The sequence below is a fragment of the Vigna umbellata genome, chromosome 1 (genome assembly GCF_029865625.1).
Source record: "Vigna umbellata cultivar VRB3 chromosome 1, Vumbellata_1.0, whole genome shotgun sequence".
In the NCBI taxonomy this organism is placed as follows: Eukaryota; Viridiplantae; Streptophyta; class Magnoliopsida; order Fabales; family Fabaceae; genus Vigna; species Vigna umbellata.
The window spans coordinates 31846222-31918310 of NC_142165.1; the positions used below are offsets into that span (position 1 = coordinate 31846222).

At 35.5% G+C, this 72089-nt stretch overlaps 3 protein-coding genes and 1 long non-coding RNA gene across 7 annotated transcripts; all 4 read left to right on the top strand.

Annotated features, from left to right (window-relative positions):
• Positions 1-1715: 1715 nt before the first annotated feature.
• LOC124823512 (7-deoxyloganetin glucosyltransferase-like) lies at positions 1716-4091 on the top strand. The gene is made up of 2 exons (XM_047295722.2): positions 1716-2296; positions 2951-4091. The coding sequence occupies exons 1-2, from the start codon at positions 1786-1788 to the stop codon at positions 3895-3897; spliced, it is 1458 nt and encodes a 485-aa protein (XP_047151678.1). The 5' UTR covers positions 1716-1785; the 3' UTR covers positions 3898-4091.
• Positions 4092-26893: 22802 nt separating this feature from the next.
• On the top strand, positions 26894-27821 carry LOC148205153 (uncharacterized). 2 transcript variants are annotated; one of them, XM_088111584.1, is made up of 5 exons: positions 26900-26977; positions 27056-27160; positions 27262-27310; positions 27391-27486; positions 27575-27821. In XM_088111584.1, the coding sequence occupies exons 1-5, from the start codon at positions 26931-26933 to the stop codon at positions 27662-27664; spliced, it is 387 nt and encodes a 128-aa protein (XP_087967710.1). In that variant the 5' UTR covers positions 26900-26930; the 3' UTR covers positions 27665-27821. The 2 variants fall into 2 exon arrangements, 1 of the variants encoding a protein (XP_087967710.1); XR_015785557.1 differs by having other exon boundaries at positions 26894-26977; positions 27264-27486.
• A 2636-nt stretch (positions 27822-30457) lies between these two features.
• LOC124828638 (7-deoxyloganetin glucosyltransferase-like) lies at positions 30458-32514 on the top strand. Its single transcript, XM_047301994.2, has 2 exons — positions 30458-31049; positions 31463-32514. The coding sequence occupies exons 1-2, from the start codon at positions 30542-30544 to the stop codon at positions 32407-32409; spliced, it is 1455 nt and encodes a 484-aa protein (XP_047157950.1). The 5' UTR covers positions 30458-30541; the 3' UTR covers positions 32410-32514.
• Positions 32515-33763: 1249 nt separating this feature from the next.
• Positions 33764-35412, top strand: LOC148205154 (uncharacterized). Of its 3 annotated transcripts, none has more exons than XR_015785043.1 (4): positions 33764-33798; positions 34159-34255; positions 35032-35128; positions 35323-35412. It is a non-coding gene; the product is annotated as an uncharacterized LOC148205154 (long non-coding RNA). The 3 variants fall into 3 exon arrangements; XR_015785040.1 differs by lacking the exon at positions 33764-33798 and adding an exon at positions 33808-34030; XR_015785041.1 differs by lacking the exon at positions 33764-33798 and adding an exon at positions 33853-33942.
• The last annotated feature ends 36677 nt before the right edge of the window (positions 35413-72089 follow it).

A 72089-nucleotide genomic window follows, 5' to 3' on the forward strand; every position in this document is an offset into this window, starting at 1 on the left:
AATTCAAGTGATCAATTAACATATATTTTCACTAAAATTTTATGAGACCAAGAAATAATTATATTTGTAACAAGCTTGATACATACTATTTGTATCCACCAACTTAAGGAGAAGTGTTAGACATATTATATTATTAGATATCTTATCTATATCTTTTATCTTTAGTTAATTTGTTATTAGTCTCCATTAATATTTTGGACTTAATTCATATTTTTTCTATTATATATATATATATATATATATATATATATATATATATATATATATATTCAAGATATTAATCTTAATCAAAGTATTTTTTTTAAGTATATTAGACAATTTGAATATAATTCTAGTTTTTATTTTTATAAAGTTACATTTCATTATACAAACATAATTTAAAAAAAAATAAAAGTAAAAGTTAATAATAGTTGTAATTATAATTTTAATAACAATAAAAATAAAATGAATAAAAAAATATTATTATAATTAATAATCCAATATTAATAAGAAAATGTCATTAATAACCATTACAACCATAATAATATTTGATCATTTTTATTATAATTTTAATATGATTCTATAAATTGTGAATTTTTAATTTTATATACAATAATGTAATTTTATAATAACTCTAATAATAAAATTTAATTATTGATATACTTATAATGTTAATATTATAGAATTTTTTATCTAAGAAAAAGGTAATTATAATTCATTCGTACTCATGAACACAATTTTAACTTTAATAATCCCTTTTAATTTTAATTTAATTTTTCCTCTTTTAATTCTTTTGTAATTTTAAATAAACATTTCAATTTAATTTTAACATAATTTTCACTATGTATATTTAAATTTATATCACATTTATTTTTAAGATAAAATGAAATAATCTAATTATATTTAGTAAAACAACTTTAATTTATCATAATTATCACATTATGTACAAATTTTCATCTTAAATACACTTAAAGAAGATAATATTTTACTTAATTCATATAAAATGGAAAAAAAGACTATATATATAATTATTTATTTATTAGATTTAATACCCTATTTTGTCTCCAGTTTCGCTCGAAAATGTCAAATTAGTCCATCCTTTAAAAAATGCGTCAATTACGTCCTCACTTAATAAAATTTGCATCAATGAAATCCCTTCCGTTAAATCCGTACAAACGACGTTAATTATTTTTCTCTCTTATTAAGTAACGCCGTTTGTACGGATTTAACGGAAGGGATTTCATTGATGCAAATTTTATTAAGTAAGGACGTAATTGACGCATTTTTTAAAGGATGGACTAATTTGACATTTTTGAGCGAAACTGGGGACAAAATAGGGTATTAAGCCTATTTATTAATAGCTTTTTTATATTCGTTTGATTTAAACGTATTTATAAAAATTGAAATCAATGTCGAAAACAAACGTGGGTTTCAAAAATAATGTAATCCTCACCTGTCACATTAAATTCCGTACTGATATCATTCAATTCCAGAATTCTCGTGAACGATGACAACGTCGTACCACTGACAGCAAGCAAGAGTTTTTGCACCACGGACAAAATTTCAATTCATTATGAAAAAAAAGTTACTTTTACAGTCATGATAAATTTACATAATTTGTAATAATACAACGATGGAAAACAGATATTTTGAATTTTAAATTAAAAAGTAATATTAATATAATTAAAATGTTATTATTTTAAAGTGTCACTTTATGGAACCACTCTTCCATCATAAATTCAGTAGTACAGAGGAAGATATGACCATTCTCCCTTCACCGTTGTTCTGAAACAAATAGTGTAAGAAATGAGTTCCCCGGACGCAAAAGAGAAACAGCACGCCGTGTGTGTCCCATTCCCAGCACAAGGCCACATAAACCCAATGCTGAAACTAGCAAAACTCCTTCACTTCAATGGCTTTTACATCACCTTTGTCAACACCCACTATAACCACAAACGCCTTCTCAAAAGCCGAGGCCTGAACTCCCTCAACGGGCTTCCCTCGTTCCGCTTCGAAACCATCCCCGACGGGCTTCCCGAGCCCGAAGTTGAAGGCACACACCACGTGCCTTCGCTGTGCGAGTCAACCAGCACCACTTGCTTGCCTCACTTCAGAAACCTCCTTTCCAAACTGAACAACGAATCCGGTGTCCCCGCCGTCTCTTGCATCATTTCTGACGGCGTCATGAGCTTCACTCTGGATGCTTCTCAGGAATTAGGTCTGCCAAACGTGTTGTTTTGGACCAGTAGCGCATGCGGGTTTATGTGCTACGTACATTACCATCAACTTATTCAACGGGGAATTGTGCCATTCAAAGGTTAGTCATCTATGGCAAAGTTAATGTAAAGCTGCTTAACATTATTGGTGAAAGTTTGCCTGCTTTAGAAAGAAGAGTTTTTTCATTCAATAATTATGTGTGATATAGATAAAATTTTTACATTTGACATTATTTTTATTTTTTTATAAATAATACAAAAATTCACTGATATTTTATTTTTGTACAGTGTACCGTTTTTGTTTTGACAGAACTTTTTGGGATTCGTATTCATATTTTATATTTAAATATTTTAATCAACACATAATTTTTTTACATTTTATATAATATTTTCCTTTTTATTTTATTTTATTTTTTAAAAAATATATAAAAGTTTCCTTTTATTTTTATAATAATTTTAATTTTGTAATCGGGTTCGAATGTAAATGTGTACCACGATTATTAATGTTTCTACTTCTCTAACTCCAATTATTTGGAGATGACATTTAATTGGGTAAGGTAGAAGAAGAGAGAGAGATAGTAAACCAGAAATAATAAGCGTGACAAACGATATCATTACAAAAAGTTAAAAGAAAAATAAAATGTAAGATTTCTGAAGTTAATTACATTTATTGGAAGCTTTAAGCAGGGAGTAAGGTTGTTGACTTTAATGGAACTTATGAGTTTAATCATGTGATTTTTGTATTTGACATGCAGATGCGAGTGATCTCACAAACGGATATCTGGATACTACAATCGATTGGGTGGCAGGCATTAAAGAGATTCGATTGAAGGATATTCCGTCCTTCATTAGAACAACAGATCCAGAAGATATTATGCTTAATTTCGCTCGTGACGAATGCATAAGAGCTGAAAAAGCTTCTGCAATAATTTTGAACACGTTTGATGCCTTAGAGCACGATGTTTTGGAAGCATTCTCATCCATTCTGCCTCCTGTGTATTCCATTGGTCCCTTGAGTTTTCTGTTAAACAATGTCACTGATAAGAGGTTGAACGCAATAGGGTCCAACCTATGGAGGGAGGAACCAGGGTGTCTGGAATGGCTTGATACTAAAGAAGCCAACACAGTGGTTTATGTGAACTTTGGAAGCGTGACAGTTATGACAAATGAGCAAATGATTGAGTTTGCATGGGGACTGGCAAACAGCAAAAAAAGCTTTGTGTGGGTTATAAGATCAGATCTTGTGGTTGGTGAAAGAGCTGTTCTACCTCCAGAGTTTGTGACACAAACTAAGAACAGAGGCATGTTATCTGGTTGGTGTCCCCAAGAGCAAGTGTTGGGTCACCCAGCAATTGGAGTGTTCTTGACTCACAGCGGTTGGAACTCAACGTTGGAAAGTTTGTGTGCAGGTGTTCCAATGATATGTTGGCCTTTCTTTGCGGAGCAACAAACAAATTGTAGGTTTTGTTGCAAGGAATGGGGGATTGGGGTGGAGATTGAAGATGTTGAGAGGGACCAAATCGAGAGGCTTGTCAGGGAGATGATGGACGGTGAAAAGGGTAAAGACATGAAAAGGAAAGCTGTAAATTGGAAAATATTGGCCGAAAAGGCTGCTTCTGGCCCCACTGGTTCTTCGTTTGTCCAGTTTCAGAAATTGATCCGTGAAGTTCTTAAGGGCAGAAATGGTATGACAATTATTTAGAAAAAGGTCATGATGGGGTAATATGTATCTATTATGAAAATGAATTCCTTATGTTTAGGTTTCCATTTGGGTGATGATGGGTGATATGTCCCTCTAAAATTTCGTTTATTTGTTTCCAAATAAAGCCAGTTTGAGTATATTAGCGCATTCCAACTTCAACTTTATATTTGTTTCAACGAACATAAATCTTTTACATATGTGATATTATCTTTATTTATCTTTTCCTTTTCTTTTTCTTTAAAAATATAAAATTTTATTTTTTTTATAACTGTTTTATCTCTTATGATATATATCAAATAAAAGTAATTATATATTATTTATTATTTTCTAGTTTACCTTAATTTTAATTTTGTGTGTGTATTTTTACCTGTTAAAATAATAATTTGATGTTGGTTTAACATTAAAAACACTAAAGCGCTTCTAGAAAACATTGTGACATTCACCAAACTTTTTAAGTGCACCGACCATTCAATATGAAACTCATGCATAATTGTTATGTTTTTAATATATACAAGCCTGTCTAATCCTAACCTGCACCACCCTACTAAATATATTTGAAATTGAATGTGAGGCATTAATTATATTTAGGTTTAATAGGTTCGGAGGTCCTATATTTGCGGGTTCGTTTCACTTGGGTCCTTCAATTTTAGAAGTGATCAATTAGGTCCCTAATTTAACAAAATTGAGTCAATAATACCCTTTCCGTTAAATGTAAGGGAATCTGAATACAAATTAAACAGGTGGCATGCTGAGGCATCATTTTATTTTGCAGGTGGCAGAGTTTGAGCTTAATACGTGGCAATTTCTGCAATTTTTAATTTGCATTCAGATTCCCTTGCATTTAACGGAAAGGGTATTATTGACTCAATTTTGTTAAATTAGGGACCTAATTGATCACTTTTAAAATTGGAGGACCCAAGTGAAACGAACCCGCAAATATAGGGACCTCCGAACCTATTAAACCTTATATTTATTACTTGCAAATATTGGTTGGAGGGGAATATAGGCCCCAGAGAAGTTATCTCCATTCCAGAAGATCCATGATTTCCACGAGTACCATGTAAATTTTTACCTTGAATGGGTACTAGATTCCAATATTTTTTTTTCTCTGGTAAACCCATTGCGGAAAGTAATAGTACCAAAATATTTACTGAATGGGATCGTTTTCCTTTTCACAATTTCGGAAATTAGTTCTCAAAAGCTGAATTCTAAGCCGATGGCAAAAACAATATATAAGAGTGGAAGTTACTCTGTTTAGAAGACATAATTTAAATTAAACAAAAAATGATATGTCTTTAAATAAGTTCAAAACAATTTACTTTTTATTTATATCACTATTAAAAAATTGATTTATTATCCCGCACATTGTGCATCGGTTCACCAGAACCCGAAGCATAATATTACGCGGTGGTATTTTTGAAATTATAACGACAGTATAGGCCTCGGTTGCAACAGAACTGCAGTCGTATATGTCTTTCGGCCTCGGTTCTAAAAGGAACCGCGGCCTATTCTCCTTGTAAAATTTTGACATTCTCTCCAAGTCAGTCCTAAAATAAATTTGCCAGGGAATAGGCCTCAGTTCTGAGGGGAACCGCGGCCTATTGTGCCTGCAAAATTCTAACATTCCCGCCAAGTCAGTCCTGAAATAAATTTGCCGGGGAATAATAAGCCTTGGTTTTGAGGGGAACCGCGGCCTATTGTGCCTGCAAAATTCTGACATTCCCACCAAGTCAGTTTTGAAATAAACTTGGAATCAGACCGTCAGGGAATAGGCCTCGGTTATGGGGAACCGCGTCATATTGTCCCTGCAAAATTCTGACATTCCCACCAAATCAGTCCTAAAATAAATTTGGAGTCAGACCGTCAGGGAATAGGCCTCGATTTTGGGGGGAACCACGACCTATTGTCCCTGCAAAATTCTGACATTCCCCCAAAGGCAGTCTTGAAATAAATATGGAGTTAGACCGTCAAGGAATAGGCCTCGGTTCTTAGGGGACCCGCGACCTATTCCCTGATCTGAACAAATTTTAAATATTTAAGCGAATAGGTCTCGATTAGGCGGGGAACCGTGGCATAAAGGTTGAAAAAAAATTTCAAAATTGCCATTTCAGATCAGTTTTAATTTTTTTTAGGAGAATAGGCCTCGGTTATGTTGGGAATCGAGGCCGTAACCCCTCTATTACCGTGGTTTTCTAATGAACCGTGATAGTAACATTTGATTAGGTTAAAAAAATATTACAAAGAGTGAGCAGTTTCGTCTTCCTCGAACACGAACAGTTTTCTTCTCCAGCGATTTTCTCTACAACTTCTTCTTGCCCTCGCGATCTTTCTCCCTTCTTCCTTACGCCACCGTTGTGCCGTCGTCGTGATTGTAGAATGACTTTCCTCCTCATTTTTCATCACCTATGTTTGTATCCGATCAAATTTGGCTTTGGTCGCCGGAGTTTTTTCGTTTTTTTTAGTTTTTGGGTTGGTTTGATACGTTTTTTTATTGATTCGGATTATCAAACTTATGTTTTGTTGTATTTTTTTAGGTATTGCATTTTTTCTTTTAAATTTGTTTCGTTTCAAACCGCGGGTTGTTCCATCTTCTCCATTATTGTGTGGTTTTTCATGCTCCCAGGTTCGTATTATTCTGTTTATTAATTTTCATTTTGTTAATTTTTAATTTTTTGTAGATTGAATATGAATAATTATGTATGATTGAATGTTTGAATTGATAATTTGAATGCTTTTTAATTGTTTGATTGTATGATTGTATTATTATGTTTATTAATTTTTATTTTGTTAATTAATTTTTAATTTTTTGTGTGTTGAATATGAATAATTATGTATGATTGAATTGATAATTTGAATGTTTATTAATTGGTTGATTGTATGATTGAATTGATTGCATGTTGAATATATTGTATAATTGTATGATTGTAATTTTGTAGAATATTTACGTATGGATTGAAATTGGATTAATTTACCACGTATTAGTGCTAAGTAGGAGAGAGGGGTAGAGGAATTTATACAATTTGTGCAATGTAATAAGGGTAGAATTGATGATGAACTGAAGTTTAGATGTCCTTGTATAAACTGTTTGAATGCGAGAAAGTTGAACGCAACCCAAATTAGAGAACATCTTATCTATGACGGTTTCTTAAGATGTTATATAACATGGATATGGCACGGCGAAGAAATGCAATTTCCGACTGACTCCCAAACTGAAAATGTTATTGATTCCACCATGGAAGAAGATCGACCGGATGAAGACAAATTAAAGGACATGGTCTGCGATGTTGGCGCAGAAAATTTTGCCAAAGCTCATGTGTATGAGACGATGTCGACTGATGCGGAAACACCTTTGTATATCGGTTCAACTAAGTTCACACGTTTGTTAGCGGTGTTAAGGCTCATGAATTTGAAGGCAACTAATGGATAGACTGATAAGAGTTTCACAGAATCCTTGACGTTGTTGAATGAAATGCTGCCAGATGGAAATACACTACCCACTCGTAATTATGATGCGAAGAAAATTCTTTGTCCGATGGGTATGGAGTATAAAAGGATACATGCTTGTCCCAATGACTACATTTTATATAGGAAAGAGTTTGAATTTTTGAGAAAGTGTCCAAAATGTGGGTTATCACGATACAAGTCAAAAAACAATAGTTAAGATAATGGTCAGATAGAAAAAAATGGATCTGCTTTGAAAGTTGTTTGGTACCTTCCAATTGTGCTCAGACTTAAGCATTTTTTTGCGAATCCAAAAGATGTTAAAAACCTTAGATGGCATGCATGTGAGAGAAAAATTGACGGGCTGCTTCGTCATCCAGCTGATTCAAAGCAATGGAAAAATATTGATCAACAATTCCTCCAATTTGGTAAAGAGTGTAGAAATCTTAGGCTTAGTTTAGCCACTGATGGAATAAACCCATTTGGTAATCTAAGTACCAATCCAGTTGTTGACCAGTTATATTGATAATTTACAACTTATCTCCTGCATTGTGCATGAAGAGGAAGTACATGATGTTGTCTATGATGATATCTGGTCCAAAGTAGCCTAGAAATGACATAGATGTTTATCTAAGTCCACTAGTTGAAGACTTGAAGTTGTTGTGGGTGGATGGGGTTGAAATATTTGATGCATTCGCTTCTGAAACTTTTGTGATGTGTGCAATGTTATTTTTCACCATTAATGACTTTTCAGCTTATGGTAATTTGTCAGGATACAGTGTCAAGGATCATAAAGCATGTCCTATGTGTGAAGAAAACACTACAACTCATCAATTGAAACATGGAAGAAAGATTGTGTATCTACGTCATCGGAGATTTCTAAAATGTAATCATCCATATCGAAGGTTAAAAAAAGCATTCAATTGATATCAAGAGAGAGACGAAGCACCAAATCCACTTACTAGCCTTCAAATTCTTGAAAAAGTTAATAAAATACATCATGTATTTGGGAAAACATCCAAGAAGTCATCTGTAACGACCCCTTAGAAAAAGAAATCAATATTCTTTTATCTTCCATACTGGTCAAATTTAGGTGTTAGACATTGCATAGATGTAATGCATGTAGAGAAGAATGTGTGTGATTGCTTGATTGGTACGCTACTCAACATTAAGGGAAAGACAAAAGATGTAGTGAATGCTCGTTTGGATTTGGTTGACATGAATATCCGAGAAGAGTTGACACCTAGGGAGATTGGTAAATGTACGTATTTGCCCCCTGCATGTTACACAATGTCTAGACAAGGATTATCAAAGTACCACAATGATATTCTTCAAATATGAAGAGTTTAGTGTCGATGCAGGACTTAAAGCTTGTTGGCATGAAGTCTCACGATTGCCATGTCTTAATGCAACAATTGTTATCGGTGGCTATTCGTGGAATTTTGCCCAAAAATGTTAGGCAAACCATAAATAGGTTGTATTCATTTTTCTCATCAATTTGTAGTAAAGCCATCGATCCTACAAAGTTAGATGAACTTGAAGGCGAGATTGTTATCATCTTGTGTCAAGTAGAGATGCTTTTCCCTCCATCTTTTTCTGACATCATGGTACATTTACTTGTTCATTTGGTTAGAGAAATCAAGTTGTGCGGACCGGTATACTTAAGATGGATGTATCCTATTGAGCGTTATATGAAGATTTTGAAAGGGAACGTTAAAAATACATATCGTCCCGAAGGTTCAATGATTGAAAGGTATATTGCTGAAGAAAGTATTGAGTTTTGTTCAGATTACATGACATCAACAAATCCAATAGGAGTTCCTCGCACATCATGGTTGAATAAATGTTCTACAAGTAAAAGCATCCGAGGTGTGAATATGGTGAGAAAAGATCGCGAAGAATTGTTGCAAGCACATCTTTATATATTGAACAACACAGAAGAGGTGATCCCTTTTTTGCAAGCACACAAAGTCATTGTGAAGAATAAAAATCCAAGACAATCAGAGAAATGCCAGTTGATGAAGCATAACAAAACATTTATGTCTTGGTTCAAATCTGAAATTGACAAAGAGTCACATTCTTCTCAGACTTTGTTGTGGCTTGCAAATGGTTTAAAGTTTGATGTCGTATGTTGTATAGGTTATGAAGTCAATAATTGCACATTCTATACGAAGACTTTGGATGATAAAAGCACAGTACAAAATAGTGGAGTCAGTTTAGAAGTTGAGTCGTTTCAATTTTTCACATCAAAAGATCAATCTCCTGTACTTGGATCAGTGAGATATTATGGTATAATAGAAGAGATATGGGAGGTTGATTACACCAAGTTTTTTGTTCCATTGTTCAAATGTAAGTGGTTTGACAATAAGAGTGGTGTGAAAAATAGATGAATCAGGTATGACACTAGTTGATTTTCGAAAGGTGAGTTATCGAGACAAACCGTTTATCATGGTACATCAAGCATCTCAGGTTTTTTATGTCAAAGATCCTACGTCTAACCATTGGTATGTCGCTCTTCAAGGCAAAAACAAATTGAAGTTAACGAAGACAATATGATTAATATTCATATTGCTGATAACCATTCATTTCAAACAACGACAAATTTGGATGACCGACCTCTAGTTGACGATGTACATGCAATTCGGTCAGATCATAATGAGGGAATATACATATGATGAATCTATATCTTTATGTATGAATTTCAAATTTGTGTATAAGTTTTTTTATTAATATTACATAAGTCTTTTATTATATTTCCTATGACTACTATTACATGTTTTGTTAAATTATATGATATTACATAAGTGTTTTATTAATATTACATGTTATTTATTTTGACAGATATATGGTTGACCATCCACATTCATCAGGGAATGAGGCTCCCCCATCCAGACCTACTAGAGGACCCACCAAAATGAAACAACTTTTGGTTAGAAAAAATAGTGGTGAAAGAACACCCGTGAATGTTAATATGATCACGGGTGTGGCATCTGGCCCAAATGCAGATGACTTCCGATCATACCTTGGAGTAGTGGCGTGTGATAGGATTAATATTCTTATTCCATCTTTTGACCATGTGTCCGAGGTTGATCGAAACATTATATGGAACGATATATTAGTAAGTTAATTAATATCATTTGAATTACAATTTGTTTATATTGATAATTTTGTACTGATACAACTTTATTATGTTTATTTCAAATGGCATTTGACATTCCAAATGTCACAACACTTAAAAATAAGTGTTTATCAACTGTTGCTGAAAACTTCCGGGGTTTTAAGAGTAAGTTGACCTCGAGATATATATTTGGAAGCAAAAAAAATAAGTCTCCATGTCAAACAAATAAGGCCATTGATGAGGAGACTTGGCGCCTCTTTGTACAGAGTCAGACATAAGAGGAATGACAGGTTAGTATAGTTGATATTATTCAATTCCTCATGAACAAATATATATCACACTACAAGAAAAATCGCATTTATATACGGCCGAAATCCGTATATAACATCAAAAATCCGTATAAAAAGTGGTGTTATATACGGATTATATACGGTCAAAAATCCGTATATAAAAAGGGCGTAGATAACATTACATACGGATAATCCGTATATAAGTTATATACGGATAATCCGTATATAAGTTATATACGGATAATCCGTATATAAATTATATACGGATAATCCGTATATAAGTTATATACGGATAATCCGTATATAAGTTATATACGGATCATCCGTATATAAGTTATATACGGATCATCCGTATATAACTTATATACGGATCATCCGTATATAAATTATATACGGATAATCCGTATATAAGTTATATACGGATAATCCGTATATAACTTATATACGGTTAAACAGATCAATTTGAATAGCATACCTGCTCATCTAAACAAACAATTTACAAGACCTGCCCATACCACACAGACAATTCACAAGACCTGCACATTATATCCATTCACAAATTTGATAAATAAATTAAGTCTTAAAAAGCCGACAAACAAGCGTTTCACATTAATAATCCTAATAAGAATGTTTACATAATTGTGAATTATAATAAGTTCAAATAAGATGAAATAAGTTCTTGAGGGAATAAGTTTGAGTCATAGATGCCCTACTACTAAGAACATAACTAATAATCTCCATAGACATTATCATCTTGTGGTTGATCTGTTGGTTGCTGTGCTTGGTGTGGTTGCTGTGCTTGTTGTGGTTGCTGTGGTTGCTGTGGTTGAACATTAGCTTGTGGCTGATTCTGGGATTGAAGAAATTGTTGTGCAATTGCGGCTGCAGGAGGTGGAAGATACTGCATCATGACACCAATAAAGCCTTGCAATTGAGAGTTCATCTGTCGAAGTTGGTCATCATGGGTTGATACTCGTGTGTGGAGGTTAAGAATGTCCTCTGCAATCGGTTGCTGAGAAGAAGATGCCTGTGTCTGTTGTATGTAACTATCGACACAGTCATCTTGAGCACCGACATTTCCAATGCCGTATACGCGTCCCTTGTACCTTCCACCAGCAACATCCAACCAACATTGGTTCCTCAATCTTTCCTCATCTGCAGGGTCTAGGGGAGCACATGTTGAAGCCCCAACGGATGCTGTCTCAGATCTTATTTGAGAAAATCTGGCTTCAAACTCTTCCTGTTAAATGAATATCGTTAAATAGATACACCTAAGAATTATATAACGTAATAAAGAATAAGTTAGTAGAAACTAACATGTGTCCGCCTAGACCTTTCATCGACAAATTCTCCTGTTGATGCTCGAATATGTGTCTGCTGAAATATTTCATCAACATGCACTGACCGACCAAGCTCCTGTGACTGCAAGCAAAGAAGATGTTAGTTGTTAACATCAAATATTTTTAAAGTTTATCCGTATAGAAATGTAAAACTAAATTTATATGTACCAGACGAATTGCATGCTCATGCTCATGAAAATATATTGTAAATGGTAACTAATACCATGAGCTTTGTTTTCTTATCTTGCTAATTATAGCTTTTCAACTTCTTGGACTTCCATTTTATTATCTGTCAGGTTAGGGATGTGCCAAAGAATAGAAGCACCCTAAATGTTCAATCAAATGCATAAAAAGCACAAAAACATGTCATAACTTGATGGTCGAGCCAAAACCCCTAATCACAATTGACAACTTGACCTCATAAGAGTCCATTACTGAACGTATATAGTAAACATGTCTAGTTTAAAAAATAAAACGTGGGAGGATATATTAGAATTTTCAAAAAAGATATTGGATATATTTTGAAAAAAAAAATTAGTAACTTTTCATACTATAAATGTGAAACAAAACTTCCTTCTTCTTTTCTTTTTATAACTATTAATTAGTACAGAAAGTATTCTTTGATTTTGTATTCCTACAATGTTACTTACGGTAACGTTGCTTTTCTATTACTTCGAATACATGTTAAAAATAGAAAGAAAAAAAAAAACCTTAAAAAGTTAGCTAGTTCAACACATGTTTAAATCAGGTTATTTAGTGAAATGTGATAATAGTATCTAGTGTAATTTTGTTATGTATTTGTTAGTCCCACGTATTTTTCTGTTCTTTTTATTATTGTGTATGAGGTGATGTCCGACATTAATTTATTTAGAAATGTGATCACATGATTTAGGTTTGGAATCGACAACTTAGTGTGGAACCTCTACAATGCAGAAAGTAGTGAAGCATCTATTTATGCCGACAACATGACCGAGAAAGGATTGACTATCTCAATCAAATTCAAAGCAATATCCAATTGGCAAACAGTGAACATCAAATGTTCCACTTGCATTCGCAAGTTGCCTAATCTACCCAACTATATTTGCATTTGTTTTCACGTATTCTCTTATCTCATTATGCAATATTCTAAAACTTATAAATGAGGACTAATATGTCCTTTAAGTGGACTAATATATTCATTGAGAAGATAGCTTATGTTTTAATGAGAGAAGAACATACTTCTTAATCAAATATTTATTTTAATGGTATATGAATTGATCTTTAAAACATTAGATCAATCATAATGTTTCAGGACCGATCTCATAAATACTATACCAGAAAATATGTTTAGTTAATGTTTATATAAGTGAGCGTAGAGCTTTTTACATTAATCATCTTTCTAAAGTTGGTGTGGAGCATGCTTTTATTTTTGTAATTGCTTTATAAGTTAATAAACTTTAGTTATATAACGATAATACTTTACAATTCGTGTTCGTTTGTCTTTACTCATTAATTTAAAATTTACAGGTAAGATAAATAAATTCCATTGCCGGAGGTAACATGCATATTTTTAAAACATGTACGTTAATGTTGTTAATTTTAGTATGCGTTTAAGTTATATCTAATAATTTAAAAATTTCAATATAACGCCATAGAAAGAAAAAACAACTGACTAATATATATATATATATATATATATATATATATATATATTCCAATAAAATAAAATTCACCTGAGAAAAACTATAATAAGCATTTTTTAACTAGGAAGGTGAGGTTTTACTTAAAAGTATTTATTAGTAAATAATTATGTTCTGAATAAATATTTATAGAAAAGAGTACAAGAAATTATTTTCTTATAAATTAAAAAATGTTTAAAATCAATGAAAACACAATTACAATTAATTGAATTCAAACATTTCAAAATATATCATCAACGATTTCAATATTAAAAACACATCATAACTAATCAAACTTAAAATAATTTTACTGACTTTAGAGTTACTTGTATTATTAGTTGTTTGAATTATAAGTAATAGCATAATCAAAGTTGGGCAACTTCAAATGTCTAGATACTTAAGGAAACATCACTAGAACATTGATAAGAAAATGGATTAATGAAGAAAATAATCTTTCTGCATTAACGTAATCGGTAAAATTTCATAATACTTATAAACAAAGGTAAAGAAATAAGAATAGTGAAACTTTATGGTAAAAATAAATTTTCTCCAGTTGAATTATGAAGTAGAACTTTTTCATTCCAACACTTATTACCATTTAAGATTTGTCCATGGAAAATAATAAATAGTTTCGAAACAAAGAGAAAAAGTATAGAAAAGAGGTTAGAAAGAGAGACATACAGAGAACATAAAAAAAAACTAAATAAACTCAGTATTCAAAAATTAAAAGAAAAAATGTAATTAAGTACGTTCACAGGAAGATAATATGTGTGTATTTCTTCACACTCTGCTTTGACAGAGTAAAGCTAATATGCACACCTAACAAACATTTATATATATAGTACTTCAGATCATTGCCAAATAATACAAAATAACAAAAAAATTTACTTGGTTTTGGGGTTCAATAAAACTGCAGCACAACAATGATTATGGCCTCATCGGCCAGAACTTCCAAAATCAAGGATCACAAGCATGATAAAAAACTTTTTGACAGTTGAAAACAAAAAGAAATGTATTTGAACACAAAAAATTGGAAACTTACCACCCGAAATATGTATTCATTTTTTTCCCTCTCAATTATTTTCATACATAAACATCAATAATGCAAATGATGTCATCCTAACATAACATTTTAATTAGAGCTACAACATCGAGACTTACCCTGTTGGCAATATTGTTGGAAAGCCACTCCAGACCCTCATAGAGACCCTCTCTAGAAGTTGCACAAGTGCTCTAGATATACCTGAAATAAATCAAGCCATTGAATGAGAAGGGGTTGCTCACACATTCAAATCTCTTTGGCCAAATTAAATATAGTACTGAAGTTCCAGACTAATCAATGAATGTTCCTCTCATATATATGTAAGAAAATTCAAATCATTAGTATTATCAATGGAAACTTTTAGATAAGGACCGTATCTTTGTACCAGTGGCATTGACGGAATCAATGAAGACCAAACTTGTCAGTTATTTCTGCAGCTTTCGTTGCCTTAGGAAGGTCTTGTTGGAAAAAACAAGCAAAACAACATCTCTAAGTTAATCCTTAAACTCATCCCTTGCCTCAACCATTCGGTCTTTATCATTGTTATCAACCACAAAAATGAGACCTTGAATGTTCTAAAAATAAGGCCTCCATAGTGGACAAATCTCCATATAGCAACTAAAATTATAGCAAAATTACATAAACTGTTAGGATATAAGATAATAGGATAGATTGGGTTTAGAAGTTAAGAGTATGGGTGTTAGGGAGGAATTGTATAATGAGGTCACTATAGAAGTGACTGACAGAGTTATGCGCCAGTTTCAGCAACAGTTTGAGAGTTATGGCATGCGCCCGATGCCATCTCCTGTACAGGAACAAGAACATGTTGTGCCTCCCACAGGTAAAATTAATAAACATTTATGTTCAATAATTTCTATGTTTAGTATAATCTAACATTTACTCTAATAGGGAGAAGCGGGAAAGGAAGTTTTTCAGCACCAGCCATCCTAGGGGATGACATGGACGATGCTAGTCCATATCTGCTATTCATTTTAGATGGTACCGGGACGATGCTGGTAGCTCTTGGAACAGTGTTTCACGCAGCGAATGTTGTTCATGGTATAGAGCTATCAGAGGATGAGGTGAAGGTCTCAGTAGACGACATTATCATACCATATGCCTCAGTTCCTCTGCCCACAGATGAGATTTTCACTATGGCATAGGCATTCCAGTCTTTTATCGCTTGGCCTAAACACTTGGTTGGTTCGGTTTCTGATCCCCCGGTATGGAATTCTACTTTACACTTCTATATTTTAAAGTTTACATGTTATTGATGTCAAAACTTATCTTATTTTTCCATGTAACAACAGACGCATGCACAGGAGAATATTCGTTTATCTGAGGACGATCCTCTTGGTGCATTGTAGCAACTTGCTGACATCATTGGAAATAAGCCTTTGGAGGTTGAATATGATGCTAATGTATTTGGGAGAGGCTCTGAGGTCCCAATATACCTACATAGCCAAGATGTCGAGAGCTTGCGTCGCGAACAGAAGAGTTGAATATTACATTAGTTCAGCTATGGATGATGTAAGTCTATGAGCAGTTATTTATATAAAATTGATTTATATATCAAGTATACTTATATCAAAGGTAATTTTTGATTTCACGTATATGTTTGGTGTCAGTAACAACTTGGGTTACAATGATGTCTATGAGTTCATTGATCCCCAAGTCATTCACGAAACAAATGATTTTGATGAGATCACAACATATCTCAAGCAGATTTGCAAGCGGGAAGAAGATAATTTGTATTCCTTATATATTTGGGTAAGTGAACTTTGTTAACATAATAAAGTTCCATATGTGATTTTAATATATAATAATTAAGTTATTATGAATTTCAGGCGCCATTGGCAACTACTTGTTATTTCTGTATAGGAGAGCTATGCTTTGTGTTTCTGCTCATTGCACAAGTCTCCTCTCAAACATCTCAGACAAGTAGTTGATTGGTAAGAACCTCGATGTTTGGACTTTCTTTGTTATATAAATGAATGTTAAAACCTTTCTTTTATATATAGTTCTATTTCAACAAGTATGATGTTGGTTGGGAGATCAATTGCTAACAGTAGAAAGCTTGCATGGATTGCTCTCAAGGTTTGACATATGTTAAAGTCATACTTTCTTCTAGTTGCTTTGTTTTAATGATTTCATTAACTATTTACAACTGTGATGATATATTGTAGTGTAACAGACAGAATGGGTCATATGAGTGTGGATACTATGTAATGTATTGGATGACCCTCATTATTCGTGCCCATATCACAAGAGGCTGGGAAACAGTAATATTTAAATTTAATGAATTTTGATTTTCTCCAACATTTGGAATTCATATACACTAATTAATAACAATTGTCTTGTGCAGAGATTCAAGACTCCTACTCCAATTCCTGAGAAGCCACTTACATTGCTGAGGAAAGCAATTGCAAAACATTTAGTTAGATTATATAGTAGTTCATAGTTATTAGATTTAAAATACATTAGAACATGTTGATTATATAGTTAATAGACTTTGTACATTATGTGATGTAAATATTGACTATTGTGTTGAATCTGTGTTGTTATGATATTGTTTGATATGCAGGTCTGTTTTTGTGATAATGGATATCACAAAAACAGACCTGCTATTAAAAAAAATTGCAGGAGAATAGGCCTCGGTTGTGTCAAAACCGAGGCCAAAGGTTACACGAAAATTAAAAAAAAAAACAGGGTTTTGACCGCGGTTCAAGCAGGAACCGTTGTCATATCCCCAGGTTATTACCTCGATTGTGGTAAAACCGATGCCAAAGGTTACACGAAAATTAAAAAAAACAGGGTTTTGGCCGCGATTCACACAAGAACCGCTGTCATATCCCCAGGTTATTACCTCAGTTGGAACCGCGGCCTAAAGTATCAGAATTTTTTACCTCGCCTGTATATACCGCGGTTCTAGAACCGAAACGTATATTCAAAAACAACCGTTGTCGTTTCCCTTCGTTGCACTAGTGTATCTTATAATCTTTCTTATATTAATTATTGATTTTCTTACAATTAAATCATATTTTATAGAAAATACTATGATGGGATAAATTGATGAAAATATTGATATAAGTAAATTTCATGTTTTTCTATTCCTGATAATATCTTCTTTTTTAGTATGTAGGAGTTTTGTACTCCATATATGTGAATTTACTCGGTAATATGACTTGTTTTGGTGATCTCAATAAGCTAAAGCATCAGTTTGTATAGTTTCAAATTTTGGAAATATTTGTTTGAAGTTCGACACTTTTAACTATCCATTACAAAAATTTTAATTTTAAAGGTCTTTATTACCTTTAAATCAAGATCAAGATCAAGTATTACTAGTACAACAAAGAGAAACGACAATGGTTGTTTTTTACAATATGATTCGATTTTCGAACCAAGACATATACAAACGAGACAAAAAGTTATAAGTTTTTTGTCTCAATTGAGAATCAAGGCAAAAAGGTGTAAGCTTTTGCTTCAGTTCAAATGCAACCGAGGCAGTAGAGATGTGTCTTTTGACTTAGTTGTGGTTCATATGAGTTTAAATTTTTAATTTTAATTGAGAATCTACTTTGATTAAAGTTAGAAACTTTGATATGATTGAATGAATTTTTGCCAATAATTAAGAATGTACTTTGATTAGTGGTAATAACTTTAACAAGAATTAATCAAGAATGTACTTTGGTTAATTAACGTTTTACTTTACAAAAGAGGTAAAAGAATAGACATAATTAGACATAGTAATATTTAATTGAAAATGTACTTTGGTTAAATTTACTATGATTAATCTACAAAGTTCTTTCTTTTAATTGAGAATGTACTTTGGTTAAGTGTGAGAATGCCAACAAATTGATTGAGAATTTGCATTGATTAAGTTCAAAATCTATGATAGTAATGAATTGAACAATAATCTTTAGATAACCAATAATGAATCCTATCTTGAAAAAGGAGTGAAATCAATCTTTATCTTTATCATTACTTTTTAATCTTTTAAATGTTTTTATAAATTTATTTCTTTCTATCTTTTGTTATTTGGTTCTTTAATCTTTTATTTTCTATTATTACTTATATTATTTTATTTGACTAATCCCTTTTTGAATAGTTTTTATATGAACTAATTTGTCAGAAATCAATTATGTGTTCAGGTGTGATAATGTTGTAAAAACAATTTTTTTTAAATGAACATCGGTTTAGGAGGAGTCTGACGTCAAAATTAACGTCCGGAGAAAGGGGTCTGACGTCAAATTGACATCTCCCAATAAGATGTCTGATCTGAGTTGGACGTTAAATATTGAAAATAACATACGTCAAAGGCCTTTTTTTATAATAGTGATAATATATTATCAACCGTGAGTTCTTAGACTTATTTTTATCATTATCAAAGTTTACTCCTTTAATACTAATCTGCATCTTCTTCTTCTTTTATTTGATTTATTTATTTATTTACGTATCTATTTATTTATTAAAATTAAATAATATATATTCTTTCGTATGTTGTTATAGAATTAGTTTGGTGATTATCAATGTTTTGTTCAATTTATGATGGTTTTTGTATAATTATTTTTAATTGATTCACAGTTAGTTCAATTTAATTTTTTTTTTATTCTACGACATCACTCATAAATTTTATCTCTAAATTCATTCTCTTTCGTTCCTAAATCTTCTTAAAAAAATAACACAAATTTCACTTTTAGACTCACCTCATTCACTCTTTTCCACTTTTAGCTAAGTTATATTCTGTTTTCTTTTTAACTCTTTTAAGAAATTTTCGGGTTTGGACATGTGTTTATGTTCCTTAAATGTGTAGTATTTATATATATATATATATGATATAATGATGATGTCATATTTCATTCATTATTTCCAGAAAAAGAAATACACTATGAGCAAACTACTGTAGGTCATACTATTGTTTTTAGAAACTCAGAGAGAATGTGAAACACGAATACTTCAATTAAAGTCTACGATGGACGGCAATTATTCAGCACTATTAAATATTTTAATTAAACACATTTTTGCTTTCGTTCCGCACTTTCAATCTTTCCTGGGCTAGATCTTCTTTGGATATACACACACGTTTTCGAAAAAGAAAAAAAGAAGTCTGCATTCTTTCAACCTTCAATTCTCCATGGCCGACGTGTGCGGATATATATATATATATATATATATATATATATTATTTCTTTTTAGTTTTTTATTTTGTTTCATTATTTTTGTATAGTATAAAATATTAACCGAGTGGTTACAAACAACCAACCGGATATTCAGGTAATCTGTTTATATCTTATTCTGTTTATATTTTATTGGGCTTATATCAGCTCAGGATCCATGAGATAAATTATAAATACAAAGCCAGGGCCAAAAGCCAGGTACGTTCCACTTACGCATTATTCACTCTGCGTTACTCTCAAATATTCAATAGTGATAATCATTCACTAAATATTCAACCAAGAGCCGAGGCTCTTCAAATCACACGCCTAACTTGGGCGTCGGAGTACCTTTTGCAGGTACATCCTCCCTCGTCAAGAAGGAGACCGATCGGTTTGTGTCAACACCGATCGGCCAATAGCAGGAGTTTGGAGGCGAGCGAGCGGCCCAGACACGTCAGCAGGTTAGTCTCTCGGTCCCAAAAATATCTACCGAAACATTTTGGCGCCCACCGTGGGGCCGAGCGGCAAACCCAACGGTGACCACGAGGAGCATGGAGGAACAACAAAGCTGAACGGTAAAGCCCGTTCCCTATGAAACACTCTACGTGAATCATCATCTCTACGTGAGACGTCATCCACAAGATAAGTATTTTTTGAAATATGAATATTTCATAAAATATCTAATTAATAATAGATATTATAACAACTATTTTATATATATTTTTTAAATATATATAGTATAATCCATAATATATTATATGATATATGATATATATATTATAGTATATAACTATAAATATAGTTATCTAATTATTATAACCGAAATATTTTCTAGCATGATTAAAATAGTCAAAGAAATTGTTGTGTGAGAGATAAGTATCAATAGCAATATTATAAAATCTCAAGACGGTTTTGATACCTTGTTTATTATCTATGTGATTTATTCGGTGCAATTCATAATATCTGGTAACCGAATCATTTATTATACGGTCATATACCATAATATATATCATCATGAGAATTTCAGCAATGAACATCTTGAAGAAATATATATATCAAAATCCACGCCATCAATTATGCAAGTGCATACTAAGATCTAGTCATAAACGGACTTCATGGAATTCAATTAACGAAGGGGAAGTCTCCTATTACAAACACTGATTGCCAATTTCGTCAGCAAAGTTCATAATTAACGATCAAGTCAGGGACCGAGCGGTAAATCCCTCTCGGGAGAGAGGTAAAGCCCTCTCAAAGACGAACGGTAAATCTCGTTCACTAGGAAACACTCCTAGATCAAAGTAGAGGTAAAACCCTCTCAAAGCCGAACGGTAAAGCCCGTTCCCTAGGAAGCACTCCTAGGTCGAAGACCGAGCGGTAAATCCCCCTCGGGAGAGAGGTAAAGCCCTCTCAAAGACGAACGGTAAATCCCGTTCACTAGGAAACAATCCTAGCTCAAAACAGAGGTAAAACCCTCTCAAAGCCGAACGGTAAAGCCCGTTCCCTAGGAAGCACTCCTAGGTCGAAGACCGAGCGGTAAATCCCTCTCGGGAGAGAGGTAAAGTCCTCTCAAAGACGAACGGTAAATCCCGTTCACTAGGAAACAATCCTAGCTCAAAACAGAGGTAAAACCCTCTCAAAGCCGAACGGTAAAGCCCGTTCCCTAGGAAGCACTCCTAGGTCAAAGACCGAGCGGTAAATCCCTCTCGGGAGAGAGGTAAAGTCCTCTCAAAGACGAACGGTAAATCCCGTTCACTAGGAAACAATCCTAGCTCAAAACAGAGGTAAAACCCTCTCAAAGCCGAACGGTAAAGCCCGTTCCCTAGGAAGCACTCCTAGGTCGAAGACCGAGCGGTAAATCCCTCTCGGGAGAGAGGTAAAGCCCTCTCAAAGACGAACGGTAAGTCCTAGGTTAAAGTTGAAGGTCGAGAGGTAAACCCCTCTCGGTAAATGTGGAAGGTCGAGAGGTAAACCCCTCTCGGTTCATGTTGAAGGTCGAGAGGTAAACCCCTCTCGGTAAATGTGGAAGGTCGAGAGGTAAATCCCTCTCGGTTAATGTCGAAGGTCGAGAGGTAAACCCCTCTCGGTTAAAGTCGAAGGTCGAGAGGTAAACCCCTCTCGGTTAAAGTGGAAGGTCGAGAGGTAAATCCCTCTCGGTGAATGTCGAAGGTCGAGAGGTAAATCCCTCTCGGTAAAAGTAGAAGGTCGAGAGGTAAATCCCTCTCGGTTAATGTCGAAGGTCGAGAGGTAAGCCCCTCTCGGTTAAAGTCGAAGGTCGAGAGGTAAACCCCTCTCGGTTCATGTTGAAGGACGAGCGGTAAATCCCGCTCGGTTAAAGTCGAAGGCCGAGAGGTAAATCCCTCTCGGTTCATGTTGAAGGACGAGCGGTAAATCCCGCTCGGTTAATGTCGAAGGCCGAGAGGTAAATCCCTCTCGGTTCATGTTGAAAGACGAGCGGTAAATCCCGCTCGGTTCATGTTGAAGGTCGAGAGGTAAACCCCTCTTGGTAAATGTGGAAGGTCGAGAGGTAAATCCCTCTCGGTTAATGTCGAAGGTCGAGAGGTAAACCCCTCTCGGTTAAAGTCGAAGGTCGAGAGGTAAACCCCTCTCGGTTAAAGTGGAAGGTCGAGAGGTAAATCCCTCTCGGTTAATGTCGAAGGTCGAGAGGTAAACCCCTCTCGGTTAAAGTCGAAGGTCGAGAGGTAAACCCCTCTCGGTTAAAGTGGAAGGTCGAGAGGTAAATCCCTCTCGGTGAATGTCGAAGGTCGAGAGGTAAATCCCTCTCGGTAAAAGTAGAAGGTCGAGAGGTAAATCCCTCTCGGTTAATGTCGAAGGTCGAGAGGTAAACCCCTCTCGGTTAAAGTCGAAGGCCGAGAGGTAAATCCCTCTCGGTTCATGTTGAAGGACGAGCGGTAAATCCCGCTCGGTTAATGTCGAGGGTCGAGAGGTAAAGCCCTCTCGGTTAACGTAGAAGACCGAGAGGTAAATTCCTCTCGGTTCCTATTGCAGGACGAGCGGTAAATCCCGCTCGGTTAATGTTGAAAGTCGAGCGGTAAAACGCTTTCAATTCCGCCAACACAGCCTCCCTCAAACTCATCAGTCCTATAGTTAACCACGGCTAAAGCCAACCGCTTAACTCGGACTTGGGGGGCATAATGTATAGTATAAAATATTAACCGAGTGGTTACAAACAACCAACCGGATATTCAGGTAATCTGTTTATATCTTATTCTGTTTATATTTTATTGGGCTTATATCAGCTCAGGATCCATGAGATAAATTATAAATACAAAGCCAGGGCCAAAAGCCAGGTACGTTCCACTTACGCATTATTCACTCTGCGCTACTCTCAAATATTCAATAGTGATAATCATTCACTAAATATTCAACCAAGAGCCGAGGCTCTTCAAATCACACGCCTAACTTGGGCGTCGGAGTACCTTTTGCAGGTACATCCTCCCTCGTCAAGAAGGAGACCGATCGGTTTGTGTCAACACCGATCGGCCAATAGCAGGAGTTTGGAGGCGAGCGAGCGGCCCAGACACGTCAGCAGGTTAGTCTCTCGGTCCCAAAAATATCTACCGAAACAATTTTAATGATAAATCATCTTATTTTTGTAACTTATTTTTCAATGTTTTTAAGTTGTCTAACAAGATAACAACATAACAATTATTTGATTATAATTATTGAAGTCAGGATTGATTTAAGATTAGTTTAATATTTAATTAGTAATTCAATTTGTATTTAATTATATGATTTATTTTTATTCTTATATTTTTCGTTTACTTAATTACGACTTAGCATTGATTAAGTAAAGTTAACGTGTTTTAAATTGGTATTAATATAATTTAAAAATTGTCACGTGTGAAAATATGAATTATTTTCTATTTCGAGACTTTTCTGATTTAACACGTATGCTTCAAATTTTGGTAATTCAACCAATTATACGGCAAACCTTTTACATTTTGACATATAATAATTTTTAAATAGAGTTGACGTCAATTTAATAAAATATATCAAATTAATTTGATTTAAAACATATTAAAATTTATTTATATAAAAAATGTATATATATATATATATAAACCAAAATATGTAATAAATCTAAGGAAAAAATTACTAATTAGGCCTTATTTAAATGTTATATTTGGTTGCGAGAACAATGTCATTATTTTTGTGGTAATGCAATTTGGAAATTTATGCGTAGACGTTCTAGCCTATAAAGTTTTGTGGCGTCGTTTCTTCGTTGTAGAGTTCATGGTGGACTAGGACTCTCTACTTAGAAGTTACTTGAATTATAAAGGAAGTGTCATGTTGCATTGAATATTCTTTTGGTTTTTGGTTAAGTGTCAAAACTTATTTTTCTTCTTAGGTTTGGGATTAAAATAACTGGTTAGCAGAGTTTTGGGGATGGAGTGTTCATTATGTTTATGTTTGATGGTTAATTTTGGAGTTTCTTGTTTTTTTTTCCTAATTAGAATTCTTTTGTCCATTATACATTTTTGTAAGTGGACTAATCCTTATTATCGGTGTATTATGTATTTTATATTATTTTTAATTTATTTGTGTATTTTTCATGTTAGACAAGGAATTTTTATTTACATTATGTAACATGTAGGAGAGGTGTTTTGAGATTCTGGTCTACTGAGAGAATTTAGTGTTGGAATATAATGGTAAGAGATGATAAAACAAATTTGTATATGTGAATATTTGTAGATAAAATTCGCTGAATGTTAATTGATATGAGTATTTTAATTATTCATTCGTTAACGGGAGTGGATATAAATATAACGTATCAATTTAGAAAACAATATTTTTTCCTAATTTATGTTATTAAATTTTATTTGATTTTTTTTTCTAAAATTTAAGTGATTAAAATAAAATTATTAATAAAAGAAATATTAATAATTGAAGAATTTTTTACATTTTTTTCATTTAGATCTATGAAATTGAAATTAATTTAAAATAATTTTTAAAAGTTATACTTTCATGGAACTCGTTTAAATTTTTTTTCTAGAAAGATGAATTTCTTTATTTAAATTTATTTTCACTAGTGCAGAAAGGGGTTTTAACGTCTCCCAATAGACGTCCGTCCACAAAAGCCCCAACGTATATAATTGACCGGTGGCATATTAGTAAATAAGTGGAACTGTAGACGTCCGTCCTGGGGCTAGCCGGACGTCTATAATGTTATGAACGTCCGTCCTTGGAGACGGACGTTTATAGGCTGAACAAAGTGAACACGGGTCAGCCCTTTGGACGTCCGTCCTTGGTCGCGACGGACGTTTATAATGTTATGGACGTCCGTCCTGGGGGACGGACGTTTAATAGGCTGAACTAGTAAACACCTATCAGCTCTTTGAACGTCCGTCGTTGCCCGAGACGGACGTTTAAACTTGAGTGAACGTCCGTCCTAGGTGACGGACGTTTATTGGGCTGAACAGTGAAAATCCATGTGCAGGCTTTGAACGTCCGTCCCTGGCCGAGACGGACGTTTATACTTGAGTGAACGTCCGTCCTAATTGACGGACGTTCATTAGGCTGAACAGTGAAAATCCATGTGCAGGCTTTGAACGTCCGTCCGTGGCCGAGACGGACGTTTATACTTGAGTGAACGTCCGTCCTAAGTGACGGACGTTCATTTGGCTGAACAGTGAAAACCATTTGCAGGCTTTGAACGTCCGTCCCTGGCCGAGACGGACGTTTATACTTGAGTGAACGTCCGTCCTCAGTAACGGACGTTCATTTGGCTGAACAGTGAAAACCATTTGCAGGCTTTGAACGTCCGTCCCTGGCCGAGACGGACGTTTATACTCTAGCGAACGTCCGTCCTCGGAGACGGACGTTAAAAGGCTGAACGTTTATAGTTGAACGTTTATACCCATTGCAGCCCTTAGACGTCCGTCTCAGGGGGACGGACGTCTACGAGGCTGAACGTTTCAATTTCCCAAGTAGGGAACTTACACGTCCGTTTTGGGAGGGCTCGGACGTCTATAATAAACACAGACGTCCGTGCCCCTATAACGGACGTTTAAGGTACTGACAGGGTGGTTGGATATTTAATTCTCTTCAGGCCCTCAACGTCAGTCCTACGAGGGCTCGGACGTCTATAATATTATAGACGTCCGAGCCCGTATAACGGACGTTTAATGTACTGACATGGGTGGTTGGATATTTAATTCTCTTCAGGTCTAGAGACGTCCCTTATGCGGGGCCCGACGTTTATACTATTATAGACGTCAGAGCCCTCGTAGGACGGACGTTGAGGATCTGCCATGGGGAGTTGAAACGTTCAGTTTGTTCAATATAATAGACGTCAGCTCCCCAAAACGGACGTTTATCATATTACAGACGTCGGCGCACCCAAGGACGGACGTTTAAACCCACCCGCGAATATCATTTTTAAATCATCAAAGACGTCACATTAGTGACGAACCTGACGTCTATACTCTTATAGACGTCCGTCCACAAGCTCGCCGGACGTCTAAGAGTATAATATCGTGCTCCCGCGAACCAGTGACCAGTTAACGTTTGGAAACGCACTGTTCATCGTCTTCCTCCGCAAAACGCTGCTGCGCCATTGATTTCCAGGTGAGTTTTCTCGTTTTTGGACCGTTTAAATTCATTTTCAATCCGATTACATTGCTCTGTGATGAAATACCTTTGATTTGAACCGATTAAAAATCGTTTTCGGTCCGTTTTTTTGTAGACTCTTGCGTGTTCTTGGAGGCTTCTTTGACTGTTTTTGGACTGCGTTTTAGGCCGTTCACTCGTCCGTTTTCATCATTTTCATTTCGAATCTACTTTCCAGGTTAGCTTGTTGGTTGAAATTTTTTTGTATGCATGTAATTGAGTTTTGTGAATGCACGTTTTTTACTGTAAAATGTGACTGCGTAATTGGCTTTTGAATATATCTGTATTAGTTGTGTATTATATAAGTATCAAATCTGGTAACACACTTCAAAACAGACAAGATTATTTGCAAACATGGATGGATGAGTCAAAAAGAGACGTATACCTTGTGCCATACATTGACGGGTAGGTGTTGTTATATGTGGTCAGTTTATTATTATAGTTTCGTTAATTAGTTGAATAACTATTTGTCCTTCGTGATAGGTCGCACTGGCAGCTGATGGTAATCCTTCCCAAACAATGTAAAATTATATTTTTTTGTTCGTTGCACAGGAGGATGAAAACTGAGTTGAGAACCATGCTTCAAGGGTAAGTGTTTCTCCAAAAATGACTTTGAATTTGATGTTCACCTTCAACTTTTATGATAAAATAGTCATATTAATTATACTTTGTGTTTTCAATCTGTACAGAGTTATTGGTAAATCTCGTGGTCAACTGGTTCAAGTTTTGTATCCAAAGGTTGTAAGTCATTTAACGTTTCCTTTTCATTTATGTTATTGAATGATCTAAATTCTTAACTATTTAGTTTGTTATTTTAGTGTAACCACCAGGTAGATTCATGGGAATGTGGCTTCTATGTGATGTGTTGGATTAAGACCATCATTCGAGCAGTCATTACAGATGACTGGAATGAGGTAATGATGTATACCTTCAATACATTACAAATCATATTCATCTACAACTATATATGAAACAATAATGAATCTTTGTTGAATTTTGCAGCGCTTCAAGACTACATCGCCTATTACAGAAGACACAATTAAACAGATAAGGCAGGAGTGGACCGCTTATCTTCTGCAAAGATGGAGTTAGGAATAGTTATATTTCTTGTTGAACATTGTTTAGTTTTTTAGTTTAAGTTTTATGTTGATAGTTTGGTAGTGGATTGAACTCCACATTAAGTAGAACTTTGTTTATATAAAACGCATTTTTATATTATTGCAAAATTGTTCTGGGACATTTTTCTGCTTTTCAGGTGTGGTTTTATTGAAAAAATAAACTAATTTTTAAAAAAAAAACGCCCAGTAGACGTCCGTTAGTGCACAGTCGGACGTCTACAGACGTCTGTCAGTGCACACACGGACGTCCACCCCCAGCTCCTACCTAAAACATTTCAGCAAGGTAGACGTCAGGGGGGAGGAGGCGGACGTATATATAGACGTCCGTCCAGACACAACGGACGTTTATATAGGCGTCCGTCCAGACACAACGGACGTTCATGTAAACGTCCCTCCTGACACAACGGACGTTCATGTCGACGTCCGTCATGACACAACGGACGTTCATGTAGACGTCCGTGCTGACACAACGGACGTTTTACAGAGACGTCCGTCCTGCCACAACGGACGTTCATGTAGACGTCCGTGCTGACACAACGGACGTTTACAGAGACGTCCGTCCTGCCACAACGGACGTCTGAGCGACGTCACCCACATAAACGTCGGGCGTACGCCGGACGTCAAAAGGCCAAAATATCGGACGTTAAAACCCCTTTCTGCACTAGTGTTTCTAGAAAGATGAAATTTCTTTGTATATTTGATTGTCTAATTTTATTTGAATTATATTTTAACATTATACATTACATGTGACAACGATACAATATTAACTTGTAAATAATTTTTTAAATTCAGAATTTTTTTTAAAAAATTAATAAGTACACATGACATCATGATTCATAGTTGATTAACTACTTAAATAATATTATAAAAAAAAAATAATTTAGTAAAATAAAAATTACATTAAATACCTAAAAATGAATAAATCTTATATTAACTAAAATCGTAAAAAATATGAACAAAAATTAATCAATTAAAGAGTGAAAGAAAAATATGTTAATAATTAATTTAATCTTTAATAAAACTTTATAACACATAAAATTCTAAAAACATTTTAAAATTATTTAAAAATTTAAAAAATAATGAAAATAAAATTCTAATAAACAGTTGTTTTGGCACAAAATAGAAAATCTCTAAATATTTCGTCATTAAGGTAAAAAATAATTCGAGATTAAACATAAAATTTATAAGCTTCTCACGGGTTGAAATAAATTTAAACTTTAATTATATTGTAAGTAAAATTTAAATATATTTAAAAGACATTGATCGTTAACAGTGAAGAAAGCCTGTAATTGATAGTTTAACGTGTCGGTCCTCCCTTTAATAGCCGGCGTTAAACATACAGAATCTTAATAGGCGTCGGTGTGACAGCACAGACGCCATTTGCTTTGTTTTTTACTTCATTTATCATTTTTTATAAACTCACTTTTGACTTTAGTTCTGTTAATCAAAACGCAATTGAGTTTGGAGAATGAAAAGAATAATCAAACCTTCATGATCGTCAAATCTTCTACACTGTTCACGGCAGCATTATCAATTAATAATATTTTTCAATTATTGAATCACTTTTTTTATATATTTTTTATTTGTTCTCGTCACCAATGACAACAAGTACAGGTCTTAAATGAAAGTGTATCCTATTTTGGTGTAAAAAGAAATATAAAATAGGAAAATGGAAAAATGTACCGACGAATATAATTTAGTGAAAAGGTTCATATAAATTGCTTTCTACAACAACTAATATTTGACGAAAATAAAATTGTGCAAATACATGAGGTGTTTGTTTTCAAAGATGTAAAGTGTAGAAACGGAGACAAAAAAAGCTAGACACTTAATTATTAGAAAATATAAAAAAGATAGATTTATGAATGATTTTATTTTTTATTATTTTCTTTTTCATTCTCTCACTATTTATCTTCTGGTTCAAATTCTTACTTGTTTTTCATCAGAAAAGCTATCATTCAATCCCATGAGGTCAAGATGACGATTGTTCATTTCAATTAACTTCGGGAGCACATGCTCTGCCAGTCAAACTTTACGACTTTTAGATTGATTTGTGGGTGGAGGCATTATTAAAACTTATTTACCAATTTAAGAAAACGAGTTTTTAATACACTAGAAAAAAAAATAGCTATATTTAGTGACATGATTTTAATAAAATATAATTTTTATTTTTTATTAAATAATTCTTAATTTTTACTTTAAATTTGAAAAAAAAAACTCTAGAAGAACTATAAATGTATTTTTATTGAGTTTGTATGATCGTGTTTTCTAAAATGATATTAATGTAAAGTTATATTAAATTATTATTATTAAAGAGATCTAATTTAATTTGTCGAATATATGTTAAAAATACTATTTATATAAATTAATATACCATCACATTTTATAGTATTTTATGTATAGCATTATTTTGTATATTTACAGCATCTTTATTTTCTTAACTCGATTAAAACTTTTTCAAAACAAAAAATATCTCGAAACCCACCTCATCTCCCATGTCACACGTCACGACAAAAGCAAAGCAATAGGAAACATATGTCAAACAATACCATTGTTATATATAAATAAAAGTATTATTTTAAAGTTGGTTCTGTATTAAATATTCCTAAAAAGTGGATGTTACAAGAGGCATGTACGCAAGCAACTCCTCCTTAAGATCCACCTCTCCAATATGATTATGATTGTGGTGTTGAAGTTGAAGTCGTACCTAGGAGCTATCGACATTAATTTGAAAACGACCACCGCCATCGTTCCACTATAAAATCAAACGTTTGATAGCCGAGTTGGATGCAGCTACCACTTGCATATTGTTTTTCATACACAAGTGCAATCTAAGGAAGAGATAACAAAGATGGGTTCTTTGGGAACAATGAATAAACCCCATGCCGTGTGCATTCCATACCCAGCTCAGGGTCACATAAACCCAATGCTAAAGCTAGCAAAACTCCTTCACTTCAATGGCTTCCACATAACCTTTGTTAACACAGAGTACAACCACAGACGCCTTCTCAAATCCAGAGGGACTTCTTCCCTTAATGGTCTCCCTTCATTTCGTTTTGAAACCATCCCCGATGGTCTACCCGACTCTGATGTGGATGTCACACAGGATATTCCCTCCCTCTGTGACTCCACCAGAAGAACTTGCCTCCCTCACTTCAGAAACCTTCTCGCTAAGGTTAATAACTCAGATGCCCCTCCGGTGACCTGCATAGTTTCTGACGGCGTCATGAGCTTCACCGTTGATGCTGCCCAAGAATTGGGTGTCCCTGAGGTCCTGTTTTGGACAACCAGTGCATGTGGCTTCATGTGTTATGTTCAATACGAACAATTCATTCAAAAGGGCATAACACCGCTGAAAGGTAATTTGCCCTAATCTTATTTAATGATCCATGTTACCTCATTTTATGTGCATAAATTTTTGGAACCATACTCATTTTATGAATTTTTTTATTTTATTTTCATGAGGGTAATTATTTGTCCACTCAACCCCTAAAACTGACGTATTTAGTATATGTATTGTGTGTCTAACCGTCAATACGACAGTTAAGTATACCTTTCAGTCTTTTTTTTCAGAAAGAATTGTTAAATGATTTTATTTAAAAATTTGTTTTAATAGTTTTGAAGCATCAATATATGTGTGTATATACATATTATAATAATATACAAAATAAAGACTTTCAAAATACCATTACTCTTACGTGATCTTTTATATGTTTGGTATTTATGTTATTTAAATTTAGTAAGTTATAACTTTTGTGTGTTTGCTATGTAGACTCAAGTGATGTCACGAACGGGTATTTGGAGAGTACCATCGATTGGATACCAGGCATCAAGGAAATTCGATTGAAGGATATTCCTAGTTTTATTAGGACCACAGATTCAAATGATCTTATGCTTGATTTCGTGCAAGGGGAGTGCAAGAGGGCTCGAAGAGCTTCTGCGATACTTTTGAACACGTTTGATACCTTAGAGCATGATGTGTTGGAAGCGTTCTCGTCTATTTTGCCTCCTGTTTATTCCATAGGTCCTTTGAATTTACTTGTGAAGAGTGTTGATGACAAAAAACTGAATGCAATAGAGTCCAATCTCTGGAAGGAGGAAACTGAGTGCATGGAGTGGCTCGGCACCAAAGAACCTAACAGTGTTGTTTATGTGAATTTCGGGAGCATCGCAGTTATGACTGCTGAGCAACTGGTTGAGTTTGCATGGGGACTTGGTAACAGCAACAAAAGCTTTTTATGGGTCATAAGACCAGATCTTGTGGCTGGTGAAAATGCTGTTTTACCTCAAGAGTTTGTGAAAGAAACAAAAAATAGAGGCCTTTTGTCCAGTTGGTGTTCTCAAGAGGAGGTGCTGAATCACCCTGCGATTGGAGGGTTTTTGACACACAGTGGTTGGAATTCGACCTTAGAAAGTTTGTGTGCTGGTGTTCCAATGATATGTTGGCCTTTCTTTGCGGAGCAACAGACCAATTGCAGGTTCTCCTGCAAAGAGTGGGGGGTTGGGTTGGAGATTGAAGATGTTAAGAGAGACAAAATAGAGAGCCTTGTGAAGGAGTTGATGGATGGTGAAAAGGGTAAGGAGATGAAAGAGAAAGCCCTGCAATGGAAGGAATTGGCAAAAAGTGCTGCTTCTGGCCCCTACGGAACTTCATTTCTTAATTTGGACAACATGATTCGTCAAGTTCTTCTCGACAAAAATGTTATAAATCAGTTTTAGATTAGTTCGTTGCTTTACATGTATTTTATATTTCGAAAAAGAAGTACAGTGTGAATTTATCTGAAGAATAATGTTTAATTCATTTTGAATTTGAAAAATGTTTAATTCTTTTTCTCTTCTTAGTAGTTGAGGTGTGAGTAGGATTTTGTTAATATATATCTATCAGAACATCAAAGAATTGCTGAAAGAATAGCATAAGATTAACTCACCATCCTGTTTCGGGACATTCAGTAGATGGATACTTGACTTGGAAAATCAAAAGGAGTTTGATATGTTAGACTTATTTACCATTTTGAGAAAAAAGATGTAATTCTAAAAAAAAAATACTAAAACCTTAAACAAACAAAAGAAAAACTTATTATTGTACTTTCCTTTTCCTGGCGTAGTATAATGCAATCTAACTAAATAATGATATTTTTCTAATATATATCAATCCTCTTTCTAGCAACTCCAAATCCTTCTTATCAAATTTACTGTTCAGTTCACCCTTAATTTTTATTATTTTTTAATATTAAATTATCAAAATGTCATCAATATACAACAACAATACTATGAAAAGACCTTGTTGCAAGAAATTATTATACATAATATGTTTAAAACTAATATTATTAATTAATGAACTCATCAATACTACGGAAAGACCTTTTGCAAGAAACCGGAAGTATATCCAAGTATTATACCTAATATGTTTAAAACTAATATTATTCATGAACTTTATCAAAATGATTATTCCATTGCTTTGAGGACTTTTTCGGACCATATACAATCCTTCTTATCTTCTACTTCAAATCATTTTGGTTGCTTCGTGTAGATGGTCTCCTCATCATCCATATAAGAATGCAATCACAATGTCCTTTTGTTCTAGCTAAAGGTTAAACTCATCAACCATGACTAATATCTATATATGAATTTTTGCATAACGTCAAAAGAGACACTACAAAAATAAGTAATTTTAAGAGGGGTTTGTTTCCGGCGGTTTGGAAAACTCCGAATAAGTTCCGCGGTTTATGCTTATAACCGCAGGTGGCTTTTTATTTTGAATAATTTTTCGGCCATCCTTATTGTTCACCTTCTTTTCCCGCACCTTCATTTCTAATTCCCTAAATCTAAACCCTAATTCCCTCCCTCCCTCTCCGCTGCCTTCATCAAAATCTTCCCCTGCTACGTGTTCGTGGAGCATCTCTCCCCGTTGTCTTCATCAAATTTTCTGCCAAACCCCTTTCCTACATCACAATATTTCCCCTCTGCTTCGTGTTCGTTTCTGCTTTGTGCCTTCCCCTGCTTGGGCTGAGCGTCGACGTCGATGCGGCAAGGTCGAGGCAGCGAGGACTCTGTTGAGGCGAATTTTAGCACTCCCGTTTCCAACCCCTCCAACTCAAATCCTCTCTGGTATGTTCATCTTATCTCTTCAATCTTCATCTTATCTCTTCAATTAGATTATTGTTTGTGTTCTTTTCCTCTTGCTTGAGCCTCCGATTCCTAATACTTAGTTCCTCTCCTTCCTCTTTTACTTCCCATTTCAATTCACACTAGGTATGTATTCATCTGTCTCTCTATCTATATCTTCATTTTTCACTCTAACCTAATATTATTCATCGTTTCTAAAGATCATCTCCTTCAGGTTTGTGATTTCTATGTTTATGCTCTTTTATTTTTGCAATTCGTATTATATCAAAAGCAATTTCGCAAAGATATTTTATGTACTTGATCTTTTTGGATAACAGTTATTTACTCCTTTGAACTTTGCAGGTCTTGCACGCTGGTGGAAAATTTGGTGGTGCCAACAGTGGGTACTCTGTCTCAGGAGGTTTGCACGGTGTATATTATGTTTTTATATTTTGACAAGGTATGGTAAGAAAAAACATTAGTTTTAATTTATAAAATATGTAAGCAATGGTACAAATGAATGTCTGGAACTTTTTATATGGTTTTTCCAACCATCTAAATCATGCATAGCCTTAACTTTACGCAACACTCATTCATTAAGATTTTCAAACCTAGAATAGATAAACTAGATTTTTAAAATTCTTAAATTCAGCAAGGAATGGGAATTTGGCATTAAAATTAGTCCTCTTCATTCATTTTGATAGCTTTGTTTTGAAATTTTCCAGAATTCGAATCTTTTTGTTGTAAATTTGAATTTTTTCTTTTACATCAGAGCACTTATATCATGTTTTTGTTTCTTTTCTTCTTTTCTTCAATTACATAGCTTCACCAATTTTAATTGTGTTCTTTTTATTCTTTTAAGAAAACTAAATTACCTCTAAATGATAACTTCATAGTGAGCACTGCATCAAAATAAGGCCATTTTTCCAGGTTATAAACTTCTTTGTTAAGTATAAGGCATTGATACTCTAGTATAAACTGGTTGATGTCCTAGCACGAATCCTTTGTGAAAACACATGTAAAGTATACATTATGAGATGTGTGAATAAAAAAGATGTGCCATTAACTGATAAACAAAAACAAACTGTGAAAACATATATCAGTTAAATGTCATTCTAATAAAACATCTTCTTAGTAGCTCTCTTTTAATATGCTTCAACATGGAAGCTCTCTTTTAAGCTTATTATTATTATTATTATTATTATTTCACTTAATTATATAATGTTTTTGCTGTAGGAAATGAAAGCTTAGAGAGAAAGGGTACTTGTTTTCTAGGGCACTTTTGTGGTCATCACATGCATGTCTGCTTTTCTTCTTCACTGTTCCTTTGAAGGTACCAAATTCCAGTAATCTTTTAATTCAATTTTGGTTGTTTTTTTACTCGAAAACTGATTCACACTTTGAACGCTACTTAAACACTCTTTGATTTTGGGGAATCGTAAATACATTATGCAAAGACATGCATTTTTAATATGCCTAATTGTGTGAATGTTGGATGGGATGATTCTTGCTGGCGACCACTTCAAGCTCCAATTGAATGTGTTCGCTTCCGTTGTCGTTGAAAGGTTAGGCAACGCTAAACAGCCCATCAGTGACTTCACTAGACGCCTCTTGCTTCCTCTCATAGAGGTAATTACCTTCAATTCTTGGAATTGTTATTTATGTATAAGGATGTTAGTGAATCGTGAATGCAAAACCTCAGAAAGAATAGAGTTTGGTAACTGAGGTTTTTGCAAAAGTAGAGAATCTCAAATCAATTATAACGAAAGTGAAAGAAACACATTTTAGTGGATTTTCTCATATATGCTTCTGAAGGAAATGAAGCCGCCTGCAAATGAGCATATAAAGGTTCTCGTGATGGTTCAGTGCTAGAAGGTAAGATAATAAGTATGTGAAGTGTAGGTTTCATTGAATTTTATAATTTATATATCATTTTAATGATTCTAGGTGATGTAGTGAATTAAATTTTTGAGAAACAACTAGCTTGAGAATAAAAGAATGCGATAACAGTGATAATAATAATATAAGTAGGGTGATGGCTGAAGAATCCTCCTTTTGAAGAGTTGGAATAATTTGATTGAGTGGTTGTGAATGTTGAGATTAATTTTCTACATTTTTGTGATTGTGTTTGTTAGTGATAAAACACCCCTCAAGTTAGGATTTTAACGATTTGATGTAAATTTACTGGTAAAGGAAGATAGTTGATTCTCGTATTGCTCTAATATTATTAAAAACCTTGATGACTTCAATATATAATTCCAGGCTGTTAATATGGCTACAAGGAAGCTTACTATCAACCAACAATGTGTAAGAAAACTTGAACCCTCACCAGTACCGGCGGTTTTCGTAAAACCCCTGCTAGTACCGGCGGTTTTTACAAAACCCCCGCTAGTACCGGCGGTTTTGACAAAACCCCCGCTAGTACCGGCGGTTTTGACAAAACCCCCGCTAGTACCGGCGGTTTTGACAAAACCCCCGCTAGTACCGGCGGTTTTGACAAAACCCCCGCTAGTACCGGCGGTTTTGACAAAACCCCCGCTAGTACCGGCGGTTTTGAGAAAACCGCCGGTAATTACTTAGCGACGCAGCTTTTTCCGGCACTTTTCCTAACCGCGGGTAACCTATTTTTCGGGGGTTAAAACCGCCGGAAATGGAAAAAATAACCCCCAGTAAAAATGTAGATTTTTGTAGTGAGAAAACATCATTATAATAAACTCTTTTCTTTGAGTAATGTCTAGGGTTACCAATCTTGTCTTGAATTTTTGTTGATAAATTCCTAAATTACCATCTTCAAAATTGAAAATTTATTTATAATTGATCAACCCAAAACCCACAAGCATAAAAACAAAAGTTTAGGTATTGTTAAGATGAAGCAATTTCATCTTTCAATTCATGGCGTATAGCCACTGAATCTCCCTACTTGCTAATGCAGATGATACACTAGAAAGTTATTCTTCTAATACCTAACAACAACTAAGGACTATGCTATAAGCTTTGCATATTCATACATTAATGCTATAAGCTTTGCATATTCATACATTAACGAAGCTTTAATTGTTCTGTTTGTTATATCTGTAATAAGTTTGTAATCATCAACACATCAATTTTCATTAAATGTAAAAGAGCATTTGTCTTTATTACTACATCAGAACACAAATGTAGTATAATCACTAATGCAAATTAAACTTTCTATAACAAGATTTTACATCTGCTTTTACGAAAGCCAGTGTAAAATATGACAGTGTGACATTTTGGTCATTAATTATGAAATGATATATTACATTGGTTCACTACTGCATTACGAGGATATGGCACCGGTTGGTTTTATTTATACGCACCGGTTTTACAACCGAAGCATATTCGGACGAGGTAATAAGACATTGGTTTTATGCCTCGGTTATCAACCGAGTCAGAAAAGAATGGTTTATGCCTCGGTTTTTAGGTAACCGAGGCGGTAACTTGTTTTTTTTTTTAATTTATTCACTGTGAAATGATCTTTTAACGTTCCCAAAGCTTAGGCATCATCTCTTCACTGTCAACCAACAATAAGCCTGTTTCAGTAAGAACAACAACACAGAAAGCATACAAAGAACTCAAGGCTTCATTTTGGGGGTTCATAGCATAGTAAGAACTCAAAGCATGTTTCAGTAAGAACAACAACACACGTATAAACGAAGTCAAACATAATATCACACACACACAGAGAAGTTTCGAGAAGATTCTAGGCCTTCGCCGCAGGCAATGATTCGGAGGCCGTCGGGGGACCACTGAAGGTGGTCGATGCGGCCGGAGATCGTTTCACGTGCTCCAGATCGTGACGGTACCGGAGGCGTCGGCGGAGGCGACCCACTCGCCATTGGGGGAGAAACGCGCGATGGTGGCCGGAGGCTCACGATGACCACAGATCTGGCATTGGAGGCTCACGATGACCACAGATCTGGCCTCCATGCGCGCTGCGAGTCCGACGGCGGGCGGGGGGATTGCGGTTCGACAGGTTGTGGTGAGGATTCCGACGAGGGTTCTAGCGGCGGGGATTTGGGCTTGACAGGGTAGGAAACTGGTTGGATGATGATGGGTTGGGAGGGTCTGGCGGGAGGGTTTGAGTAAGAATCGGAGGAAGAGCAGAGAGAACTAGAGCCGCGGTGAGAACTAGAGGCACCGGTGTCAGTTATCGGAGAATAAGCGACAACAGCGAGAGAACTGGAGGCACCATGGAGTCCTTGGAAGAAGCACCGGCGGAGGGAGACAGACACCATCTTGATGGCTCGACGGAGAGGCAAAGATGAGAGAGGCGTGCGAGAGAAAATCCCGTGCGAGAGAGAAAGATGAAAGTCTTTTCAGATTTTTCAGATTTTAACCTAAAGGGGCAGCCCATTATGCTTCGGTTGGGCCTCTACCCGAAGCAATAACGCATATTATGCCTCGGTTCTGAGTTGAACCGAGGTAATAGCGCTTTGTCAGAAAAAAAACTCCTTGGCAGTGGTGAAGTGACATGACTTTTATGCTTTGGTTGTCCTTTTACCCGAGACAGTAAAAGACATAGGCACCGGTTCAAAAATAACCGAGGCATATAATCACTCAGTATTTACAAAATTGCCACCGCGCTTTTATACGCTTCGGTTTCAGTAAAATCGAGGCGTATATAGCGCGTTAAAATAGCTTTTTTTTACTAGTGGTTAAATAAGGAATCGATGTAGTTTTTAATTTTTACATCGATTATCCTTTGTAATCAATTTAAAATAGTGTTTTGTTTTTTCTGTTTTTAATGGGTAACCTATTTCAATTACATGAAAAACCAATGTAATAGGTGTCTTTTTCTATCAAGGTACTCTATTTTCATCTACACACTTTTTTTTTCTTAAATTTTTATTTTCGCCGCTTGTGTTTCTATTTTTCATTTCTGTTTCTCTTCTAACTTTGTCATTTTCGTGTTTGTTTCGGATCTCTCTTTCTCTACTTTACTATGGACCGAACTAGCCACCGGTTCAAGTAGGTCCTTTTCCACAATGGTGCCTCATATTTACATCATTGGTGCCACGTGGGATTTTGTGCAACCACCATAATGGTCCGTTCTCATCAATGTTGTTGTAATTGCGATAATTCCCGAGTTGAAAAGGATTTAATATTTGCTATGATTTAATATCTTGATAGGATTTAAAATCTTGTTTATTATTATTTCTGTTTGTTATTATTCTGTTGATATAGCTGGTAGATTAGATAAAATTATAACTAATTTTGTTATAATCTTAATGTATAAATATCTGTATCTGCATTATGCAGATATGGGATCATACACAAACTATTTTTGCTTCTCTATTTTTCTTTCTCTGCATTACAATCTCAATACTTGATATGAATAATGATTCTCATTATTTAAGATGGTATCAGAGCTCTTCAATTGAAGAGTTCTGCTTTGCCTCTGATCTTCATTCGGTTCTTGCCCCTTCTTGATTTCTTTGCGTTTTTTTTACCAAACCAACTCATGGCTGTCATTGATCAGAATCTTATCATGAGTAATATGAGTATGTTAATTGCAGCTACAACAAATGCCACTAACAAGGTATCTTGCACATTCTGTGGAAAAGATTACCACACGGCTAAAAATTGTTACAAAAAGAATGACTATCTATCAGGATCTTCAGGATCCTCATACAACAAAGGGATAAGAGGAGGTCGAGGCTATTCATCAAATAGAAGAGGCTTTGGCGGAAGATCAAATTCAGGTTCATACAACTTAAAGGTTTGCACTTTTTGCAATATCACTGGACACACTGTTGATGAATGCTTTAAGAAGCATGGTTACCCTCCTGGGCATAAACTGCACAGACCTATTATGGTGAACAATGCTGCCACAAGTAACACTGAAGGACCCATTGATCACACTCAAGTATCTGACTCCAATGAGTTAAAAATCATTCCTCAGTAATATCAACATTTGATAGTCCTGTTGCAACAACAAACACAATTGGGATCCTCTACAACTACTTCCCACATAAATCAAATTGGTACAACTTTCTCTCCAAATACTTCTTTTATAGGAAATGTGCTACCAATTTCTCATGCTACAGACTATGTCATGTGGATTATAGATTCAGGAGCCAGTGATCATGTATCTTCTTCCCTGAATCTATACTCATCCTATAAGGCTATTGATCCCATCACAACAAAACTACCAAATGGACAACAAACCACAACCTCATATTCTGGAACAGTAAAGATTAATGATTCTTTGTCTATTTCTAATGTCCTATATCTTCCACAATTTAATTTCAATCTTATATCTGTTTCCAAGCTTACTACATTCCATAATTGTCAACTAATATTTCTTGACAATCAATGTTTTATACAAGACAGACACAACAAGAGGATGATTGGAATAGTTGATGCACAAGATGGATTGTATACACTCAAGACTTCTTTTAGCTCCATTAACACCACAATTTGTAATAAGGAAGCCATTAATATTTGGCATTACAGATTAGGCCACCCATCCCATGATAGGTTACATGTAATGCATCAGTTATATCCTGTGATTAATTTTGATCACTCTTTTATATGTACTCCTTGTCATATGGCTAAACAAAGAAAACCTTCTTTTCCTCATAGTAATCTCATGCTTCTTCTATTTTTTTCCTTATTACATGTTGATATTTGGGGTTCTTGTGCTGCTACTTCCATTCATGGTCATAAATATTTTTAAACCATTGTTGATGATTTTTCTATATATGTATGAGTGTTTCCTTTAATCTCAAAAGCTGAAACTCAGTCACATTTACAATCTTTCATTACCTATGTTGAAAGACAATTTAAAACCAAGGTCCTAACCATTAGATCTGACAATGGAACTGAGTTTATTATGGCCGAATTTTATAAAAATAGTGGAATTGTTCACCAAACAACTTGTGTTGAAACCCCCCACCAAAATGGCTTAGTTGAGAGAAAACACCAGCACTTATTAAATGTTACCCACTCTCTTCTTTTTCAAGCACACTTACCAAACATTTTTTGGTCTTATGCTCTTATTCATGCCTCTACCCTCATTAATTGCCTTCCCACTCCTTTCCTAAATAACCATTCTCCACACCAACAATTATACAGTTCTCCTTTTGATATCACCACCCTTAAAGTTTTTGGCTGTCTTTGCTTTGTCAACACCTTGTCAAACAATAGACATAAACTTGATCCAAGAGCCTTACCTGCTATTTTTCTTGGCTATAAACCACACAAAAAAGGCTTCATCACCTTCATACACCACTTCTAATTCCCACCTTCTCACCCACCCACCTTTGCTCTATATTGACCAATGTATGCCCACACCTCATATAGATCCTTCGCATCCTTCTCCACCCAGTTCACCTTCCACTCTACTAGCTCCTAACATTAGAAGATCCACCCAACAAAGAAACAGACCTTCAAGACTATCTGAATTTGAAACTTCTTATGCATCAACTATTACCTGTCATTTCATATAAGAAACTTGCAACACCTTATTATCGATTTATTATGCATATCTCTGCTAACATTGAGCCTAGATCTTATTCTGAGGCATCCAAATATCCTCATTTGGGTTAGAGCCATGGATGATGAGCTTGCTGCATTGGCCAGATTTACCTATTGACAAAACTGTTGTAGGCCGCAAATGGGTTTTCAAAATCAAGCACAAGGCTTATGGAAGCATTGAAAGATATAAAGCCAAATTGGTAACCAAGGGTTACACTCAAATTGAAGGTCAAGACTACCTAGATACATTTTCTCCAGTGGTTAAAATCACAACAGTTAGACTGGTTATAGTTCTTGCGACAGCATAAAATTAGCATCTTAAGCAACTAGATGTTAATAATGCTTTTCTTCATGGTACATTAAATGAAGAAGTTTATATGATACCTCCTCCAGGGCTCAATTGTATCAAACCCAATCAAGTATGCAAGTTACAAAAATCACTTTATGGTCTTAAACAAACAGGCAGACAGTGGTATGCTCGTTTATTTGATTTCCTTTTATCTAATGGCATTCTCCAATCTGCATCTGATCATTCCTTGTTCACCAAACATTCTGATTCCAATGTCACTATTTTAGTGGTTTATGTTGATGATATAGTGCTCAAGGGAAATGATCTCACAGAAATCACTCATATTACTCATCTTCTTGACGCAACATTTAAGATGAAAGACCTTGGCAATCTTAAATTCTTTTTTGGTCTTGAAGTGGCTAGAAACAAAGAAGGTATTTCCATTTCCCAGAGACAATATACTTTGGACATTCTCAAAGATGAAGGTTACTTAAACTCTAAGCCTGTTTCCACTCCTTGTGACTATCATACAAAGCTCAGCACAAATTCTGGCCAACCTCTAAATGATGCAGCTTCATCTTCTTATAGACGATTGATTGGTAGATTGTTATATCTCACCAGCACTAGACCAGATATTTCATTTGCAGTACAACAACTAAGTCAATTTCTCTCAAATCCCAACATAGATCATCAACAAGCAACTTCCAGGATTCTTAGATACCTTAAAGGTGCTCCTGGAAAAGGGATTTTCTTTCCCAACAATAACATCATACAGTTGAAAGGCTTCAGTGATTATGATTGGGCAGGCTGCATTGATACCAGACGAAGTATCACTGGTCACTCTATCTATCTTGGCTCCTTACTTATTTCATGGAAATCGAAGAAACAAGCCACTGTATCCAAAAGTTCCTCAGAAGCTGAATACAGAGCTCTTGCCACCACTAATTGCGAAATTCAATGGTTAACTTTTCTTCTACAGGATCTTCACGTAACTTTTCAACAACCAATAGTCTTGTTCTGTGATAACAAATCTTCCCTTCATATTGTTGCAAATCCGGTTTTCCATGAACGCACGAAGCACATTGAAATAGATTGTCATATTGTAAGGGAAAAACTTTCTTCTGGCTTACTTAAACTACTGCTGATTCCTTCTGCATGTCAGTTAGTTGATATCTACACAAAAGGACTTCCTCCCGCAACTTTCAAATTTCTGGTTTCCAATCTGGGAATGATTGACATTCATTCTCCGGCTTGAGGGGGCTGTTAGGATTTAATATTTGTTATGATTTAATATCTTGTTAGGATTTAAAATCTTGCTTGTTATTATTTCTATTTGTTATTATTCTGTTGATATAACTGGTAGATTAGATAGAATTATAACTAATTTTGTTATAATCTTAATGTATAAATATCTGTATCTGCATTATGCAAATATGGGATCATATACAAACTATTTTTGCTTCTCTATTTTTCTTCCTCTGCATTACAATTCAATACTTTGTTTGAATGATGATTCTCATTATTTAAGAGAAAGTGATTTAAGGATGTGGTTTCAATCTCTCTTTAGTTCGTGCTCTTGCTACACACTCTTTAGATTCTTTTACAAATTTTTTATTTATGCTGTTAATGTTGCTGGCAATGAAATGTTTAAAACTTTTGGAAAGTAATGTTGCTGAAAATATATTGTAAATGGTAACTAATACCATGAGCTTTGTTTTCTTATCTTGCTAATTATAGCTTTTCAACTTCTTGGACTTCCATTTTATTATCTGTCAGGTTAGGGATGTGCCAAAGAATAGAAGCACCCTAAATGTTCAATCAAATGCATAAAAAGCACAAAAACATGTCATAACTTGATGGTCGAGCCAAAACCCCTAATCACAATTGACAACTTGACCTCATAAGAGTCCATTACTGAACGTATATAGTAAACATGTCTAGTTTAAAAAATAAAACGTGGGAGGATATATTAGAATTTTCAAAAAAGATATTGGATATATTTTGAAAAAAAAAAATTAGTAACTTTTCATACTATAAATGTGAAACAAAACTTCCTTCTTCTTTTCTTTTTATAACTATTAATTAGTACAGAAAGTATTCTTTGATTTTGTATTCCTACAATGTACTTACGGTAACGTTGCTTTTCTATTACTTCGAATACATGTTAAAAATAGAAAGAAAAAAAAAACCTTAAAAAGTTAGCTAGTTCTGTTTAAATCAGGTTATTTAGTGAAATGTTATAATAGTATCTAGTGTAATTTTGTTATGTATTTGTTAGTCCCACGTATTTTTCTGTTCTTTTTATTATTGTGTATGAGGTGATGTCCGACATTAATTTATTTAGAAATGTGATCACATGATTTAGGTTTGGAATCGACAACTTAGTGTGGAACCTCTACAATGCAGAAAGTAGTGAAGCATCTATTTATGCCGACAACATGACCGAGAAAGGATTGACTATCTCAATCAAATTCAAAGCAATATCCAATTGGCAAACAGTGAACATCAAATGTTCCACTTGCATTCGCAAGTTGCCTAATCTACCCAACTATATTTGCATTTGTTTTCACGTATTCTCTTATCTCATTATGCAATATTCTAAAACTTATAAATGAGGACTAATATGTCCTTTAAGTGGACTAATATATTCATTGAGAAGATAACTTATGTTTTAATGAGAGAAGAACATACTTCTTAATCAAATATTTATTTTAATGGTATATGAATTGATCTTTAAAACATTAGATCAATCATAATGTTTCAGGACCGATCTCATAAATACTATACCATAAAATATGGTTAGTTAATTTTTATATAAGTGAGCGTAGAGCTTTTTACATTAATAATCTTTTTAAAGTTGGTGTGGAGCATGCTTTTATTTTTGTAATTGCTTTATAAGTTAATAAACTTTAGTTATATAACGATAATACTTTACAATTCGTGTTCGTTTGTCTTTACTCATTAATTTAAAATTTACAGGTAAGATAAATAAATTCCATTGCCGGAGGTAACATGCATATTTTTAAAACATGTACGTTAATGTTGTTAATTTTAGTATGCGTTTAAGTTATATCTAATAATTTAAATATTTCAATATAACGCCATAGAAAGAAAAAACAACTGACTAATATATATATATATATATATATATATATATATATATATATATATATATATATATATATATATATATATATATATATATATATATATTCCAATAAAATAAAATTCACCTGAGAAAAACTATAATAAGCATTTTTTAACTAGGAAAGTGAGGTTTTACTTAAAAGTATTTATTAGTAAATAATTATGTTCTGAATAAATATTTATAGAAAAGAGTACAAGAAATTATTTTCTTATAAATTAAAAAATGTTTAAAATCAATGAAAACACAATTACAATTAATTGAATTCAAACATTTCAAAATATATCATCAACGATTTCAATATTAAAAACACATCATAACTAATCAAACTTAAAATAATTTTACTGACTTTAGAGTTACTTGTATTATTAGTTGTTTGAATTATAAGTAATAGCATAATCAAAGTTGGGCAACTTCAAATGTCTAGATACTTAAGGAAACATCACTAGAACATTGATAAGAAAATGGATTAATGAAGAAAATAATCTTTCTGCATTAACATAATCGGTAAAATTTCATAATACTTATAAACAAAGGTAAAGAAATAAGAATAGTGAAACTTTATGATAAAAATAAATTTTCTCCAGTTGAATTATGATGAAGTAGAACTTTTTCATTCCAACACTTATTACCATTTAAGATTTGTCCATGGAAAATAATAAATAGTTTCGAAACAAAGAGAAAAAGTATAGAAAAGAGGTTAGAAAGAGAGACATACAGAGAACATAAAAAAAAAACTAAATAAACTCAGTATTCAAAAATTAAAAGAAAATGTAATTAAGTACGTTCACAGGAAGAATATGTGTGTATTTCTTCACCCTCTGCTTTGACAGAGTAAAGCTAATATGCACACCTAACAAACATTTATATATATAGTACTTCAGATCATTGCCAAATAATACAAAATAACAGAAAAAAATTTACTTGGTTTTGGGGTTCAATAAAACTGCAGCACAACAATGATTATGGCCTCATCGGCCAGAACTTCCAAAATCAAAGATCACAACCATGATAAAAAACTTTTTGACAGTTGAAAACAAAAAGAAATGTATTTGAACACAAAAAATTGGAAACTTACCACCCAAAATATGTATTCATTTTTTTCCCTCTCAATTATTTTCATACATAAACATCAATAATGCAAATGATGTCATCCTAACATAACATTTTAATTAGAGCTACAACATCGAGACTTACCCTGTTGGCAATGTTGTTGGAAAGCCACTCCAGACCCTCATAGAGACCCTCTCTAGAAGTTGCACAAGTGCTCTAGATATACCTGAAATAAATCAAGACATTGAATGAGAAGGGGTTGCTCACACATTCAAATCTCTTTGGCCAAATTAAATATAGTACTGAAGTTCCAGACTAATCAATGAATGTTCCTCTCATATATATGTAAGAAAATTCAAATCATTAGTATTATCAATGGAAACTTTTAGATAAGGACCATATCTTTGTACCAGTGGCATTGACGGAGTGAATGAAGACCAAACTTGTCAGTTATTTCTGCAGCTTTCGTTGCCTTAGGAAGGTCTTGTTGGAAAAACCAAGCAAAACAACATCTCTAAGTTAATCCTTAAACTCATCCCTTGCCTCAACCATTCGGTCTTTATCATTCTTATCAACCACAAAAATAGACCTTGAATGTTCTAAAAATAAGGCCTCCGTAGTGGACAAATCTCCATATAGCAACTAAAATTATAGCAAAATTACATAAATTGTTAGAATATAGGATAATAGGATAGATTGGGTTTAGAAGTTAAGGGTATGAGTGTCAGTTGTAAAAGGGGAGCGGGTCAGAGCTGCTATAAATAGAGCTCTTGTAACTTTGTAGAGGCTATCAAGTGTATTTTGTGTAAAGTTAGGTCTTTAGCCTGTAGAGAGATGTTATGCTCTCAACCAAGGAGGTTATGCTCCCAAACCATTCTTTGTAAAGAAGATTCTTTTACAGTGAATAATAGAAAAACTCATTCTAATTTCTAGCTACTGTTTGTGTTCTTAGTTAGGTTCCAAACCCAGGAACCTAACAAATTGGTTCGACTTGCCGTTTTGGGAAGCAGCCGGATCATCCAGAGAGTTTCCGTATCAACAAGAGAACTTGCAGTGATCCTTAGAAGAGGGGTGCCAGATCAAGAAGTAATCAAGAAACTACCAGATCCAAATTGGGGGTAAATCGATGATGAGGGAAGCATGGATGGACGATTGGAGGCTCTCAAGATTATGATGGAAGGGATGAAGGTGGAATCCGCTGTAGTGTGTCGGGACTTGCAAGAACTAATGAGGATGATGGGGTGAGGGCTCACAACAACGAAGGACAATCAGGTGGAAGTCAGGCTTCCGTAAACTGGAACCAGCGACAGGTTTCCGTAAACGAGAACTAGCAATGGTGCGAGAAGGATATTGGAGGGAGAGTGGGTGGCGATAACGGTGGGACCCAAACCCACGATCACGGTGGCGTTCACCAGGAGGTGCAGAATCAATGGTGGAAAAGGGTTGAATTAACTGCTTTCGAAGGGCTGGACCCGTTAAACTGGATCAATAGGGCGGAGAGGGTTTTCGAGCTTCAAGGAGTAGCGGAGTAGAAGAAAGTGTGGTTCGCCGACATAAGCATGGAGGCCAGCGCGAGCTACTGGTTCAGAGCCTGGAAGGAGAAAGCCAAGAATCGTTCATGGGATGGTTTGAAGGAAGCCCTGGTGATAAGGTTTGGAACCTATGTTGAGCGTTTGGCAGCATCGAAGGGGACGGTGGCGATGCAGATTGCAAAGGATGTTGAAGAATTCCAAGGAGGCAAAAAGGTAGGAACAAGAGCGGGATTGAAGACCTGTCGTCTTGGGGACGACCGAGCGAAGAGGTGACACTGTCTGAGGCCAATCACCCAGGTAGATCGGGGGTCACCGAGCAATTCGAGGCCAATCACCCAGGCAGATCGGGGGTCACCGAGCGATTCAAGGCTAATCACCCAGGCAGATCGGGAGTCATCGGGAGTGTGGGGTCAGTACTGAACAACCGAAATCTGCCAGATTCGAATGGGAGAGGACTAACGAAGCCGAACGTGACAGGACGGCCGGAACCGAACGGGCTAGAACTACAAGCTGCGAACCCGAGAGGACTAAAGGAACCAAACGGTCGAGGACTGCCATAACCGAACGGGAGAGGACGTCCGGAAGCGAACGTGAGAGGATTGCTCGAACTGTACGGTAGAGAATTGCCAGAACCCAACGGAAGAGGACTGACGAAGCCAAACGTGATAGGACGGCCGAAACCGAACGGGCTAGCACTACAAGCTGCAAACCCGAGAGGACTAAAGGAACCAAATGGTTGAGGACTGCCAGAACTGAATGGGAGAGGACGTTCGGAAGCGAACGTGACATGACTGCCTGAACCGTATGGTAGAGGACTGTTGGAACCGTACGGTAGAGGACTGCCAGACCCGAACGCAACAGGACGACAAGAACCGAACGATAGAAAGGCATGGGAAAGAGAGCCAAGCCGTAAAATAAGTTATTTTACAGGGAAGAATATGGAGCTCCTCACCTTAAGGGAAATAGTGAAGACGCGAAGATTGTCCCATAAATTTTGTCTCTTATTTCGACCAGCACCCAAGCCTCCACACCTAAATTGGTGGGCAGTAGCCAGTTTGTTCCCTTCATATGATAACAAGATGATGAAGAGGAGCCAAGAATCAAGTCTTTTGGTTCCAACCTTGAGGACAAGGGTTTTCTGCAGCGGGATGTAATGTTAGGATATAGGATAATAGGATAGATTGGGTTTAGGGGTGTCGGTTGTAAAAGGGGGAACGGGTTAGAGCTGCTATAAATATAGCTCTCGTAACTCTATAGCGGGTATCAAGTGTATTTTGTGTAAAGTCAGGTCTTTAGCCTGTATAGAGAGGTTATGCTATCAACCCATTCTTTGTAAAGAAGATTCTTTTACGGTGAATAATAGAAAAATTCATTCTTCCATTACTGTTTCTACCTACTGTTTGTGTTCTTAGTTAGGTTCCAAACCCAGGAACCTAACATAAACCCTCGTAATAGAAAAATATAAATAATTGAATAACAATATGAGGCACTAACATAACATCACAAATGTGAATAATTTTTGAACTGGCTAAGAGAATACTAAACATCAACCAAAAGAAGACATGCCCATCAGTGATTACAAAAATGAATAATATAGCAGTAAATTCATCACATTAATCAATTTATATAGTAATTAATATACAATAGAGAAAGGCTTAAGCAAAGCTAATCCACTTTCCTAACCAAACCTTCGTAAGAAATATAAAATCCAATAGCAAATTCACATACAATCCTCAACTCCATAGATCAATTGAACCAGGTGTAGAGATTTTGCAAAAAAAAGACTTGAATAGAGTCAAAAAGTATAACATGAAAGACACTTTAAGATTGAGAGTCATAGTCATGCATGACTATACTAGCTCTTGTGACAATTAGAATAGGAACAAACAAGTAGACAAAGACAGAAAGTGTAGTTTTATCTTGTCCTTACCACAAACATCCCACATAGTGAAGCTGATGTTCTTATATTCCATAGTCTCAACATTAATATACAATGATGTTTTTGAAGAATAAATTTAAAAGTTAAAAGAGAACAAAAAGACTCCAACGTAAGAAACATCCACTAGTACAAAATAGACCTTCTAAGTCTCTAAATTTAAATCTAATTATAAAAAATCAAACATAAAAAACATACAGTGGCAGTTTGATAAATAAAAACTATTAAAGTCTGTTGTTGAGTAACATAATTAAATAATTATAATTTTACATATGTTACTTTTTTAACAGATTTAAATTAACAGACTTAAAATGTTTTTAAACATACTAAAAAATATGATGGATTCACGTTTTCATTTGCAGACTCTTAGACCCTGTTCACTTTTCAGTTTTCACTCCAACAACCAACTCGTCGTTCGGCCTTGCAGCATCGAACTTTTCTAGCAGAGTCCCAACAACGACAACTTGCACCGGTGGCGTGCAACGTTCCATCATTTCAAACCCTTTTATTAGGGTTCATTGTAAACGCCACATTTCTCTCCTCAACTTCACAATGCCATGCAGGATGTCAGGGCTACCTCCGCCTAGGTCGCCAACCGCTCCTCCCACATCCTCGTCAACTTCGCAGGTTCATTCCCTTCATTCTAAACCCTCCTTCTTTACCTTCTGATAATGCTTTCAAAAATGAAATGATAACAGGTATTTGCCTCTGGTGTCGTTTTCAAGGATTTTGAAGGGATTCACTACTTCGATAATTTTGTTCTAAATGCTTTAGATTTTTGCTTTTGTCCTAGCACGCTGCGTTTAATTTTTTTCGACTGGTTAATTGCTCGCCTAAAAGCACCTTAATCGTAGTGTTAGTGACTCTCTATTTTTGTATTTTCTTTTAATTACTATCTCTTTTTTAAAGACGTTCTAATTTATCTTGTTGTGCTGAAATGAGTTCATACATAGCAAGAAGATAGCGAGACATTTTTCATTGATTGTTTGTCTATGTATCTTGATTAAGAAGGCCTTTATTATCGTGTTACAAAATAAGCAAGTCTATTTACCTGCAGAGTGTGTTGTTGAAACTTTATATATATGAACATGGTTTGTTAGTTTTTTTTGCGTAGTTTGATTAAGCTTTTGTAGTGTGTTTTTAGTCCCACATTGTTTAGTATTGTGAGATGGTGTTCTTCACTCACTAGTGCAGAAAGGGCTTTAGACGTCCGTTCTTTTGGCCTTTTGACGTCCGACGTTCACCCGACGTCTATATGGGTGACGTTACTCAGACGTCCGTTGTGTCAGGACGGACGTCTATATAGACGTTCGTCCTAACACAGCGGACGTCTATATAGACGTCCGGCCTGACACAACGGACGTCTATATAGACGTCCGTTGTGCAAGACCATATAGACGTCCGCTGTGTTAGGACGAAAGTCTATATAGACGTCCGCCTCCTCCCTCCCCGGACGTCTACCAGGCTGAATTGTTTGTGTGAGGGTCTAGGGGTAGACGTCCGTTTGTGCACTGCCAGACGTCTATAGACGTCCGACTGTACACTAACGGACATCTACTGGGCGTTTTTTCTTTAAAAATTAATTTATTTTTTCAATAAAACCACACCTGAAAAGCACAAAAATGTCCCAGAACAATTTTGTAATAATATAAATATGCGTTTCATATAAACAAAGTTCTACTTAATGTGGAGTTCAATCCACTACCAAAACTATCAACATAAAACTTAAACTACAACTAAACAATGTTCAACAAGAAATAAAACTATTCCTAACTCCATCTTTGCAGAAGATAAGCGGTTCACTCCTGCCTTATCTGTTTAATTGTGTCCTCTGGAATAGGCGATGTACTCTTGAAGCGCTGCAAAATTCAAGAAAGATTCATTATGGTTTCATATATGTTGAAGATGAATTTGATTTGTAATGTATTGAAGGTATACATCATTACCTCATTCCAGTCATCTGTAATGACAGCTCGAATGATGGTCTTAATCCAATACATCACATAGAAGCCACATTCCCATGAATCTAACTGCTGGTTACACTAAAATCACAAACTAAATAGTTAAGAATTTAGATCATTCAATAACATAGAAAATGAATTAGAAACTATAAATGACTTACAACCTTTGGATACAAAATTTGAACCAGTTGACCACGAGATTTACCAATAACTCTGTAAGACGTACAAATGAGCTTGGTCAGAAATGTAAGGAATCACATCAACAGTGTTGTTTAAGACGTACAAATGAGCTTGGTCAATTTCTTTTCTGCTAACACTTTGAATTCTCACACCTCGAACACCCTTACCTTCACATTTTCCTTCATTTCTGCTCTTGGGAAGACCGACAGGTTCACAAGATGGCATATAACTTGAACAAAATTCAATGGCTTCTTCTGCAACGTATCGCTCTATGATTGAAGCTTCTGGTCTATACTGATTCTTGACATATCCCTTTAAGATCTTCATGTATCTTTCAACTGGGTACATCCACCTTAAGAAGACCGGGCCACATATTCGAATTTCTCTGACTAGATGAACAATGAAATGTACCATGATGTCAAAAAAGGAAGGTGGAAAATACATCTCCAATTGATATAGTAGTCTTATTCCCTCATTTTCCAATTCATCTAAACCTCGAGGGTCAACAACTTTCTTGCAAATGACATTAAAGAAAAAACTCAGACATGTCAGAATACCCCTAACAGAATGAGGTAATATGCCTCGAATAACAACAGGTAACAATTGTTGCATCAATACATGACAATCGTGAGACTTTAAACCAACTAGCTTTAAGTCTTGCATAGACACAAGGTTACTGATATTTGAAGAATAACCTTGCGGAACCTTCACACTTCTTGAACAGTTACAAAAACTTTGTTTTTCTTTTTTGGAAAGTGTGTGACAGGCTGGGGGAAGATAGGTGCGCCTTCCTATTATCTGTGGATGTAACTCAGATCGGATTCCCATGTCAGCCAAATCTTGTCTTGCTTTAATTTCGTCTTTGCTCTTCCCTTTGACGTTTAATAAAGTTCCGATGACATTGTCACAAACATTTTTTTCAACGTGCATCACATCAATACAATGTCTAACATCAAGTTCACACCAATATGGAAGCTTAAAAAATATCGATCGTTTCTTCCAAATGTTCTTTGCAGAGGTACTTTTATGATGTTTTCCAAACACAATGTCAATGTTCACTCATCCATTCTTCCACATAATCTGTTCCTCGTGACGTGGTAGGCTGCTCCAGTACTTCTCCATGTCAAGTCCAAACGGTATAAGTCCTCATTATGCCGTACATGAATAGATGGTCACGCACATTGCCTAAGTCTTGCCGTATTTGATTAAGATAACGGACACAAGGACAAAAATATGTCCCGTTGACAGACTTAGCATTTTGTTCAACATATTGCAAGAACTTCGAAACACCCTTATCATATTATTCACTGATGCGACGTTCGTTCATCCAGCTTCGATCCATACTATGTTCGTAAAATCATCAGTTCAAGTTTTTTAACTCTCACAAGGTTAGGCCCTACCCATTCAAAAAAATTAATTTTCATAATTTGCTCAAACATGTGCATTGAAGTCTACATCATAAAATTGATAAGATTTCGGCTGCATTTCGCATTGGTCTCCGAAATACACGAAATGAGAGTAGTGAACGATGACCACAATCAAATATGCATCCGGAGAACAACACAAGTACTGAACCGAAATTTTATCAATCTTATCCGTAAACTCCAATTGACATCTTATTGCAAATTATGAAAATTAATTTTCTCAAACTGTCCAATCGGACAATTCAAAATTTAACACAAACGATTAAAAGATTAATCGTTTGTGTTAAATTTCAAACGGGAACTAAGTGTCACTCAAAGATTTGATACTTATAATAACACAACTAATACATGCATATTCAAAATCCAATAACACATGCACACTTTAGAGTAAAAAACATGCATACACAAAACCCAATTACATGCATACAAAAATTTATCAATAACAACAAGCTAACCTGAAAAGTAGATTCGAAATGAAAGGGAGGGAAATTGAGGAGGGAACGGCCTAACACCTCGTCCAAAAAAGTCAAAGAAGCCGCCCAAGAACACGCAAGAGACTGCACAAAAACGGACCGAAAACGATTTTTAATCGATTCAAATCAAAGATATTTCATCACAGAGCAATGTAATCGAATTGAAAGTCAATTTAAACGGTCCAAAAGAGAGAAAACGCACCTGGAAAATCAATGGCAGACAACGTTCGCGGGGGGAGGACGATGAACAGTGAGCGTACTGCTCGCGGGTTTTGCATATTAATACTGTGAGACGTCCGGCACTCTGGGGCTCGGACGTCTATAATAGTATAGACGTCCGGCCTGTCACTAATATGACGTCTATGGTAATTTAAAATTGATATTCGCGGGGGGGTTTTAGACGTCCGTGGTGGGGGGGGGGGGGACGGACGTCTATAATATTATAGACGTCCGTGGTAGGGGGCCGGACGTTTACGAGAATTTATAACTGAACGTTTCAACTCCCCATGTCAGCCCCTTAAACGTCCGCCCTGGGAGGGCCCGGACGTCTATAATATTATAGATGCCCGTGGGAGGGGGGCGGACGTTTAAGGGGCTGAACAACTGAACGTTTCAACTCCCCATGTCAGCCCCTTAAACGTCCGTCCTGGAAAGGGGGCGGACGTATATAATATTATAGACGTCCGTGGGAGGGGGGCGGACGTTTAAGGGGCTGAACAACTGAACGTTTCAACTCCCCATGTCAGCCCCTTAAACGTCCGTCCTGGGGGGCGGACGTCTATAATATTATAGACGTCTATAATATTTATGGGACTGAAGACAATTAATTCTCCAACCACCTGTCAGCACCCTAAACGTCCGTTTGGGAGGGGCGGACGTCTATAATGTTATAAACGCCGGCCCCCTCCCAGGACGAACGTTTGAGGGGCTGAAGACAACTAATTCTCCACACACCTTGTCAGCACCCTAAACGTCCGTTTGGGGGGGGGCAGACGTCTATAATATTATAGACGTCCGCCCCCTCCCAGGACGGACGTTTTAGGGTTGACATGGGGATTTGAAGCGTTGATTTTGTTCAGCCTCGTACACGTCCGTGCCCCTCCCACGGACGTCTATAATATAATAGATGTTCGTCCCCCCAGCACACCGGATGTCTAGAGTTTCACTTATTTACGAATATGCCACCTGTCAATTATTTACGTTGGGGCTTTTGTGAACGGACGTCTATGGGGGACGTTAAAAGCCAATTTTGCACTAGTGACTTTGCTATATAAGAAAGCTTATGTAAGGTTTACAAATGCACCAAAACAAATACTTCTTAGTGTTGTTTATTTCTCTCTTCTCTCCTTTATTACCCTTGTTCTCAACAATTGGTATTAGAGCCCATTTCTTAGTATGCTCTGTGGTTGCAACAACGTTTAATCTTCCACATCAGAAAAGATATGGTCAGAGTAAATTTTCTTAGTATGCTCTGTGGCTGCAGCTGCGTCTGATCTTCCACATCAGAACTAGTGGGGGCTTTTCTTCAAAAGCAGTAGGAGCAATGGCATTGGACGAAGGCAAGATGAAGATTGAAAAGTTCAATGGTGCAGACTTCGGCTTTTGGAAGATGCAAATAGAGGACTACCTATATCAAAAAGGCATGCAAGAACCTCTCACAGGAAGGAAACCAGAAGCTATGAAGGAAGATGAGTGGAGCTTTCTAAACAGAAAAGCTCTCGGAGCCATCCGTTTGACGTTATCTCGTAATGTTGCTTTCAACATTGCAAAAGAAAAGACTACAGTTAGTCTTATGGCGGCCCTTTCCAACATGTACGAAAAGTCGTCGGCCGCAAACAAAGATCACTTGATGAGGCGGTTGTTCAACCTATGGATGACAGAAGGCGCATCAACAGCGCAACATATAAACGAACTCAACACAATTACAATCGAGTTGAGTTCAGTTGGAATCAATTTCGATGAAGAAGTACGAGCTCTAATACTTCTTTCTTCCCTATCAGAAAGTTGGAATGCTATTGTCACAGCTTTGAGTAGCTCCTCAGGAAGCAACAAGTTAAAGTTTGTTGATGTTCGTGACTTAGTCCTCAGTGAAGAAGTCCGCCGGATAGATACGGGTGAATCAACAACCTCTTCAGTATTGCATACAGAGTGAAGAGGTAGAAGTTCAACCAGAGGAACCGGACGCGACAAATCAAAGGAGAGGCAGTCCAAATCCAGAAATCATCAAAGCTCTAACAAATCAAAAACTATCGAATGTTGGAATTGTGGGAAGACTGGTCACTACAAAAATCAATGCAGGAGTGCCTCAAAGAAACAGGAGGTGAAAGATGAAGCAAACGTTGCTGCGACCTCAGGAGGAGATGATGCGCTGATATGTTCGTTGGAAAACAAGGAAGAGTCTTGGGTGTTAGACTCTGGAGCATCCTTCCATGCATCCTTACAGAAAGAACTATTCGAGAATTATGTTCTTGGAAACCTTGGTAAGTTTTACCTTGGTAATGAGCAGTCATGTGAGATTGTAGGTAAAGGTGTAGTAAAGATTAAGTTAAATGGGTCTGTATGGGAATTGAAAAATGTCAGACATATTCCCGACCTGACGAAGAACTTAATCTTAGTGGGCCAGCTAACTAGTGAAGGGTGCTGTTTGGAAGATTTCAAAGGGTGCGATGACAATTGCTCGAGGTAGAAAGAGTGGTACTCTTTACAAGACAGCAAGAGCATGTCATTTGATTGTAGTTGCAGCAAATGAAAATCCCAATTTATGGCACCAAAGACTTGGGCATATGAGTGAGAAAGGGATGAAGGTCATGCACTCAAAAGGAAAGTTACCAGGTCTTCAGTCAGTAGAAATTGACATGTGTGAAGACTGTATACTTGGAAAGTAGAAGAGAGTCAGCTTTCAGACAAGTAGAAGAACCCCAAAGAAAGAGAAGCTTGAGCTTATCCACTCTGATGTTTGGGGACCAACGACAGTCCCATCCGTTGGTGGGAAGCAATACTTCGTGACTTTTATTGATGATCACTCCAGAAAGGTATGGGTTTACTTTCTGAAACACAAGTCTGAAGTATTTGAAGCTTTCAAGATTTGGAAAGCTATGGTGGAGAATGAGTCAGGATTGAAGATTAAGAAGCTCAGATCCGACAATGGTGGTGAGTATGTAGACACAAGATTCAAGAAGTTTTGCTATGAGCACGAAGTCAGAATGGAGAGAATCGTGCCAGGTACGCCTCAACACAATGGTGTAGCTGAGTGTATGAATCGAACGTTGACTAAAAGAGCCAGAAGCATGCGTGTATAGTCATGCTTACCAAAACAGTTTTGGGCAGAAGCAGTCAACACAACAGCTTACTTGATCAACCGAAGTCCATCGGTACCATTGGAGCACAAGATACCAGAAGAGGTATGGAGCGGAAAAGAGGTAAAACTCTCACATCTTAGAGTTTTCGGCTGTGTAGCATATGTGCATATCAACGATCAAGTTAGAAACAAACTTGATCCAAAATCAAAGAAGTGTACTTTTCTTGGTTATGGTGAAGATGAGTTTGGCTACTGCATATGGGATGATGAAAACAAAAAGATGATCCGCGGCAGAGATCTAATCTTCAATGAAAAAGTGATGTACAAGGACATGCATAATACTGGCACCAGAAACTCAGAAACGAGTGAACCAATTTATGCAGAGGTGGAAGATATCCTAGAAAGTCCTATATTGAGGAATCCTCAGCCAGAGGAATCAAATGAAGAAAACAATGAGCAATCAGAACCTCCTACTCCAACTCCTGTATTGAGAAGATCCTCTCGGCCCCATGTGCCTAACAGGAGATACATAGACTACATGTTACTGATTGATGGAGGGGAGCCTGATTATTATATGGAAGCTTGTCAAACCACGGATGTCGACAAGTGGGAGTTTGGTATGAAAGACGAGATAAAGTCTTTGATATCAAATCAGACATGGGAACTAGTTGAGTTACCTATGGAAAAGAAAGCACTTCACAACAAATGGGTGTATCGGGTGAAGGAAGACCATGATGGTTCCAAGCGATACAAGGCCCGACTGGTTGTCAAAGGATTTCAGTAGAAAGAAGGAGTTGACCACACTGAAATCTTTGCTCTAATTGTCAAGCTCAATACTATCAGGACTGTGCTAAGTATTGTGGCTAGTGAGGAGCTCTACCTAGAGCAATTAGATGTGAAGACTGCATTTCTTCATGGAGATCTAGATTAGGAGATTTACATGCACCAGCCTGAAGGCTTTTCAGAAGGAAAGAAGAAAAACATGGTGTCCAAATTGAAGAAGAGCATGTATGGCCTGAAACAAGCTCCAAGACAGTGGTATAGAAAGTTTGAAAGCTTCATGCACAAGGAAGGTTTCTAGAAGTGCAATGTTGATCATTGTTGTTTCTTCAAGAGGTACAAGTCCAACTATGTCATTTTGCTACTTATGTTGATGACATGTTAGCAGCAGGATCATATATAACAAACATCAAAAATTTGAAGATGCATTTGTCAAAAGAATTTGACATGAAGGACTTAGGCCCAGCAAAGAAGATTCTTGGAATGCAAATCACGAGAGATAAGCAAAAAGGAGTTTTGCAGTTATCTCAGGCAGAGTACATCAACCGTGTTTTGCAGAGATTTAACATGGACAAGGCCAGACCAGTCAGTACTCCTTTGGTTAGTCATTTTCGTCTATCCAAGGACCAGTCTCCTTAGACAAAAGAAGAAGAAGAGATTGTGGCTAAGGTTCCGTATGCTTCAGCCATTGGAAGTCTGATGTACGCGATGGTATGCACAAGGCCAGATATTGGCTATGCAATGGGAGTTGTAAGCAGGTTTATGTCAAATCCAGGTAAAGCTCATTGGGAAGCTGTGAAATGAATTTTGCGATATCTACGAGAAACTAAGAAGAAGTGCTTGTGCTTTAGTAAAGGTGAACTAAAAGTACAAGGTTACGTAGATGCAGACTTTGCTGGAGAAATTGATTATCGAAGAAGTACCACTGGCTACATATTTACTGTTGGAACTACAGCTGTTAGTTGGATGTCACAAATACAAAAGATCGTTGCTCTATCCACTACAGAGGCTGAATATGTAGTAGTAACAGAAGCTAGTAAAGAATTGATATGGCTTAAAGGATTGTTGACAGAGTTGGGATTCATCAAGAAAGGACTGTTTTGCATAGTGATAGTCAAAGTGCAATACATCTGGCTAAAAATTCAATTTTTCACTCCAGAACGAAGCATATTGATCTCCGTTATCACTTCATCAGATCTCTGCTTGAGGATGAAGTACTAACGTTGAGGAAGATACTAGGAAGTAAGAACCCAACGGATATGTTGACAAAGGTTGTCACAACAGAAAAATTGAGGCTTTGCAGTACCTCAATTGCCCTTCAAGAATAACTGATGATGAAGGCAATTACACTATGCGGTAATCAAACTCCAAGTGGGAGAATTGTTAGTTTTTTTGTGTAGTTTGATTAAGTTTTTGTAGTGTGTTTTTAGTCCCACATTGTTTAGTATTGTGAGATGGTGTTCTTCACTTTGCTATATAAGAAAGCTTATGTAAAGTTTACAAATGCACCAAAATAAATACTTCTTAGTGTTGTTTATTTCTCTCTTCTCTCCTTTATTACCCTTGTTCTCAACCGTTTGCAGCTTACAAACATATCCATGACCCTAGCTTTCAAAATTATAGATCTCACTATAGATATTATCATACATTTATTCCCTTAGAGTTAGTTTCTGATATAAGGGAGATTAGAATATTATTGATTTTTATTCCTTTTAGCTGATAAGGAAACAATTAATTCTCTTAAATGTGTCATAATTGTCTCATAATTTTAGCACATGTATTTTTTATTCCTTGGTTAACTGTGTCATTTTTTCTATTCTTTTTAATGCTCATATCTCTTCTCTTTTCCTAACAGATAAGGATTTGAATTATGACGAAATTTCGCAGCTGGGCTAAAGGGAACTCTTCAAAATGATAAATATCTGTCTGATAGTATAATAAACCTCATGCTTGGCCCCTTGGTTGGACTCACACTCTTTGCCCTAACTTACGTAAAAGCTTTTGGATTAGATTGGATTCATATTTGGTCTGATAGTATAATTAATGACACCTCTCTATGTTTTTAAGAAGTGGGATGCAAGATGCCTTTTCTGGCATGGGGTAAGTAGATAAGCAATTTTTTCTAGTTGTGTTGTTGCTACCCTTCCTTTGGATAGGTCCCTAAACTTCTAAAAACAGATAATAAACATTTTATTAATTTAGTAATTTTAATGAACATTAACAAATTATTAGTAACATATAAAAAAAACTCTAATATATGGCCATGCTAGTTTACTTTTATTTCGTAGCAGATATCGTAGGTAGTTTTTTTCCCAATAAGTTAGTAAGTAATCACCAAGTCAGTATAGAATCTTCTCTTTAAGCACATATAACTGGATCCACTATTATATAAAGTATTATAGTTGTCATAAGATATTATAATTATAAATGGTTGCAACAATGTCTAGCAACGTTTAATATTTACGTGATCCAATTTTAATGACTTATTTTCCATTAGCAACAAAGTGATATGTTTGTGCATAATTTTTCATTAGCCATTCTACCGGAACGGATCCTGTCACTCAAGAATAATGACTCTTATCTTGATTATTTTTGTTGAGGCTTTTAGAGTTTTATGTGTAGTAAGTATTGTTTTATTTCCTGCCACACATTATTCTTTCTATCTTGAATATATTTTATTTCATGCTTTTAACTAGTTATAGTTTGAACACTTGTTCTTTGCCAATTTTGTGGATCATTATTATTTTTGTCTTATAATAATGAGATTTTATTTTTTTTCTTTTATTTTTTTTAAGAGATGAAACAATATTTGGTAAATGAGCAATAAGGAGAAACAATAACGATCAACTTTAGTACTAAAGAAGATAAGTGTGAAGAAAAAAAAATATCTTAATTTTTTTTGGTACATTTCTTCACTTTATTTTATTATTTATTATATTTAATTTTCCTTTCTTTTATTATAGTGCAATAGGCAGATTAGTTCATGGGAATGTGAATACTATGTGATGTATCAAAGGTATCATTCATACAAAAATTTATGATAATAAGACAACGGTAAACACTTATAACCAGTGCATGAATTATACGGTTTTAAGTACACAACTACATAATAACATTGTTTGTTTTAGGTGTTTGATGATCCATCACCAATATCAAAGGAGGTCATCACCGAAATAACACATCAATGGACAAGTTATTTCCTCCAACATGAAAATTAAGTTTTGATTAGGTGTTGTTTAAGTTTTGTTTAGATTACTTCTAGACTTAAAAGTTGAAGTTAGACTTTTGTTTACAGTACACATTTTATGTTACATAGCTTATCATTTATTTTGATTTTGGAACTCTTTATGATGTACTTGAATTGAACAATTTGAAATGTATATTATGTTTTGAAAAATTTGTTTTATTTCATATTTTGGTTTAGTGATTAAATAAATAAAATTAAAAGAACAAATTAAAATTTTTATGGTGGCAATAGACTTAAATTCACTAACATTTTTATTTACAAATGTATGAAAATCTAAATTGGATAATAACAAACTTAAAATTTAAGTTTGTTGGTGAATAACAGACTTAGGATTTAAGTCTGTTAGTTAAGAGCAGACTTAAAATTTAAGTCTGTACATAGTCAACAACAGACTTAAAATTTAAATATAGTGAATCTATGTTTATTGTAAAACAGACTTAAAAAGTCCAATTTAAAAAACTTAAAAAGCCTGTTGTGTAGTAGTGATCAAAGAAAAAAAATCATTATTCCATCGACATGGCTTCCAACGAAGCTTCACCATATGTTCTCACTCTTTCTTAACTTTTCCAAAAGAAAAATTAAAAAATAAAAAAGGAGAATAATCAAAACCTAAAAAAAATTTTGAGAACAGTCGAAGCAATTGAGTCCCATCATTTACTCCATGACAAGTTTGAGTCTCGTCAGATACTCGCCTTGCTCATCTCTTCAATGTCGCTTCTCTTCACCTCATGATGACTCTACACCCAGGCCAATGCCGCCCCTTTCCGCACCTTCATGGTGGGCCATGTTGGCAACTCTGTCTACATTGCCTTCTCTAGCGTCCTGATGCCTTGGTCAATGCCCTAGAGAAAAAGCTTGAATTAAAGTACAACTCAAAAAAAATGAGCACATTAAATTAGTGGATTTAAAAAGAGAAAAAGCCATAGATAGGAAAAGGAAACATAAGAGGCATTATTAAGGGCCATATGAAAAATGAAGAAAGAAGAAGAAGCACCTAGAATATGCAATCGACATTGGTTAGTGTTTTCACCACATCTAGAGCTCGATAAATGTTTCACGAAAATCGACAATGGTTTCTTTGTTACGAGGAATGAAGAAGAAACAAACAAGGGTGTGAGATTGGGAGACAAATTCATGTGAGGGTTTCTTCTATCTGAGAAGAAGGAAAAAGGAAGGGTTTGTGGGGGTTTCTTTTATCCGAGAAAAAGGAAGAAGGAAGGGTGAGTGAGTGAATGATTGATTTTGGAGAGTTGTAGTGAGGGTTTCTTCGTTTTCAAATTAGAGAGATAAACAAATTTGGGGATGAAGTTTCAGAAACAATGCTTCTTGACTAGGTTAGATAAAAGTTTCGAAAATGAGAAAAGTTGGAGAAGAGGGTCATCCTAAGAAGGAAAATTTGATTTTAATAAATAATTTTTCAAATCTGTATGTAAAATCAGAAGGTAAAATTTGATTTTATTTACATACGGATTGTATATCATTACATACAGATTTTATCTTTTTTCATATTTTCTCGTCACAACACGCCTAAATTTCTTACGATTTTTATATACATAAAATCGATAAGTAAAAATCCGTATATAAAATATGTATGTAACTCATTTTTTAAAATCCATATTTAAATTCGTTTGTAATACCTACATTACATTAGTACAGTTAGGGGAAACGACACCGGTTATTTTCGCCCATAGGCAACGGTTCTTGAACCGAGACATATACAGTCGAGGCAAAAAGTCCACAACTTTATGTCTCGGATGTGAACCGAGGCAAAAAGTAGATTTTTCATATATTTTTTTTCGCAAGATTTTATGCCTCAGTTCCCTCTGAACCGAGGCAGTATGTCTTTTTTTTTAAGCAATCATTCCACACGTTTGAGACTACAGAAAGAGAAAAAGAATAGATGGGAGAGATGATCATAAATGTGACTATGGATTACGCAACAGACTCCCTGATAGCCATAATTCATAACTCAGTTCATAACTCAGTAGGTGCACCTTGTTGACATAGATATCAATTAGGAAAAAATTATTCAAAAGAATCCTCCCTTTTCTCTCGGCTTTGTACAATGGATGTGGAGAAAAGATCCAAGTCGCTCTAAATTTGCAATTCGCTGCACTAGTTATCCAATGCTCATAAATCCAAATTCCCTTAATTTCCTAGCCATCAACGCATGCACTCATGAGCTGTTTTCCAGCAAACTGTTGTTCCAGATGCAAGGACTCATAAAGGAAGGGTTGTTGTTTCTTGTTTTTACGGGTTCAGCTCACCAATCTTTATTGCAATCTGCAAGGTTGCTTTTCTTGCAACTTTCCTAGAGTAATATGCACAAATAGATCACACCAAAGTCCAACAAAGACAAATGGAAATGCACAATCAACCATATTCAAGTTAGATGTGATTCTATGCAAAAACTACCTATTCCATTAATTCAACATTGAATTCAGAATTGGGACTTAAGTGTTGTATTCAATTTGTAAAAAACTGAGTGATGCTTTAGCAGTTGAAACAAGTTGAGGTACGAGTCTAATTACTCCCAAACAAATCACCTCATGCACATTTAGACAACACTCAGTAGATACATATATACCTAATTTGGAATGAGTCAGCTATGTGGCATTCAAGAGCAAACATTCAATTAAGATGATTTATGACAGTAGGCACATAAAAGATTTTAAATCCCAACAACAAGTGAATTAACAAACAGGACAGGGTCTAAATCTGCACATAATTGGTTCCAGAAAAGTTGCATTGAATTGTTGATTCTGCAAGGTAATAAGCAATGGAATTCTATAGTCACAAGCAATGATTCAAGACGGATTAATCATGTAGAATTTTGAAGATTAATACTTAAATCAACACTTCATTCAGAGTTCAACATGCTCAGCCCATGATCAAACAATTTGGTAAAATTTCCAGTCTGCTTATTCCAGCATTCATATCAACAAAAATATGTATATATTTATTTATTCTTTTCAGTGTTTATAGATCTAATTTCCTCTATTGAACCAAACAAAATGTCTAACGTAGTCTGCACCTATCTATATCTTCCTTATACATGATGCATACATCTGTGACACGAGAACTTGCTCATAAGTAACTAATGCATAGTGCAATTATATACCTTCACTCATATGCTCCTGCTTCATGCTCCTGTACATTTGTCATCAATACACAATTAACCATTTTGAAACTTTAACACGAACAATAAATTATGAAGGAGTTGCATTCTTTATCAGGAAATTGTTTTATCATTTCAAAATAGATAAATTAAACAAGAAAGAGAAACCCATAACTTTATTCGTGGTTGTGGAGAATAGAGTAACCTGAAGGTGGCTTTTGACATGAGATATGGTAAGCCCCTTTACATTCATGAGTTGTAAGACCAACTTTGGTGTGGTTGTGCCTCCCTATAATGGTTATGCTTCTCCCTATAACAGTTGTGCCTCCCTTGTAATGGTTGTGCTTCTCCATATTACAATAAGAAGTGAATGAATTTGAAAGCACAATATAGCACATATGCTCATACATAGAACAATCATGGAGCTGGTGCTGGCTTGGCTTATTTAGAAGGTTAAGAGAATAACTACAAGTTTGGTGAAGGAAAGTTTTCATCACATGTATATACAAAAGAGAACATGGTTGTGGAGAAAAAAAGATTATGTCATGGATATGAAGAAGCATAACTGCAAGTTTGATAGATGATGATGTACTAGATGAGACAAAGAACGTGTGGTTATGCCTTTGTGTGTACGTGTGGACTTGTGAGTGTGTGTGTGTGTGAGAGAGAGAGAGATAGAGAGTTGTGTGCTTACTTCAAGCCAAGTAGCTCTGCAGTTGCCCTTACCACCAAGAACACCAGAGCTGATCTCATCCTCTTCCCACCAGCACTAAAAATCTGCTCAGCTGTAGACATTAAAACTGGATTTTCTGCTCCTACAATCTATCAAAGCATCTTTATCATATACATTAAAAGTGAGGTAACAAAAATCCAATGATCACCACTTGCAAAGCATGTGCTCATATATGTGTATGTAATATATAAACATCCTTGTATAAGAAGGAATAGAGAGAAGGGAAACGAAGAAAAAAGAGTATGACACGCGATGGAAGAAAGGAATATGCTTGGCATGAGTCATCAGAAATGGAGAATTAGCAAATCAACACGTTTTGTGTGGTATTTTTATGACACGTGTTAAGAGCTTCATCGGTGGAAATGAGGTGAATTGAATGGAGGAGATAAGAACAAAGGGATAACATAATAACACACTATGTTTTGGCAGACACATTGGTGGAAGACCATCTAAGACACACATTGGACCTCTTACTAGAGCCATGGCAAAGAAGATTCAAGAGGAAGAAGGATCACCTACCATTTTGCTTCTATGGAAGGTAATTTACATTAATTCTTCTTTCCAAAATTAAAAGCACATTTTTTTTTCTTTGCTTTGTAGGATTAATAAAATTGGAGGGAGCAGCTGCCAACATAGCCTTTGAGCACATGAAAAGAGAGACTTGGAGGGAGAAGCTTGCTGCCAAAGCTATCAAAAAAGCTCATATCCTAGCTAGCCCAGCTTTCACGTGTGCTGCTGAGTTGGAATAAGAATTCAGAATTGGTGTTGTTTCACGTGTGCTGCTGAGTTGGAATGAGGGATGTTTGGAGCTGAAGCAAATTGGCGCCTTTTCCATTTGCTTTTGGATTGAATTTCATTTCAGATTTGAGGCTCTTATCTTCCTATAAATAGGAGACCTCTTTCTTTTGTAGACACTTTTGAGCTTAGTTTAATTGCTGCAGAAATGAAATTCCAGCTTATCTTTGCTCTTGAGTCAACCCAATTCTTCACTTTCTTTCTCCTTACCTCTAGCTTCCTTCCAAAGTAGAAGGCCCTCTGAGCTGAGAGGTTCTAACCCATTCCATTCTTCACTGAAACCATACCATTCTCTGCATCTATTTCAGAATTCCGCTGCCTTCATTGCTCACTGGAACTCTTGCTGTTTGGCTTTCTGGTTCAATGCGTCTCACCCATAGCAAGCATCCATCAAGTGGTATCAGAGCTCTGGTTGTCCACGCAAACCATAGCTAAGTGCCTTTCCATTCTGCTGTTTAATTTCAGTCCAGTTTGTGCTATTTCTGTTTCTGTTTTCAGTCCAGTTTGTGTTGTTTCTGTTTCTGTTTTGCTGTTGTTTTCAATTCTGTATTGCTTTTCCAGTCATTCAATTTTAGTTTCCTTTGTGTTCTTATATTGTCCTTTCATTTTAATCGGTGAAACCTTCTTGTTTGGGTCATTTCCAGCTTTACATTTCAATTCTGTATTGTTTTAAGTCTTGTGCAATTTACTGTTGCAGTATTTTTTTGTCTCTGTTCAGTTTTCTTTTCTGCTGAATTATTTCGTTTTAATTGATTTGCAAGTGCTAAACAAGTTGTATATATACCAAATAAGGCAATGAGGACTTGATCTAGCCTGGGTTATACAAGCTGAAGCATCAAAATGCAATTCTGTTTTGTTTTCCATTGTGAATTCTGATACAGAATTTAAATCTGGTGCTAAAATTCTAAAACTGTTTCAGTGGTTTTCTTTTGATTCTGGAGCTTGGTACAACATTGTGTAATGTTGTTGAATGTGTCTTAAGGTATAGCAAACCAAAACAAGCACTAAAATGCAATATGCATAGTGTGGTTGCTCAAAATCCTTAACCATTCACCATTTCAGCTTGAACTTCTAGCTTTTCACCGTGCTAATATACTTGATTTGGTCTAATCTGAGTTTGGTCATGCTAAGCATATTAAATCTAGCTTAGATCTGTGTTTATACACTTCTTAGAGTCATTGCCTTTGCTGTCCAGTTTTGATTCCATGAAAAGCTAAATTTGGTTGGTTCATTGATGGTTTTTGCTGCATAATTTGGCCATAGCAAGGGTGATTTTCGAATCCTGCTATTTCTGTGTGTTTGGACAATTTGAACAAGTCTAAATGGATGATTAAAAGTTGCTAATACTGTTCATTTGGTCAAAATTGAAGTTATATGCAGATTGGATACTTAAACCATCAATTTTGAGTTAAAATTGGAAGTGGACCAGTGAATTTGAGTAGTAAGCATTAATTCAGCTGTTTAAGAGTTTAAACATGTTTAATATCATGAATAAAAGTTGTTTGAACATTCATCCAAGCTGCTGAAACACTGCTACTCATTTTGGGTTCCAAAACCACCATTTTAGTTCATTTTTCTAGTGCAGTTTCTGTTTTCCAGCCACTGTTTTGGTAATTTTAGTGTAAAATTCATTGCTGGATTGTGAAAAAGCTGGTTCAATGTTTAAAAATGAAAATACATGATCAAAAGAAGAAGTATCAAGTGTTAAAAAGCTGTTAGAACCAACCAATCCAGATTACAGGCCCTGAAAAATCAAAAACAAAATCTGAAATTCATTGGGGCATTTTATCAAACACTTCTGAAAATTATCAAACAGTTTGCATTTGGAATAATTTCTGAGTTGTGCTTGTGTTTTTCTTGCTTTCTTCATCCATTCTAGTGCCTTTGATAAGTTCATCTTGTGTACCTACTTTCATTTGTGTGTTGTCCAATTGTTTGTGTCTATTTTTTGGCATTTAAAGTGTTCAATACAGCAGCCTATACTGGTGCAGTGTGCAGAAATTTGGTGCAGATTTTTAATCTGTTTGGTGTGATTTCTAATGAGTTTTGGAGTGTGTGTGCAAGCTGTTTGGGGCATCCAGCACCAGAGACCTACTCCTACTTTGGTAGCCTTTTAGGAAGTGGTTTGAGACTTGGATGTGGAGCAAGAAGGAAGACTCAACAGCAGCCCAAACACCACTGTCCAGCAGCTGAAAAACTCTGTTACAGTAGCATTTCAAACCTGGAAAAAGAGCAACTCACACCTTCATTTTGAGTAGCTTTCTGCAGCAGCAAGAAGACAAAGCTCACATTACTTCTAGGCCTCATTTCAAGTTTATTTACACCAAATATCACGGAATTTGCTGTTTGAAATTGTATTTTTTTTCTTTGCTGTTTTTGAGCCAAGTTACTTGGAAAAATGCTCTTGAAGCAATTCCAAGTTCACAATTGAACATTGTAATAGTCCAATTTCGTTTTCTTAGTGTGGAAGTGTGTCAAGGGGCTCCAAGTGTCACTTGCACTTTCACTTAGGGCCGTCTAACATTTACATTCTTGCATCTTTATTGCTTTCTTTAATTTCTTGCTTAATCTTTTTGTTTGTTTTTTTTAAGTCTCCGTGGTATATAGGATTGCATAGCATTTAGTCAACCTTTCTTTGGTTTTAGGTTCATTTCATAACATTTGAAAAGAATTTGAAGAATTTCTACTTAGAAACTAAGGTAAAAGATAACTCTAAGGAAACTCTGGCTAAGGAAGAACTTGGTTTCTAAGCTTGTCCATTTGTGACTCACCTCTTCTTCCTGGGAGCTACTTAGAAACATCTTTTGTCTCTAGAATCTCTTTAGAAATTTTTCACCAAAAACAAAGAAAGCTTGTGAAAATCTTTTCACTCATTACTTGTCAAATATTTTGAAAACTTTGTGAAAACCTTATCCTTTGACAAGAATGAGTCAATCAAGTGTGCAAGGAAGTTTGAAACCCCATAGTGAGAGTTCTTTAAGGGAGGAATTTGAGCAAAAATTTGAACAAAGGGATAGAGAGATTAGTGAGCTCAAAGACATGATTAGTCAACTTTTGACTAATCAAGACAGAAAGAAAGAGAGATCTTCCCATAGGAGAAGAGAAGAATCATTATCTTCTCATAGTGAGCTTGAGCAATATAGTAGTCACCACAATGATGACCACTACCAAAGGCCTCCTAGAAGACATCATAGAGTTAGAGAGCACCATCCAAGAGAGCCCAAAATTGATCTTCCTTCCTTTCACGGAAAGGATGATGTGGAAGAGTACCTAGAATGGGAAATGAAAGTTGAACAAATGTTTGAGTGCCACCAAATAGATGATGAAAGGAGAGTCACCATGGCTTCTCTAAGCTTTCAAGGCTATGCCTTAATTTGGTGGACAGCCTTGGTCAAGGATTATAGGCTAAGACACCTACCTCCCATCAGATATTGGAATGAGTTGAGAACCGCCTTGAGAAGAAGACATGTACCAGCCTATTATGATAGGGAATTAATGGATAAGCTCCACAAACTCCAACAAAGAAACATGAGTGTTGAAGAGTATAGGCAGAAAATGGAGTTGCTTATGTTGAGAGCTGGAATAAGAGAGGAACCAAGGATAACAATTGTTGGGTTCCAAAGTGGACTCAACTATGACATAAGAGATAGGGTTGAACTTATACCCTACAATGATCTCAATGAATTAGTCCAACTTTGTGTGAGGGTAGAGCAACAACTCAAGAGGAAAAGCTTCACCAAGAAAGATTACCCTCATAGTTCTAACCATAAGAAAGAGTATAAGAGGGAGGGTGATGGACAAATTTATGAACACCAAAATATGATGTCACAAACTTGTTTTTCAATCGGCAAGTGTGACCGAATCGTTCAAGTAATAAACTTGGTAAGACCAAGTATCGTTCTTCCCAAAGGACTCACGGCCTAGTTTAGTTGTGTGGTTTCTTGATTAGCTAAGACTTAAAGACGAAATATTTGGATTTTATATGCAAAAGACGAAAATTAAATATGTATGCATGAAGTTTTGATCAATGGCAAAAAGCAAAAGATAAACACTTTCAATGAAATATATGTATGAATATGTTGTTGGGGGTCAATTTCATCTTATCCACTCTCATATATTTTAGGAATTCAACATTCAAATCATCATTGTTAATGCCACTCTCTAAAGTACCTTTCAAGAAGGCTTCTCCCTAATCACGAGTTCATACAATTCCTAGCATTCCTAATGATCAGTTCATAAGTGCAGGAGCTTAACGACAACCAATATAATATTGGGAGAAATTCCCCGGATCTAGACTTCCCCGTACGCGCCCGTATCGACAAAACCAATAATCATGCATCGAATGAGTTAAACAATGCAAGCATTACGCAAAGAGGAAAAACCCTAACTAATGATGAAAGAAAGCATAAGTCTTAATTAAAAGATGTAAAAACAGATTCCATATATGAGAGCTTCAAAAGATTACATTGATTCCCCAACAAACATACAGAGTTTAGTTCACCATATTCATGGTGAACCTAGATGAATTACAATGAAAGAATGAAAGATAAAACCCTAAAAAGGTGAAGAGGAAGCCTCAACATCCAAGATCCTCCTTCAAAGGGGTGGAAGAGAAAGTGTTTGCTTCGTTCCAGCCAAAGATCCCTAACCCTAGGAAACCCTAAAGCTTATATATTATTCGTAAATTACAGAAAATTAGGTCCAAGCCCATAAAAGTGCCGCTCAGCGGTAAAGTACCGCTCAGCGGTAAGTGCGTGTCACGTTTCTTCCCCTCAGCGGCCATTTTGCCCCTCAGCGGTCCTCCCGTGAGCTCCTAAGTGCCGCTCAGCGGTAAACTGCCGCTAAGCGGTGACTTCGGCTTCTCTTTTTGCACTTTTTGATGTCTTTTCTGATTCCATATCTCTCCTTCTTCACTTCTTTCACCAAATTCACCTTAAAACCTGCACAAAAACACTGAAATCAAGCATAAACCTGTCCAGCTCTCTTATTTCTGAAAATATGAAGAAAAGCATGATTTCAAGCTAGTTTCTAAGTATAAAGGTTGCTTTTAGTATCAATTTCAAGCATGAAAATAACAGTTTTTCAACTGTTATCAGAGGGTAGTCTAACCAAGCCAAGATATGAAGAAGTTAGAGAGAGAGAGAGAGGAAAAGAAAAAGTCAAAGAACATTCAAGAGATCATAAGAGTAAGGAGACTAAGTGCTTTAGATGTGGGGAAAAAGGGCACCATGCATCTGAGTGCCGCAATAGAAGGTCAACTTACATCCTTGAGCATGAGAGTGAAAGTGAGGGTTCTCCATATAGTGAGTCTGAAACATCCACTTCTGAAGAAGAAGAAGCTTTACCTTGTGATGGTGACTTACTTATGGTAAGGAGACTCCTGGAAAGTAAACATGTAGAATTAGAACAGTCACAAAGAGAGAACCTATTTCACACAAGATGCAAAGTTTTGGAAAAGACATGTTCAATGATTGTGGATAGTGGTTCTTGTTGTAACTATTGTAGTTCTAGAATGGTAGAGAAGCTTGGCTTAACCATTACTCCTCATCCTAAACCTTACAAACTTCAATGGATCAAAGAGGATGATGGAATAGTAGTTAAAGAACAAGTAAGAGTACCCATTTCCATTGGCAAATATGAAGATCAAATTGTTTGTGATATAGTACCAATGGAAGCTAGGCACATATTACTTGGAAGACCTTGGCAATATGATAAGCAAGCTTTACATGATGGAGTCACCAATAAAATCACCATTCAACACAAGGGAAAGAAAATTATCTTGTGTCCTCTTACACCTTCACAAGTAAGAGAGGATCAAATAATTCTTAAAAAGAAGTTGGATGGAGAAAAGAAAAGTAGGAAAGAAGGAAAGGAGAAAACCCTAAACCATGCCTCAAATAAGGAAGTTGTCCAACCTCAAACTTTGAACATTTCTAGAAATCTTTTTCTTGGACAACCTCATTTTCTTCTCTATTGCAAAGAGGCACTTGTTTCAATAAATCATGAACTTGGTTCTCTACCAAAGGGGTTGCAAAAACTTTTAAAAGAATTTGATGATGTATTTCCTAAAGAGGTACCAAGTGGATTACCACCTTTGAGAGGAATAGAACATCAAATAGATTTAGTACCTGGGGCCAGCCTTCCTAATAGGCCAGCCTATAGGACCAATCCCACGGAAACAAAAGAAATAGAGAAACAAGTCAATGAATTATTGAATAAAGGGTGGATCCAAAAGAGTTTAAGTCCTTGTGCTGTGCCTGTGTTATTGGTTCCTAAGAAGGATGGATCTTGGAGGATGTGTACAGATTGTAGGGCCATCAACAATATAACTGTCAAATATAGGCACCCCATTCCTAGATTAGATGACATGTTGGATGAATTACATGGAGCAAACATTTTTACCAAAATTGATCTCAAAAGCGGATATCATCAAATAAGAATTCAAGAGGGAGATGAATGGAAAACTACTTTTAAGACCAAGTTTGGTTTGTATGAATGGTTAGTCATGCCCTTTGGCTTGACCAATGCTCCAAGTACATTCATGAGGTTAATGAACCATGTTCTTAGAGAATGCATAGGGAGGTTTGTAGTGGTCTACTTTGATGATATCCTAATCTATAGTCAAAGCCTTCAAGAACATCTTAACCATGTCAGAAAAGTCTTGCTTCTTCTTAGAGAATATCATCTCTTTGCCAACTTTGACAAATGTACTTTTTGTCAAGAAAGTGTGATTTTCCTTGGATTCAAAGTTGGAAAAGAAGGTGTACATGTTGATCCAGAGAAGATCAAGGCTATACAAGAATGGCCAACTCCCAAAAATGTAGGAGAGG

Excerpts from the sequence above, each read along its gene's own strand:
- LOC148205153 (XM_088111584.1), top strand. The coding sequence starts at position 26,931 with ATGGATGAGTCAAAAAGAGACGTATACCTTGTGCCATACATTGACGG. Across the intron at positions 27,161-27,261 it reads TTGAGAACCATGCTTCAAGG|AGTTATTGGTAAATCTCGTG; the intron begins GTAAGTGTTTCT and ends CAATCTGTACAG. Across the intron at positions 27,311-27,390 it reads TTCAAGTTTTGTATCCAAAG|TGTAACCACCAGGTAGATTC; the intron begins GTTGTAAGTCAT and ends TTGTTATTTTAG.
- LOC124823512 (XM_047295722.2), top strand. The coding sequence starts at position 1,786 with ATGAGTTCCCCGGACGCAAAAGAGAAACAGCACGCCGTGTGTGTCCCA. Across the intron at positions 2,297-2,950 it reads GGGAATTGTGCCATTCAAAG|ATGCGAGTGATCTCACAAAC; the intron begins GTTAGTCATCTA and ends TTTGACATGCAG.
- LOC124828638 (XM_047301994.2), top strand. The coding sequence starts at position 30,542 with ATGGGTTCTTTGGGAACAATGAATAAACCCCATGCCGTGTGCATTCCA. Across the intron at positions 31,050-31,462 it reads GGGCATAACACCGCTGAAAG|ACTCAAGTGATGTCACGAAC; the intron begins GTAATTTGCCCT and ends TTTGCTATGTAG.